The sequence below is a fragment of the Salvelinus alpinus genome, chromosome 14 (assembly GCF_045679555.1).
Source record: "Salvelinus alpinus chromosome 14, SLU_Salpinus.1, whole genome shotgun sequence".
Taxonomy (NCBI): Eukaryota; Metazoa; Chordata; class Actinopteri; order Salmoniformes; family Salmonidae; genus Salvelinus; species Salvelinus alpinus.
The window spans coordinates 19974006-20046094 of NC_092099.1; the positions used below are offsets into that span (position 1 = coordinate 19974006).

At 40.8% G+C, this 72089-nt stretch overlaps 3 protein-coding genes across 3 annotated transcripts; 2 read left to right on the forward strand and 1 right to left on the reverse strand.

Moving 5' to 3' along the window:
* Positions 1 to 6076: 6076 nt before the first annotated feature.
* On the reverse strand, positions 6077 to 10426 carry LOC139538567 (protocadherin-8-like). Its single transcript, XM_071340742.1, has 4 exons — positions 7905 to 10426; positions 7706 to 7776; positions 6957 to 7081; positions 6077 to 6689 (listed from the first exon to the last, which is right to left on the reverse strand). The coding sequence occupies exons 1-4, from the start codon at positions 10266 to 10268 to the stop codon at positions 6337 to 6339; spliced, it is 2913 nt and encodes a 970-aa protein (XP_071196843.1). The 5' UTR covers positions 10269 to 10426; the 3' UTR covers positions 6077 to 6336.
* A 45321-nt stretch (positions 10427 to 55747) lies between these two features.
* LOC139538568 (protocadherin-8-like) lies at positions 55748 to 59392 on the forward strand. Its single transcript, XM_071340743.1, has 3 exons — positions 55748 to 58362; positions 58468 to 58666; positions 58907 to 59392. Exons 1-3 carry the CDS (start codon positions 55954 to 55956, stop codon positions 59224 to 59226), a joined length of 2928 nt encoding a protein of 975 aa, XP_071196844.1. The 5' UTR covers positions 55748 to 55953; the 3' UTR covers positions 59227 to 59392.
* A 2497-nt stretch (positions 59393 to 61889) lies between these two features.
* On the forward strand, positions 61890 to 66231 carry cnmd (chondromodulin). The gene is made up of 7 exons (XM_071340744.1): positions 61890 to 62002; positions 62183 to 62326; positions 63186 to 63326; positions 63439 to 63552; positions 64097 to 64250; positions 64805 to 65001; positions 65500 to 66231. Exons 1-7 carry the CDS (start codon positions 61943 to 61945, stop codon positions 65722 to 65724), a joined length of 1035 nt encoding a protein of 344 aa, XP_071196845.1. The 5' UTR covers positions 61890 to 61942; the 3' UTR covers positions 65725 to 66231.
* Positions 66232 to 72089: the final 5858 nt, after the last annotated feature.

Consider the following 72089-nt stretch of genomic DNA (forward strand, 5'->3'; position numbering starts at 1 on the left):
TCTGAAAAAGGGCAGTTGTGAAAAGATCTGATGTGATTGGTCAAATACCATTTAGTGGAAAAAATATCAGAATTGGGTTGCCTGTCTAAAAGCAGCCAGGGTCAAGTAAATATAAGTCAGTTCTAGTGTTTGTATCAGTTTCTATGAATTTAAGTGCTTACATACAGTACATGTTAAATGGCTACGAAACAGGGATAAGGAGACTGTTTCTGTAATCACTTAAAAAATAAATAACTAGGCAAGTCAGTTAAGAACAAATACTTATTTACAATGACAGCCTAAGAACAGTGGGTTAACTGCCTTGTTCAGGGGCAGAACGACAGATTTTTACCTTGTCAGCTCAGGGATTTGATTTAGCAGCCTTTCGGTTACTGGCCCAACGCTCTAAGAACTAGGCTACCTGCTGCCCCACCAAAGGGAAGGTACCACTGAAGGCCCCAGTATTCAGGCAGGCAGCTTAAAGAAGATGTGTGTCACCATCCAGGCCCCTGTCACAGCATGCAATGGCCTGATGGGGAGATAAAAATAAATGCATTTTGTACGTTTCACCACCAAAGCCGTGTTAGCATGAACGTAGCTGAACAATCCAACCATTTAGTTAGTGTCAATGACATCAAATCAAATTTGATTTGTCACATACACATGGTTAGCAGATGTTAATGCGAGTGTAGCGAAATGCTTGTGCTTCTAGTTCCGACAATGCAGTAATAACCAACAAGTAATCTAACCTAACAATTCCACAACTACTACCTTATACACACACAAGTGTAAAGGGATAAAGAATATGTACATAAAGATATATGAATGAGTGATGGTACAGAACGGCATAGGCAAGATGCAGTAGATGGTATAGAGTACAGTATATAGATATGAGATGAGTAATGTAGGGTATATAAACATAAAGTGGCATAGTTTAAAGTGGCTAGTGATACATGTATTACATAAAGATGGCAAGATGCAGTAGATGATATAGAGTACAGTATATACATATACATATGAGATGAGTAATGTAGGGTATGTAAACATTATATTAAGTGGCATTGTTTAAAGTGGCTAGTGATACATTTTTACATAATTTCCATCAATTCCCATTATTAAAGTGGCTGGAGTTGAGTCAGTATGTTGGCAGCGGCCACTAAATGTTAGTGGTGGCTGTTTAACAGTCTGATGGCCTTGAGATAGAAGCTGTTTTTCAGTCTCTCGGTCCCTGCTTTGATGCACCTGTACTGACCTCGCCTTCTGGATGATAGCGGGGTGAACAGGCAGTGGCTCGGGTGGTTGTTGTCCTTGATGATCTTTATGGCCTTCCTGTGACATCGGGTGGTGTAGGTGTCCTGGAGGGCAGGTAGTTTGCCTCCGGTGATGCGTTGTGCAGACCTCACTACCCTCTGGAGAGCCTTACGGTTGTGGGCGGAGCAGTTGCCGTACCAGGCGGTGATACAGCCCGACAGCATGCCCTCGATTGTCACGACTGCCGCCGAAGTCGGCCCTTCTCCTTGTTCGGGTGGTGTTCGGCGGTCGACGTCACCGGCTTTCTAGTCACCATCGATCCATTTTTCAGTTTCGTTTTGTTTTGTCTGTATTAATCACACCTGGTTCCAATTCCTCTATCATGTTCCCTATTTAACCCTCTGGCTTTCATTTCTGTTTTGTCCGTGATTGTTTGTGCGTTAGTGGTTGTGGTTTATACGTTGTGTTTGTGATTATTTCCATTTGTGGAATTTTTGCCATTAATCGTGAGTAAAACACTGTGGTTTCGCTCAACACCTGTGTCCTGCGCTTGACTCCGATAATTCTCCGCACACAACCTTGACATCGATTGTGCATCTGTAAAAGTTTGTGAGTGCTTTTGGTGACAAGCCGAATTTCTTCAGCCTCCTGAGGTTGAAGAGGCGCTGCTGCGCCTTCTTCACAACGCTGTCTGTGTGGGTGGACCAATTCAGTTTGTCCGTGATGTGTACACCGAGTAACTTAAAACTTTCCACCTTCTCCACTACTGTCCCGTCGATGTGGATAGGGGGGTGCTCCCTCTGCTGTTTCCTGGAGTCCACAATCATCTCCTTTGTTTTGTTGACGTTGAGTGTGAGGTTATTTTCCTGACACCACACTCCGAGGGCCCTCACCTCCTCCCTGTAGGCCATCTCGTCGTTGTTGGTAATCAAGCCTACCACTGTAGTGTCGTCCGCAAACTTAATGATTGAGTTGGAGGCGTGCATGGCCACGCAGTCGTGGGTGAACAGGGAGTACAGGAGAGGGCTCAGAACGCACCCTTGTGGGGCCCCAGTGTTGAGGATCAGCGGGGTGGAGATGTTGTTACCTACCCTCACCACCTGGGGGCGGCCCGTCAGGAAGTCTAGGACCCAGTTGCACAGAGCGGGGTCGAGACCCAGGGTCTCGAGCTTGATGACGAGTTTGGAGGGTACTATGCTGTTAAATGCTGAGCTGTAGTCGATGAACAGCATTCTCACATAGGTATTCCTCTTGTCCAGATGGGTTAGGGCAGTGTGCAGTGTGGTTGCGATTGCGTCGTCTGTGGACCTATTGGGTCGGTAAGCAAATTGGAGTGGGTCTAGGGTGTCAGGTAGGGTGGAGGTGATATGGTCCTTGACTAATCTCTCAAAGCACTTCATGATGACGGAAGTGAGTGCTACGGGGCGGTAGTCGTTTAGCTCAGTTACCTTAGCTTTCTTGGGAACAGGAACAATGGTGGCCCTCTTGAAGCATGTGGGAACAGCAGACTGGGATAAGGATTGATTGAATATGTCCTTAAACACACCAGCCAGCTGGTCTGCGCATGCTCTGAGGACGCGGCTGGGAATGCCGTCTGGGCCTGCAGCCTTGCGAGGGTTAACACGTTTAAATGTTTTACTCACCTCGGCTGCAGTGAAGGAGAGCCCGCAGGTTTTGGTAGCGGGCCGTGTCAGTGGCACTGTATTGTCCTCAAAGCGAGCAAAAAAGTTACATAAAAGTTCAATTCAAATACAATATCCAGTTCATTAGCATTGACTGTAATACCTTGGCCAACTAGGCTAATTAAACAACTTTTTCAGTCCCCAATTAATCAAGAAACAGGCAGTGGAATTAAGTAGTTTGACAAGTGTTCAAAAGATAGTAACAACAGTAAATATTTTTTATTTTCTAGAAACATAGCTACCATTAGCTATCTAGCTAGCTTTCCCCAACAGTTTAAATGTAGCTATCTAGCTAGCTAATGGCATTTATAATCAACTTAATCAACTAACTAGCAAATATATTTTGTTTTCCCTTCGCATCTAAAGATGCCTGATAAAGCTAGCCCGTTGATAGTAAAGCTGGGATGAATGTCAGAGGCCAGCTAGTTGACGCAATAGCGGCTGTCAATGCAATGGCTGGTCTGGAGTTCGTCTGAAATGTACCATTATATTTCACATAATAAGTAAACTACTGTCATGCCTTTTCACAACAACAAAAAATCGATGAACATAGATAAATGAGACGATTACTTTCAAGTAAATTGTTTTTGTTTTATTTACCTTATCCTCTCTTGCTCATGTGGGGAGATAATTCCTGAGATTGATGGAGCAATCCAGCCAATGGTTAGGCGGTTGTGGTTTTGGCAGAGGGAACTGATTGGTCAGGAGTAAAATATCCTGCCCCTTGCAAATCTCTTTCTACAAATGTACAAACATTTGTACAGGTTTACACCATGCCCAGACCGCACACGCACGTGAGCCATCTTGCGCAAATATATTTTGTCCCCCCACACCAAACGCGAACACGACACGCAGGTTGAAAATCAAAACAAACTCTGAACAAATTATAATAATTTGGGGACAGGTCGAAAAGCATTAAACATTTAAGGCAATGTTAGCTAGCTTGCAGTTGCTAGCTAATTTGTCCTATTTAGCTAGCTTGCTTTTGCTAGCCAATTTGTTCTGAGATATAAATGTTGAGTTGTTATTTTACCTGAGATATAAATGTTGAGTTGTTATTTTACCTGAAATGCACAAGGTCCTCCGACAATTAATCCACACATAAAACGGTCAACCGAATCGTTTCTAGTCATCTCTCCTCCTTCCAGGCTTTTTCTTCTTTGGACTTTATAGGGCGATTGGCATCTAACTTTCATAGTATTACCACGACAACCGACTGACCTCAGTTCATATTTAAATCCCCCACATGGGTATAACCAATGAGGAGATGGCACATGGGTATCTGCTTCTATAAACCAATGAGGAGATGGGAGAGGCAGGACTTGCACCGCGTTCAGCCTCACAAATAGAACTTCTATTTTAGTGCTTGGCAACGCAGACGCTCGTTGGCGCGCGCGAGCAGTGTGGGTGCAATGATTGAATAACATGTATGTGTACATTTATTTTGCAATGCTCGCGCACGCGACCCAAGCGATGTGGTCAGCATGTAACGAATGTCTTGGTAACATGACAACAGTGACAGAACTCGCAGATTCAAAATCTGCAAGTGTGTTTTTGATTCACAGCAGAATATTCATACTCCTAAATGGACTTGTAATAATTCTGAAAATACATTATCCTTGCAAATCTTATTGAATGTATTCAAATGTCAATTCACAAGTTTGTGACCATCTTTCACACATGAATCTCAATGTGCGACCATGAAATTCAAAATACAAAATCATGTAGTTCTGTCATCATTATAATCCCATACGATTACAGCTGTGAGTCTTTTTGGGTAAATCTCTAAGAGTTTGCACATGATCCTTTTTAAAATTATTCAAACTCTGTCATGTTGGTTGTTGATCATTGCTAGACAGCCATTTTCTAGTCTTGCCATAGATTTTCAAGCTGATTTAAGTCAAAACTGTAAGTAGGCCACTCAGGAACATTCAATGTCGTCTTGGTATGAAACTTCAGTATATTTGGCCTTGTGTTTTAGGCATTTGTCTTGCTCAAAGATTAATTTGTCTCCCATTGTCTGTTGGAAAGCAGATTGAACCAGTTTTTGCTCTAGGAATTATTTGTCTGTGTTTAGCTCTATTCTGTTTCTTTTTATTAAGAAAAAACTCCCTAGACCTTGCTGATTACAAGCATACCCATAACATGATGCAGCCATCACCATGCTTGAAAATATGAAGAATGGTACTCAGTGATGTGTTGTGTTGGATTTGCCCCAAACATAACGCTTTATATTCAGGACATAAAGTTAATTTCTTTGCCACATGTTTTGCAGTTTTACTTTAGTGACTTGTTGCAAACAGGATGTATGTTTTGGAATATTTTTATTCTGTAGAGGCTTCCTTCTTTTCACTCTGTCATTTAGGCTAGTATTGTGGAGTAACTACAATGTTGTTGATCTATCCTCAGTTTTCGCCTATCACAGCCAGTAAACTGTTTAACTGTTTTAAAGTCACCATTGGCCTCATGGTGAAATCCCTGAGCGGTGTCCTTCTTCTCCGGCAACTGAGTTAGGAAGGACGCCTATCTTTGTAGTGACTAGGTGTATTGACATACCATCCAAAATGTAATTATTAATTTCGCCATGCTCAAATGGATATTCAGTGTCTACTTTTTTTTGTTTTTACCCATCTACCAATGGGTGCCCTTCTTTGCGAGGCATTGGAAAAGCTCTCGTCTTTGTGGTTAAAACCTTTTGAAATTCTCTACTCGACTGAGGGATCTTACAGATAATTGCATGTGTGGGGTACATAGATGAGGTAGTCATTAAAACATCATGTTACACAATTGCACACATAGTGAGTCCATGCAACTTATTAAGTGACTTGCTAAGCACATTTTTCCTCCTGAACTTATTTAGTCTTGCCATAACAAAATGGTTGAATACCAATTGACACAAGACATTTCAGCTTTTCATGTTTTATTAATTTGTAAAAGTTTGTACAAACATAATTCCACTTTGACATTATGGCGGTAACACAAGAAAATGTGGAAAAAGTCAAGGGGTGTAAATACTCTGAAGGAACTATATATATGGGTTCATGGGGAAGTCAAGCCCAGTGGGTAAAGTTCTTGGTGTGACCATAAGAGAAAAGTCATGCTAAACAAGATGACAGGGAAATGGTCTTATCTCATAAACAATTATGCACATACTGTATCTCTCATTGTTTTAATATTGTGTTTATTCATTAAACAAACACATTTATTTTTTTACAAATGTTCATACAATAAGAATATCAATATATACACAACCTACATCTTCACAATTGAATCAAAGAAAATATACATCAGCTGTTTTCATTATGCATCAAGTTGCTTTCCTTTTCATACATGAAATGTCCATATGTCTATCAGTTTAACCAATATCTGTAGAATCTAGTGAATATCTATAAATAACCATCTGTATATTTACTTGGCAGGGTGTTTAAAAAATGGTGGCAACTTCAGATATGGTTGCCACTGTAGTAATATCTTGGTTGTGCTCCTGAATTTCAGCAAGTCCGGCAGCAGATTGCCTTTTTTGATGGGCGAAGTAAGAGGGGAGTGTACCTGTGTGATGAGAGAACATCTGCATGGTGTTTCTTGCTTTGGGAATGCTGGTGCTATAGCCAAAGTCTTTCCAGGAGTGGGGATAGGCATGGGGATTGTTGTACACCGGTGCTTGGGAAAAGCCAATTGTGTATGCATTTTCTAGTGGGGCCTGGAAGCTTTGGGTTGGTATTACACAGTAAGTGCCTTGACAATCCACCGCGAGGGTGTTAGTGGCGTGGAAGGAACCTGAAATGGAACACACACACGCATACAGAATTACTTTCCAAGCCCAAGGAGTAAAGAATGATAGTGACAAAGTCATTCATTGTTGCCGTGCTACATAGCCAGGTGGGTTTTACACTGGTGGTGGAAGGGGTGAGTAATCCCCACACAATGTAATCCGCTGCAGTTTGAGTGCTATGAAGTGCTATAAAATGCCAACTGTTATCTTCATCATTCTGCTACGAGGAACTCTAAAATCTCAGTATGAAATTGTGATGGTAGTAAACTTACTTTTGGCCCAGGGCTGGAAGGTGCTGAGGTTCCTCTTGCCGCCATCCCCACTGATGTCAGAGTCACTGTCATTGAAGTCACTGTCTCCCTTGCCACTGTCCTTTACGCTCTGCTGGTCAATGCCACTGCGAATAGAATCAAACATTAGCCACTGCACCGCTGTATCTGATTATTGATGTGTGCTCCCCCCCCCCCCTCTTATGAAGCCTTCCACCACCCAGCCCCTCTCTCCGGACAACAACTGCAATCACGTGTACAGATACAGGATCTTAATTTGAGCCAGTTTAATACAGCAGGAAAATTATCCTGCAACAACAGGAAATGTGAATTATAATGTGGATTATAATTAATGACCAGACGATGATATAACTTGGATCGATATGTTCTTCTGTCCTGCACCTGATTAGTTGGATGTGCATATTTTTATATTTTTTATATTATAATTAATGGATATTTTTTTTGTAGGGGTTGATATATTTCTTGTTATGGCAAATAAAACCTGACATTTTAAAGTGGAAATTACACACTTCAGAAGCCTTTTTAAACCTTGAATGCACTATAAGTTTGCATGTCCTGCTGTGCAGGAAAATTCTAAGAGTGATTCAATTAAAATCCTACATCTGCTGTATGCATATGGAATGTTAAGCACCTTCCAGTGACTGGTTATATAAATGATTTCTCATGGAAAATAATAATTTTGATAAAATAGCACATCATGCCAAGTATGATCAATGTGGAGGTATTCTTACCTCATTTGCAGGCAGTATTTTTCCCCTTGCCACATAGATGTTGGTAGGAAAGGCTTAGGAGGCAGGAACATCTAAAGAGCAAACGCAAGAGAACAGGATGGGAAATGATTTCAGCTACTTGGATCAGGAGTAGTGCTACACTTGAATGTGTACAGTTGTATTTAAACACAATTGAAACGGAATTAAATATTTCACTCACCTGTGACTCCAAGTCTCCATTTTTCTCCTCATACAGGCTGGACTCATCAAGAGATGAAGAGGTCCTTTCATTGAGGAAACCTCTTGGTCCACCGTACATGTTGGGTTCTGCAGAGTTGAGCCTGGGATGATGCCTGGAGTCAAACAGGACGTGAGACACGTCTCTCTTGGAGTCTAGATCCTTGCCTCCCTGATTCAACTTGCATGTGATAACAACAATCACTATGGCAATCAGCAGCAGAGCACAACCCCCACCGAGCATTATGATAACTACTACTGAAACATCCAAGCCTGTGTCTTCCTCATCAGTTGAACGTAGTACAATGACAACTTGGTCGTCTGAGAGCTGCGAATCTGTGACAACAAAGTGAATGGTGGCACTGCTGGAGAGGGGGGATCTCCCATTGTCACTCACTGCAATTTTGATTTCCAAAACATTTCCAATAGCAGAGGCCAGCCCCTGTTTAAGAGCTATTTCTCCAGTGTCTTTATTGATTGAAAATAGGTTAGAGTCACCTTGTACGATTCTGAAGCTGAGCTCACCATTCATGCCCTCATCCTCATCCTGACCCTTGACCCATAGGGCCAGGTACCCCAGTGGTGCATTGACAGGAAGAGGAACTTCAGCAGAGTCATTCAGCATAACAGGAAAGGTGAAATAGGGATAGTTGTCGTTCTGATCAACCACTTTGATTCTGATCATGGATGTGCTTGACAGCTGAGGTGAGCCCTTGTCATCAGCCTGGATGGTTAATTCAATCTGTTGGACGGTTTCAAAATCAAAAGATCTCAGACTATACAATGACCCTGACACTGGGTCTATAGACACATAAGTCAAAATGGAGGCCTCACCCACAACATCTGAATCAATTAGTTTGTATGATACTTTGGCATTTTTACCCATATCAAGGTCACGTGCTACAACAGTAGTTATATATGACCCAGGGATATTATTTTCCAGGACAGAAACTTCATAAATGGATTTACTGAAGAGGGGGGCGTTGTCGTTCTCGTCGGTCACTCTGATGGTATACTGCTTCACTGTTTTGAAAGGTGGTGTTCCGAGGTCTTCAGCGACTACAGTGAGGTTATACTCTGGGATCTTCTCTCTATCTAAAGTGGTGGTTGTTACAATCATAAAAGTGTCCCCGTAGGCCTGTTGCAGCTTGAAATGATCGTGGCCGTGTAGGCTGCTGCGCACGTAACCGTTCGAGCCAGAGTCACTGTCCGAGGTGCTGATCAGCGCAACAAAACTTTCCTCCGCTGCGGCCTCGGTGATGTAAGCTACACCATCACTAGTCGAGGTCATTGGCTTGATAGTGATTTCTGGTGCGTTATCATTTACATCTACAACCTCAACAACAACTTTGCAGGTTGATGGAATAGAATTTGTGCCTAAATCGGATGCTTTAATGTTCAATTCATAAGACCCCTGCTTCTCATAATCAACCAATGTTTTTAAAGTTACAGCACCGGAAATTCGGTCTACATTAAAAATGCGCATTGCTTCAGATGATGTGTCTTCTACAAATCCATACACTACCTCGCCATTGATGCCAGCATCTGGGTCAAACGCATGCACTTTCAGCACTTGGTAACCTATGGGTGAATCCTCATAAAGTTCAACTTTTAGTGAGTTGTGCTCAAACGTTGGGCTGTTGTCATTAAAATCCAGCACTTTGATATGAACAGTCATTGATCCGGACCTGGGTGGCTCTCCCCCATCTGTTGCCGTCACTTCAATTGTGTAGGAATCTTCAGCCTCTCTGTCCATTGCTTTCACAAGCACAAGTTCAGCATACTTCACTCCATCCTCCCTGCTGCGCACATCAACTATGAAATGGCTGGAGGGAGAGATATGGTAACGTTGGATGTAGTTACTGCCGACATCATGGTCAACAGCGATGTCCAACGGGATTCGTGAGTCCACCTGAACATTCTCGGATATCTCAAGGGTCGTCTCTTTGTGGAGGAAGTGGGGTGAGTTATCATTGATGTCCTTTACCTCGATCTCCACGTGAATCAGCTGAAACTTTTCTTTGGAGAAAGCAACTATGTCGAAGGTGACAAAGCACCGCGGGGACCTTGGGCAGAGATGCTCTCGGTCAATCGTTTCCCCAACTGCTAAAAGTCCATCAATCTCCCTCATTTGAATCACAGACGAATTGGTCTCCTGCATGAAACGGAAAGATGTTCCAGGGTCCTCTGCTGGGTCTATCTTTAAATCCTGAGACAGATTTCCAATCTCTGTCCCGGGCGCATCCTCTTCAAACGTGTAGTACCTCGTAGTTGTAGACTGAACCGAGTAGAACAGAACAGCAAGCACCACGCACTCACCAACTCCTCGAATCCAGCAGAATCCCATTTTAAAGGTCAATGAAGATGACGAAATACAACGTAATAAAGAAAACGAGCTGGAAGTAAACTTGTTGTGATGTTGAGCTCGCTTGCCACGACCAACTAGATTGGACACAGTCCAAAGAGAGCATTGACCTATAAACCTTGATTTATGCAAATGAGTTGTCTAATAGACCAATGGCATTCAACTGGCCAGCCAAATGGGGCATGTTTGGTTTCCGGCTGGTGCCAATTACTGCAGCCCCTCTCATTGACTGTGTGCAAATGGTCTTTTTAAATACAATGGTAATGGAATTCTATAATGATAAGGAAAAACTGCCTCACATTGAAGTATACATATTGTCACTTCTTCAATAGAAAAAGTCCAACTGGATTAATAGCCTATCTGAACAAATGACTTTCATTCACAGGTTATTTGAGGCTGATGTGTTATTTGAGACTGATGTGTTGGTCTGTTTATGAATACAGAAAAACTATAATCACCAACACTGTTGAACAAAAATGTATATGTACCATGCATTCACTATAAATACTGTGAATAGTTTATTAACCATGTGTTAACCATCCAATAATATTATGGCATTTAAGTACTTTTATGTTGTGAATGTACAAACCATGAACAAATTGTCACCAATTGTAGTATTTAAAGGGAAATTCCATCACTTTTCAACTTCAAATTCTTTATCTCCAGCACTACACCAGTGTCTCCATATGTAAAAATGAAATTTTGTGTTAAAAAGTAATGATGTAACTAAAAGTAAAAGCATTTTAAAAACAGTGATTTTCAAACACTATGAGACTCATGGGGATTTGGGGAGAAGGAACATGCCCTTTCCCTGGCTAGAACAGTTTGCAGGTTTTGAAAATGTATTTTTTTAATGTAATCCTAATTGATATTGAGCATTTCTTCTTATCGTTTTAACCAGAAGAACGTATAAATACACAATGTTCACATATGTAGACACTTGTACGGTGCTGGAGATTAATTCATATGAGGTTAAAAATTGGTCAAATTGTCCTTTAAACAACTTTGAAATAACCTTTGCTCAACCTTTTGTGCAGGCTTAGACTACATTTTGGTCAACATGCAAAGGTCACACTAGCCAACAACAGTGGTTGGGGTGTAGCCTACTAGTACTACTCGAGTGTGTGTGTCCACCAGATTTAAGTTTGACACAAAATAACATGTGTACTATTCAACTAGCTTTTGGCAAACATATGGGTATTAGTGTGTGTTGATTACGAATACTGTTTTGGGCTTCAAAGGGCTCAGTTCTGACTGACACCTTTCACAAGTTGGAGCTAAATCTGTTTGAGCCCCTGATAGAGCAAGCACAGGAAGGCGTTAAAAATGACACACTTAAAAATAGTCACTGGGGCACTAAGCACTTGTTTGTCTACTGACTCTGGTAAAAAAGAGGTAAAGAGAATTTAACATAAGGTAATCCACAATAGAGAATGTGATAGCTTGAGTCTGGTTTTAGCTGTGCCAAGAACAGTGCACCATCAATTAATTATAACTGTCTGGAATTCAATCAAACATGAACCTGCCATTCCAATGATTACAGCAGTGTCTTTGTTCATAAACTGCTGAACTCTCGTACACAAACACTTCTTATTCTGAGTAAACATCAATCTAAGAGGTTTTTACATTAACTAAAACCCTCAGTAAGTCATTTTATTTTATTTGATGATGGGAAAAATAGATATACTGTGCAAGCACAGCAATGCTGGTTCAATTCAATATTGTTATGTACATATTCTTATTCATTCCTTTACACTTGTGTGTATAAAGTAGTTGTTGTGAAATTGTTAGATTACGTGTTAGATATTACTGCACGGTCCGAACTAGAAGCACAAGCATTTCGCTACGCTCGCATTAACATCTGCTAACCATGTGTATGTGACAAATAACATTTGATTTGATTTGATTTGAAGTGAGCTCATAGTTACAAGTGAATTGCCAGCTAATCTTAACACTTGTCCAGTGCTGGCCACTGATTGGCTGAATACCTGGGGCGCAGGTGGTTGGAGTTGTCAACAAAGCAGCATGACAGAAATATGATGCCAAGTTTTCGACCTACTGGTTTCTTTGAGATGATATATAAGGCGATCTGTGCATTTGAACAACAACTTAAATACACCTATTTCACTTTTTGCATGAAAATACCGAATGGCCACTACTGCAGATGCTGCCACTATTTTGAACAGATTATATTATACTATTTAGAACAAGTAGCCGGCTCATGAACGAATGGGTGCAACAAGCATGCAGATGCAATAAGTGAAAACACATGATCTAATCTGGGGACAGCTAGCTAACAAAATGTCACATATCATGATGCACTAGCCAATTAACTTTCATTTTGAAATAACTTAATATTTCAGATTTAGTCAGATATGAGATTAGAAATACTTAAAATTAGCATAAGAGCTAAATAGCTAGCAAGCTACCAGCTAGCTGTAGCTATGTATCTGCTTATCAAAGGTAAATCACTGTTTATTTTGACCTAAACATTTACCAAACAATTTCTCAATGTTTCTAAAAATGACTGTAGCTGGCTAATTCATTTGATCATGCTTTGTGATACACCTGGTTTTATGCTGTTTTAGTCCACACACTATGTAATCCTGTCACCTACAGTATAACCTGATTAACAGCATAGGGGATACAATCAAATTTGTCAGCCACCGTCATGCATTTTTGTCCCACCAGATTCACGATGAGAAGGTTCTAGCTAGTGTATCCCTGTCTTTCAACTCTTGTTGGTTGTAGATGTCCGGCTTATCAGGTCCCAGGCTCCCATGACAATTATGATGATTTATTTACAAGTTAATTACAATTTGATTTTTGCTTTAGCGCCATCTGTACCTGGTAGAGCAGATCTTGTCTCACATGCGGAAATAAGCCGTCTGGCGTGAAAGACTCATTGGGAGGGAGACTAGAGCAGATTCAGAAGTTCTGACTGGATGCACATTTGAGCGCACCAGTACGGTCCATTTCCTTTGTGCTGTTATAATTTATGCTATGAAATCCTGCGATTTCATTGAGGCAGTTCACTCTCATAGCAAATAGTTGGCAAAACAATCCAAGCAATGTCCATCTTGAGACGCTGTACACAAGTGTACACTTCCTCAAAATAGTCATAATTAATCTAAGATTAACTCAAGAAATCTGTCATTGATTTTGACGTTTTTGTCGAGAAGATCTTAGTAGCTTAATTTGACATCTAACTAAGATGTTTGGTGCAGTATTTCGCAAGAACAAAAATGTGGATGAAAACGAGTCATCTCTCGTTGAATGACAACACACATTTCATTGAAGAAACCCTACTGTTGACCAGTCACCGACGAAGTGGCGTAGACTTCGGCTACTGAACTTCGGCTTGCCTCGAGAAAAAAGGTTGTGTGCGCGAACAGCTGAAAAAAACCTTGCCAAAGACCAAAACAAACTAAAACATCACAAAATGTCGTCATAATATATGCACAAACTGTTTCGGATGGGAAGCATGCCGATGTCTTCACACTCTTATTTCAACAAGTTCATAAAAATGATCCATCAATATTATAACCTGCCTTGTGCAAAGCTTTCCATTATATATATTGATCTATTACTTACATTAAACACACAGTCTTAGTCCAACAACATCTTCTCGTAAGAGGTACAGGCTCTGTTGTGTTTATACTGGCATCAAACCATCACATGGGACTGATCTGGAGCTGCTAAGCCCAGTGCCTGATTCTCCATTATCAAATAATACCCTGAAAGATTGTCAGTAAGCTTCTGAGAAAAGTTAATGCACAGTCTTATCTGTGATTAGTGATGTTGTAGTATTGCGCTGTAGTCCAACTACTGAGGGTTCACACATAGTAACAGAGAGGAGAGGAACGCAAAAACAAAAAGGCTGTATTAACTTGCTAATTGAACATATCGAATTTAACAGATTCAAGGGAATTGTTCTCGCACTACCGCTGAAGCCATTTCATGAATAGAACAGGAGTTATTTTGATGAACGTGAAGAAATGTATAAATTATATGTAAAAATGGTCCCAACTTATGTTTACTTGTGCAATGTGCAATTGCAAGTTATATCATAGTTCTACAGTATTAATTGAGTGTACAGTGTAAATTAAAGCATGTCTTTTCATTAATAATTAAAGTCCTGAATTATTAATGATAGTCAAAGAAAACATGTTCAATAAACATATTTGAGATTCAGGAGCATTGGAACAGATTGCAGATGGTGGCTCTCCAGGCAGACTGGGGAGACTAGAAGCCCTCTACCCAGAACTCTCTTTAGCCCCCCCAGGCTGGCAGGGTGTGGAAATCCAGGATTTCATGGCTAATGTGAGTCAGTTTGATAGATAATACTAAACAATTAGGCCAAATTAGTTGTTTGTCAGTAATAAGCTTAGGAGTTAATCTTATCAACATGTCACGCACACGTGCCATTTCGGGTGGCAAACAGCAAATTCTACAATCAACCTAATGTTTCATCAAAACCACTCAGAGAACAATTCATTTCTTCTTATATAATCTAAACAGGGCAACTGTTGTCTGAATAATACTATCAGTCATTGTTGAAAGACCCTATTTTACCTCGCAATTCTTTCAAAATACACATAATTTGCTCTGAGAATAGTAATAAATAAAATACTGTTATTAATACAATATTGTTATTGTGACCCAATGTAGCACGACACCAGACCGTGGCGTGAGTGCAATAGTCTCATCACTAATGATGCATAGCTAGCCTAGGAGTGATACTTGTTTGCCACTTAAGACTGGTGATTAAGGCAGATCACAGCTTGATTAGGACCTGTGTGGTGACAGTAAGAGCATTAGAGCATATTAATGGGTTAGGCCATATGCTCTAGACTGGGGAAATTTTAATTAAAGGTAAGAATAATGTTAATCTTCTTCTTGGCAGGCCATAACACAATAATCATAGTAGCAATTTTTAGGAACGCTCTCTATAATAACATGCCTTTTATACTGATACTAATACGGACCATTTGAGGACAGTTTGGTCCCCAAAGAGCAAACCTCCTGTCGTCCTCCACCTTGTAACATGTTTTTTTGCTATGTCCAAACAGCCAAGATGGCGTGGCACAGGATCAGGCTTTTGGTGACACTGTAGACTTTAGTCCTGTAGCATATGTCACTGGGAGCAAATGTTCCCCAACAGAGCATAAATAACAACCTTTTGGATAACATTCATGTTAGCTACGTGTCATGCTATAATGGTGTCCTTGCCAGGGCAAGGTGATGTAGAGTTACTACTACATCATATAAAATGAGACATGCTTAACATTTTCAGGTTTTCCTGCTGTTTGGTTTAGTTAAAAATGAATGAAGCAATGTTTTTATATTATGCTTGTCTGTATTTGAGATTATGCACATTATACTGACAGGACAGTATGCAAAATTACATGTTTTCAATTCGCTGATTTGTATGAAATACGATTGATTCTGTGGGGACTGTTAATTTAAATTAAATAAAAAAATCACACAAAAAATATTAATTTGTACGATTTGAAGTAGGAACATACATTACTCTATATTATTGATTATTCTGATTATATTGATATATAATATATTATATACAGTCAGTTAATTCATTAATCTCAAATTATTCCAATGGTTTAAAACAGGCCAAGCCATCTCATCAGTTTCTTCATTTTACTTGTCACCTCAAGTGGTCTATTAAGTGGGGGGTAGGCATGTCACTCCTTGGGCAATGGGGGGTCAAATGTTATGTGCAAATGCCATGTTTAATGTAAGCCATTTGGGCTGTCTGAAAGCCAGATAAAGCTTATCCCTCAGCCAGCTCAGGGTGTTGTAGCCTCGCAGTCAGTGGGACAAATGGGCGGGTGTGAGGGAGCAACAGATGTGGAGGTGCCAGAAGATCAGACTGGCTAGTGGTCCCTGTGGCCTTAGCACGTCCTGTGGCGTGAGACAGGGCCCACATAGCCCCAAAACACAGATCATCCCTGCCACCCTCAAACACATTAGGACTGGCCGAATTATTTAGCTCATCATTTTTTCTCTGTAGCTTGGTTCCTCGCAGTAAATACGTAAGTTAGCTGGAATGGAAGAAACTACTTTGTTATTCCTAAAATTGGGATTTTTGTTATTTGCACACAATGTTTATGTTTGTAAAACAAAGATCAATTATAGTAATAAAATGCATAACATACAAGTAAAGTATGGAGTTATTGTATTATTTAGTGAAAAATGAATGAGTCTATTAGGGCTGAATATCTCAGTAATTGGATCTCTATGGATTGTAGTTTGAAACAAATGCCGCACATTCATTTGGATGCAAACATGTTTCTAGGATTTTGTTCATGTTGGCCACAGAAGGCTCCATCTTTTAAGACATTTAGAGAGACACAATTTGTTGTTTAAATCCTTTGAAAACAAAGACAGATCAAAAGAAAAATTAGAATTCTAGAACAAATCACACTTGGCAGAATTGATTGTACACATACCACTCCACCCCCTCCTCGACCTCATCCCATTGTAAAACTTGTACATTCTTCTTCAAAGAATGATTCTAGTCATAATTAGATTTAACCCAGTTCTTAGTATTTTGTTGCTTTGGGAAATTATGTTCATTCAGATGACTGAAATGTGAATCTTCTTTGTTGAAAGGGCATTGATTCATACCACAGATACAATAATCAACTCAGACACATCCACAATAATGGCTGTTTAATTGCGATGAGCAATTCAAATATTATAACATTGTACTATTCATCACTAGTTTATTTCCAGACACATGATTGTAGTACAAGTAATCCACAAAAACAAACTCTGAATTGTGGGCATTCACAAGAGGAGCAACGGTGTCAGAATCCTAAGGCCAGTATTTACAATCCGGGGAGAGAGCGCCATCTCCAGGCCACAGGTCTTCCTGCTGCTGCACAGCCATTTTGGCTTATGACATCCAATGACATGCTTAGAGGGAGAGAAAATACTCCCAGTAACCCCCCCCCCCCACAACCCGCCCCCAATCCCCCTTTCTAAAGTATAAATATCACGCAGCCTCTGATCAATATCCGGCCTGACTAATGAATCATAAACAAGTGCGTGAGGCACCTGTCTCAAAGTACATCTTCTCCTGGCAGATCATAGCAACACAAACCACAAGCTAATTAAAATGAGAGAGATAGGATTTTGTTTGGAGCCCCTGAACCTCAAAAGCATGTGATAAGCAGTCAAGTTTATTTGATAAACGTTGTGAGTGTGAAGCGTGGGGCCCTAGCTATGTTGCCTTTCACTCCGTGTTGGTAGAGCTCTGTGCTGAATGTTGCAATCCAATTAGGTTCACTACTTTACATTTCATGGTTTACATTGAATTTCACCACCTCAAGGTACATGGCTGAGAACCTTGGGAAATCAGAGGTACACAGTACATATTTGTTTCTTTTTACTTTCAATGATATTCCATGGAATATATTTTGATCATTGTTCAGTACATATTCTACATGACAGATGACTATTCTAATTCCATTTTAATTTTAATTTTCCACATTTCCAAACTCGCATGTTCAGCTTGTATAAATCCTAGTCTAATTACATATTTCTATATTGCAATGTGTTGTATCTGAAGCGGCAATGTTTATTTTTACCATTTATATTCCTTGTCAGTTACTATATCAGGCAGGGTAAATCACCATTTGTTTGGCAGTCCAGGCTGTGAATACATTTTATTCTTTGTGAGATGCTTGTATTATTCAACGTAAGAGTTTCAGTATAGCACGTGAGTGGGAGTGTGGGTCGGTATGTGTGTATGCGTGTGTGTGTGTATGCATGCTAATTTGGATCTTTCAAGGACCAGGAATTCTTCTCCTTCCCACTGAATATATTTCATAGCTAGATATTATTGTCCTAAAAATCTTGCCTCTCCTTGAAGCAATTTCCTGCTTAGTGTTATCTGATACTGGTGAATAGCCTGTCATTGGCAGGGCCACATGATACTCTGGCTGGGTAGGACTTGGCTCTGAGCCCCCTCCCTGGCTCTTCACCAATCCAGAGTCTGCCTGGGCCTGACAGTCCCTGTCGGACTGGCCACCGGGGGTGGACTCCTGGGCCAACTGGCCACTGAGGGCTGTAATCAGTCCCTTTGACATATTTGGCACATGGCTTGGGATTTGTAAAAACAACCTAGCGTCACGCCAGGAGATGGCAACATTGAGATGAGAGTTCCACACTGGAAACATTAAAACTACCTTGTTATTAAGGGCGTGAAGTCTTGTTGTGAGAAAGGAGAGGTTGGACTCAGGTTTTATGAAAATAGAGGTATGACACAAGAAATAGACCCATCGCAGAAAACATATTGCAGTATATGTTGCAGAATCACTCTTGATAATGACAATGTTAATTGCCTGGAATGTATTTATTTTACTGACAAAATAAGCCCCCTAAAGATGTTTCCATTGCAATTTGTTTGGGTACTGTGCAGGAGGTTAGCATTTTTCGTCATGAATCTTGTTCTGGAGGCAGCTCTGGAGAGTGGTCACTAGCTGGCACAGCAACAAAGTATTAAAATCTGATTTTAAACCTAACCCTAACTTTAACCCTAGCTTTAACCACACTGACTGCTAACCCTAATGCCTAACCCTTAACCTCAAATTAAGACCAAAATGCTAATTTTTGTTTTCATGACTTTTTACAATTATAGCCAATTTTGACTTTTGATCTAAGGGAAATTTTCATCTAAGGGGAAATCGCTCAGTTCTGCCTCCAGGATGAGACTTGTGACAATAAATATCAACCTGCTACTGTGCACACACTTAAATCCCCTCTACAAGACTCACTGCATACATATATGCACTTACTGTATATTAGGGAGGAAAATGGCAATGAAGGCAATGCAGAGAGAGAGAGAGCGAGAGAGAGAGAGAGCTGGTCGCAGTAAAGCAGAAAGTATAGATTAAAGGCCCAGTCCAGTCAAAAACTTGATTTTTCTGTGTTTTATATATATTACTACACTATGAGGTTGGAATAATACAGTGAAATTGTGAAAATGACTGTAATGCACTTCTGCTGTAAGAGCCATTTTAAAAGACTGAACACCAGCGTCAAGCAGTGGACTGTTAAATTCTGATCTTCACAAGACTGGATCATTAGGGACATGGACTACTATAGACCTCTCTCCCTTTTACTTTCTGTATCTAATTGATCTAATTGATCACCTGTTTTAATGGGGTGGAGTTTTGGCCTGCCTGGTGACATCACCAGGCAGTAAATTAGTTAATAGACCAATAAGAATGAGAGTTCCAAAGCTCTCTGCCAATAACAGTTAGTTTTCAGTTTTCCCTTCCCCTCTCAGACCACTCACAGACAGTCGTATAAATAGTATTGCTTGAGAAACTGCTCATTGCTAAGAAGCTATATATTTTTTGGGACCATTTTAATTGAAACAATCACAGTAACGTACTTAATTGCTACCCAGAAATTATTTCATATTGAGATAAAAATGGCTGCATTGGACCTTTAATTGTTACTCATAAATTATTTCATATTGAGATAAAAATGGCTGGATTGGACCATTAATGTTGAGGGGCAACAGCAACTCCAAGGATTGTTAGTCTCCCCAGTGTGCACACAGCGCAGAGAGGAGTTAACGGATTCCAATCTGGCCGAGTCCTGCGGTGCGAGGAATGTTTGTAGTGTGCTTGGTGATAGCGGACTCCATTACGGCGCTAAATCTCAAGGTAGCCTGTCATTGTGCCGGCAAGCAGAGAGGTTAATCAGATCCCAACTCCATTATGAACGGCAGTTATTTCAAAAGGCTTCTATGAATAGAAGAAGCTCGGGTAAAAATGAAGCTCATCTTAGTGCTTTCATGGAACGAGCGCAGATAAAAGAGGGAGTCAGTGTACATTTTAAGAGATGTTCTGCAGTCCTGCAGAGCACAGCCAATGGGTGCTTTATGAAACCTCACTTATGAATTGTTTCAGATTAAGAAATGATCTTCTTTCTTTTCAACTCGGCTGTGAAAAATGTCCACGTCTGCTTTGTTTGCTGTCAGGGGCAGCATAGCTTAATAGATTTTTGAAGTATATAATTAATTTCACATAGAGGTTTAATGAAATGGGATTTTTCAAATTGGTCACAGTACTAACACTATTTCCTCAGTCACACTCCTCCAAAACGGAGGTTGAATATTGTACAAGACGGCACATTTTCCCTCTCTGGCAGTTGAGATTGCCATAATGAGTCCCAATCCAAGTCAGTGCAGTAATAGGAAATGAAAGTGAGGGAGATAATTCATGTTGCTGTTGAGCGAAATACAAGTCTGACTTCCTTTCAGTCATAGGTAAATCTGATTCAGATGGTAATGTCACATTCCTTGCACAGCACATTGCAATTTGCACTGTATTCCGATAATCTGTTTTCCAAGGTAGCAGAAGCTGATATTTGCTTAAGCTTGGAGAACAACAGGATAGTTATAAGGGAGGATACTTGTTAACAGCCCAGACAATCCTCCTCACTGCTAAGAGGTATTTAAGCACTGAAGATGAAGTGAGATGGAAAATCTAATTTCCATAGCAGGATGGGGGAAACAGTGGGGCAGAAGGTGTTTTTTTTCTGTTCAAGTGTCAGAGTGATCATGGTCATGCCACACTGAGGGCAGCAATCCGGGTGGGGGTTGGGGGTGGGTGAATTATCAACCCCTACTCCAGAATACCGCACGCACGCACGCACGCACACACACACACACACACACACACACTTCTTAGTCTCATAGGAACAGACAGTGAACAAATGATGCAAACAGAGGATTTTAGTGTTTTTCTGTGTATGGCTGTGCAAACGTGCCTGTGTGTTGGAGAGAGAAATTAGACTGATTAAGAATCAGGGCAAATTTGCAAACTGCTCAATGGTTCTCCTCGGGGCTAATTAGCATGTTCACTGTGGAGGAAAAATACACTGTCTAACAAATCTTGAAGTATTTCATTATTCAGATTATGTTTTGTGCATTTATATATAAGAGTGTTTATAATAATTAGGTGGGTGCTTACATTAGTCCTATTTCACGCATGTCATTTGGAAATGTATATCCCACTCCCCCTGAGAGTGAGGCCATAGCCAGCGATCAGCCATTATTGACAGTGACCCTGGAACAATTAAGGTTGTCTTGTTCAGGGGTACTTTGACAGATTTTTCACCTAGTTGGCTCGGGGATTCGAAACAGCAACCTTCTGGTTACCTTCCGGTTACTGGCCCGACGCTCTTAACCGCTAGGCGACCTGCTGCCCCAGTTGGTTTTCATTTGTTTGTTTGAGAGCTCCAAACATACCCATTTCTCACAGAAAACAATTGGTACTATACATTCTGCAGAGGAGAGAAAGAGAGTGCAAGGGCACAATACAATTCAGTTAGAGGGCTTTTTTTTATCACATCCTACAGAATGGTATTGAGGCCCAGAACCATTCATTCCTCAATTATATACTGGCTGATGTGAAATGCAATGCTCTTGTGATGAACTGACTATTTGTTAAAGGTAACATCATACCCGGAAGCAGAGGGTAGGGGTCAGCCAGCACCAATGAAACCATGTTTAATGGTCAAACCCAACCAACGACAGAGTACGTTTTGGTGCTTCAGGAGCGGGAAAACAAATGAACTGTTGTTGGCCTTTCCATTGTGAGTCATGCAATACAATGACTGGGAAAGCCTGGAGGAACACAATTGAAATGACCCAACTTGCAAACACAATGAATATTTAATTACAGTTCAAGAATAGCCTGTCCCTGGATGCTTCATCCTTTACTGTCAATGCAGTCCTTACAATATCTGTACAACGATGAGAAGCGTAATCAGTGAAAGAGCTGTTTTCTATTCATCTCGTGTCGGGCGATTGGGAACCTGAACAATTCCCCCTACTTCAATCTATCATTTATAAACTCTGGATTTTGTATGCACCTGCTATCAGTGCATGCAGTCTCTATCAGACAGTCAGGCTGTATGAATATATTCAACAACATACTGAGACGGGGAACAGTGGGAAAACTGTTTTATGTTTGGAGCACTGAAGGACATTTAGTTTAATATTTAAACCCACTCTCTACAATGTAGAGTACAGCGCTCAGTGTGAGTGTGTGAGTTTACTATACTTTTCTTCTTATCTCAACCAACAGGGCAATGGTCCCCTGTAGGATGGATCTGTTGCCAGGCTAAATCAGACAATCAATTGGGTAGACATAGAAGAGGAGGGAAAATTTTATTGATTGGTTCACATATTACACTCAAGCATTCTCTTTCAATTATCAAAGGGTTTCCTTTTAGTAAAAAAAGGTTGCTATCTGATGTAGGCCTACAAAGACAAAAATATGTATCACGGTAAATAAAACTAAAATAACAGTTACTATTGAGAGTACTTTAGTCTACCCAAAGCAGTCGTGCTTTTTCTGACGTATTATGAATATGTGCTCTAGATATTTCCAAACCATTTTAAAGCAGTGAGCCAAACAGTTACTCATTTACTTAATTTATCCTCCATGAGCTTTAGAGGCTAGCTGAGAGTTGTTTCTGAGCGACTTTGGTTCCTCTCGTTCTGTTGTCGCTGGGAGCTGGTGTCACCATGGTTCAGGCTGTCAAAAGCAAACTCAGTAAGGGCTTTTCTGTCAGGCCACATCACTCCTTTTTCCTACACTCACACGCTCTTTCTCTTGTTTTGTTGGTTTAGCGTTCTCCTCTATCTTTCCTTTTTTTCCCTTCAATTTCTGCAAACATTCACCACAAACTACTAAGGACATTGTTGTAACTCGCTAGGGTGGACAATGGACACAGTTATATAAAAGAAACATCAGATACACTTGATTTAGTAGCATTACCCTTTTTAAAGTCATTATATACGCTTCAATAAATGTCAAATTTCAACCTGTAATAGACACCCCCACTAGACTATAATAGATCACTACAGTAACTCATGATTATGTATAAATGTAATTGCATAGTCACTTTGTTCTACACAGAGGATGGTTTTGTATGGAAGAGTTCTCTTCTTTGTGCACTGTACTCTAACATTGTCCTTGTCGCTTTTCAGGGAGCTCGCGAATCTTCTCAACACCCAGAGACATTTCAAATAAATTCTTCATTGGCCTGTCATAATGCCTTTCCACTCCCATCAACACCAGTAAGAGACTCCCGTGATCCACTATGAAATGGCCTCATTGTGCGGGGCATGAAGGATTTCTCCAGCTCCATCTCCGGAAGAGTGCTCTGAACTGTGAATTCCTCTTTCAGACAGCCAAAGGCCCGACGCAATGGGCCGCCAGCGCTGTTGATGCACTCAGTTGCTTCACGTGTCTAAAACTGTCTGACATGTTTAGGTTCGCCATACCTTTGCTCAATATCTGGGTGATGTTTCCCTGGCAACGATGAGGTTATGCCCATTGGTTTAAGCAAGACCAATGATTAAAGCATTAATGTTCTAACTTTGAAGTATGAATATTCTGATGAGTTGATCATGGGAGACAATTCTATAACAATCTCATGTAATGTCTGGGCTGATGCTTATCTTCTATTGGTTGGACTCCTCTCTATCTAATCTGCATCTACTGGAAAGTTGTAGATGTAAAGACAGACCACAACAGAACTAAAAGGATACTTTACTCAAACTTTACTTTTAGGTTATTACACCTGTAATCTCTGATTCTCTACTCTTCTCAGGATTACCGGGATAACTTCACAGAGTATTGCTTTACTCACCTCATTCTCAAGACAGGCACGGACCAAACATACACCTTACCTGACCTGGCAGCATGGTTGTACAGAAAGTCCCAGGCTAATGCCCCGTTTACATCATGACATATTTAATTACGTTGTACATCATCTTCACGGAGTCTTGCCCCACTACTGAATGGACAAGTGTAGTGTTTGTAACGCAAGATGGAGGAGAGCCTGTCTATCGCCAGAGAACGCATTCATTTTGGGAGATTGCAAAATATTACCTTTTCATTCAAATATGTTGTCTCAGGTGATAATAAAACTTGTTTTGTTTAGCTACTTTTTCCTCGACTTGTTTCTTTAACTATAGCAGGTCAAACTTCCTTGCACTGCAGAGCAGCTAGCTAGCTAGCTAAAAGCTAGGCTAGATTGAAGATACCATTATAGCTAGCAACCTCCACCTAATAATTATAATCAAAACAAACATTATTACCAAACTTAAATGGGAGGCAACAGCATATAATATAGTTGCCTTAAGAGCCAATGTGTATTACTTAACATTACTATTTAAATAGTACTCACATCTGGAATGGGTAATTTTTTAAATTTGTATTTATTTATTTCACCTTTATTTAACCAATTAGGCCAATTGAGAACACGTTCTCATTTACAACTGTGACCTGGCCAAGATAGAGCAAAGCAGTGCGACACATAGAGTACAGAGTTACACATGGGAAAAACAAACGTACAGTCAATAACACAATAGAAAAGTCTATATACAGTGTGTGCAAATGTAGTAAGATTAGGGAGGTAAGGCAATAAATAGGCCATAGTGGCGAAATAATTACAATTTAGCAATTAAACACTGGAGTGATAGATTGGCAGAAGATGAATGTGCAAGTAGAGATACTGGGGTGCAAAGGAGCAACAAAATAAATAACAATATGGGGATGAGGTAGTTGGGTGGGCTATTTACAGATGCGCTATGTACAGGTGCAATGATCGATAAGCTGCTCTGACAGCTGATGCTTAAAGTTAGTGAGGGAGATATAAGTCTCCAGCTTCAGTGATTTTTGCAATTCGTTCCAGTCATTGGCAGCAGAGAACTGGAAGGAAAGGCGGCCAAAGGAGGAGTTGGCTTTGGGGGTGACCAGTGAAATATACCTGCTGGAGTGCGTGCTACGGGTGGGTGCTGCTATGGTTACCATTGAGCTGAGATAAGGCGGGGCTTTACCTAGCAAAGACTTGTAGATGACCTGGAGCCAGTAGGCTTGGCGATGAATATGAAGCGAGGGCCAGCCAACGAGAGCATACAGGTCGCAGTGGTGGGTAGTATATTGGGCTTTGGTATCAAAACGGATGGCACTGTGATAGACTGCATCCAATTTGCTGAGTAGAGTGTTGGAGGCTATTTTGTAAATGACATCGCCGAAGTCAAGGATCGGTAGGATAGTCAGTTTTACGAGGGTATGTTTGGCAGCATGAGTGAAGGATGCTATGTTGCAAAATAGGAAGCCGATTCTAGATTTGATTCTGGATTGGAGATGCTTAATGTGAGTCTGGGAGGAGAGTTTACAGTCTAACCAGAAACCTAGGTATTTGTAGTTGTCTACATATTCTAAGTCAGAACTGTCCAGAGTAGTGATGCTAGATGGGCAGGCGGGTCTGGGCAGCAATCGGTTGAAGAGAACGCATTTAGTTTTGCTTGCATTTAAGAGCAGTTGGAGGCCACAGAAGGAGTGTTGTATGGCATTGAAGCTCGTCTGGAGGTTTGTTAACACAGTGTCCAAAGAAGGGCCAGAAGTATACAGAATGGTACCGTCTGCGTAGAAGTGGATCAGAGAATCACCAGCAGCAAGAGCAACATCATTGATGTATACAGAGAAAAGAATCGACCTGAGAATTTAACCCTGTGGCACCCCCATAGAGACTGCGAGAGGTCCGGACAACAGGCCCTCCGATTTGACACACTGAACTCTATCTGAGAAGTAGTTGGTGAACCAGGCGAGGCAGTCATTTGAGAAACCAAGGCTGTTGAGTCTGCCGATAAGATGCGGAGATTGACAGAGTCGAAAGCCTTGGCCAGGTCGGTTGCACAGTATTGTCTTTTATCGATGGCGGTTATGATATCGTTTAGGACCTTGAGGTGCAGCCATGACCAGCTCAGAAACCAGATTGCATAGCGGAGAAGGTACGATGGGATTCGAAATGCTCGATGATCTGTTTGTTAATTTGGCTTTCGAAGACTTTAGAAAGGCAGGGTAGGATAGATATAGGTCTGTCACCCCATTTGAAGAGGGTGATGACCGTGGCAGCTTTCCAATCTTTAGGGGTCTCAGATGATATGAAAGAGAGGTTGAACAAGCTAGTAATAGTGGTTGCAACAATTGCGGTGGATAATTTTAGAAAGAGAGGTTCCAGATTGTCTAGCCCAGCTGATTTGTAGGGGTCTAGATTTTGCAGCTCTTTCAGAACACCAGCTATCTGGATTTGGGTGAAGGAGAAATCGGAGAGGCTTGGGCAAGTTGCTGTGGTCGGTGCAGAGCTGTTGACCGGGGTAGGGGTAGCCAGGTGGAAAGCATGGCCAGCTGTGCTTATTGAAATTCTCGATTATCGTAAATATATCGGTGGTGATAGTGTTTCCTAGCCTCAGTGCAGTGGGCAGCTGGGAGGAGGTGCTCTTATTCTCCATGGACTTTACAGTGTCCCAGAACCTTTTGGAGTTTGTGCTACAGGATGCAAATTTCTGTTTGAAAAAGCTAGCCTTTGCTTTCCTAACTGCCTGTGTATATTGTTTTCAAGTTGCTAGCTATCCCATAAAGGCATCACCGAAAACACATATTCATCTTCTTCTGTGGTTTGGTATCTTCCTGTTCTTCAACGGACTCTGGCTGAACTGAAGAAGAAGCAAAGTTAGAAAAATGTATTGCAATGGAGCCTTTAACTTCAAGGGAGCATTGCATTTCCACTCCGTTGTAGACGTCCCCATTGAAATGCATGACAGTCGTCGCTATTTAACGGAGTGCGAATGGGTGATGTGAAGGCTTAAGTGTATTGTAAGCAGAGCTGCGGCCCTCTACAAATATGACACACCCGAGCCAGCTAAGACCAACATGCCTCTTCTAGACCAAATGAGAGATCTTCTTCAATCTACTTCAACTCCAGTGAAGACCCTAGCTCTCAGGAGTCTGCATAGTCCATTCTCCCTTCCAAGCCCAAGCCATACTGTCCAAGCCTAAGCCATACAAAGAACACTACAGTACCTTAGTACCTTCAAGAACCTGAACACAGGACAGATCATTCAGTGGATAAAGGACGGGCAATGGTGGTGGAAGTGCTTGCAGACCTCAAACGAAACTGCAAGAAATGCAACGAGCTGCATCTTACGGCGCGTCACGATTCCATCCAGCAAGCCCAGAAGAGTGTTCTCATGGTGAGCATTCCAACTACAAAAGTGTACCTGGATGGAACCAACCGATCACAGAAAGTGATGTTGAAGGTTGTGAAAGTTCTACTACACAATAGATATTGAGCTATGGAGACATATACGGTTCTCGACAATGGCTCAGAGCGGAGCATCGTCCTGCCACAAGCTGTGCAACACCTGAACCTCACTACACAGTAAAATCAAAGGGTTCTATATGGTGCCAATTAAGAGTTATTTGGCTTTTAACCATAGGGGAACCTTTTTTGAAGGTTCTATAAAGAACCACGCTCATAAGGGTCTAAATGTAACCTATGTGGTGCTATAAATAACCCTTTCCTAAGGTTCTATTACGAACCATTAAAAAAGGTTCTACACACACTGCATTCAGTAAGTATTCAGACCCCTTGACTTTTTCCACATTTTGTTACATTACAACCTTATTCTAAAATGAATTTAAAAAAATTTCCCTCATCAATTTAAAAAAATGTTTTTTGCTCTGACATGCACTGTCAACTGTGGGACCTTATATAGACAGGTGTGTGCCTTTCGAAATCATGTTCAATCAATTGAATTTACCACAGGTGGACTCCAATCAAGTTGTAGAAACATCTCAAGGATGATCAATGTAAACAGGATGCACCTGAGCTCAATTTCGAGTCTCATAGCAAAGGGTCTGAATATTTATGTAAATAAGGTACTTCTGTGTTTTATTTGTAATACATTTCCAAAAATGTCTAAAAACCTGTTTTTGCTTTGTCATTATGGGGTATTGTGTATAGATTGATGAGGAACATTTTTGATTTAATCAAATTTAGAATAAGGCTGTAACGTAACAAAATGTGGAAAAAGGGAAAGGGTCTGAAAACTTTCCGAATGCACTGTAGCAACAGAAAAGGGTTCCGCTATGGTTACAACCCCTTTCGGGCTATATATAACACTTTTTATGTTCTATAAAGAACCTTTCTCAATCTCAAAGGTTATTTGAAGAACCATCCACACATTTTTATTCTGGTTTAATAGCCATATTATATTGTTAAAATTCCATATGTTTTATTATTGTGTTTATAAAAAATGTATTCAGTTGTCACAATCAGGTGTGCCTGCTCTGCAATGGCTGGGGGTCCCCAATGAGAGAATCAAGAACTACTGACTAAGGCAACCATACTCAATTGTCACAGGGCCATACATGAGTATTTTCTAAGACATCATCACTAGCCATAGACATACATGACATGTAATAGAAAAACACAACCAATTCTATAAACTAGAATGACACTCTCACATGCCTCACCTCATGATACCCCTACAGCCAGTATGTAAAGGCCAGTCAGGTGGACCAATCTCAGTCCTTAGAAGACTTGGCTGGTCCCTTCCTATTAGTGTCTCGCCTTCTCCTGAGCTATTGAGAAATGTGGAGTTCCAGCAAAAATAAAAAGATCAGTGGCCTAAAATGATTTCTGCTGAACCGGATTCTGGCAACAGCGAACTGAAGAAACCAACCTTCTGAGGACATGTGTTTGTTTGTTCTGGTCTTTAGCTACCAGACATCCTCAGGTTTGTCACAAGGAAAGTACTTGTGAAGGCAACAACCCAGTCCCTACACTGGGCGGCCGATCCACTCTCCAGTTCACCCAGCAAAGCGGTTCTTATCGTGGATCCTGCTGGGAGGGCGACACATACAGTGGGGAGAACAAGTATTTGATACACTGCCGATTTTGCAGGTTTTCCTACTTACAAAGCATGTAGAGGTCTGTAATTTTTATCATAGGTACACTTCAACTATGAGAGACGGAATCTAAAACAAAAATCCAGAAAATCACATTGTATGATTTTTAAGTAATTAATTTGCATTTTATTGCATGACATAAGTATTTGATACATCAGAAAAGCAGTACTTAATATTTGGTACAGAAACCTTTGTTTGCAATTACAGAGATCATACGTTTCCTGTAGTTCTTGACTAGGTTTGCACACACTGCAGCAGGGATTTTGGCCCACTCCTCCCTACAGATCTTCTCCAGATCCTTCAGGTTTCGGGGCTGTCGCTGGGCAATACGGACTTTCAGCTCCCTCCAAAGATTTTCTATTGGGTTCAGGTCTGGAGACTGGCTAGGCCACTCCAGGACCTTGAGATGCTTCTTACGGAGCCACTCCTTAGTTGCCATGGCTGTGTGCTTCGTGTCGATGTCATGCTGGAAGACCCAGCCACGACCCATCTTCAATGCTCTTACTGAGGGAAGGAGGTTGTTGGCCAAGATCTCGCGATACATGGCCCCATCCATCCTCCCCTCAATACGGTGCAGTCGTCCTGTCCCCTTTGCAGAAAAGCATCCCCAAAGAATGATGTTTCCACCTCCATGCTTCACGGTTGGGATGGTGTTCTTGGGGTTGTACTCATACTTCTTCTTCCTCCAAACACGGCGAGTGGAGTTAGACCAAAAAGCTCTATTTTTGTCTCATCAGACCACATGACCTTCTCCCATTCCTCCTCTGGATCATCCAGATGGTCATTGGCAAACTTCAGACAGGCCTGGACATGCACTGGCTTAAGCAGGGGGACCTTGCGTGCGCTGCAGGATTTTAATCCATGACGGCGTAGTGTGTTACTAATGGTTTTCTTTGAGACTGTGGTCCCAGCTCTCTTCAGGTCATTGACCAGGTCCTGCCGTGTAGTTCTGGGCTGATCCCTCACCTTCCTCATGATCATTGATGCCCCACGAGGTGAAATCTTGCATGGAGCCCCAGACCGAGGGTGATTGACCGTCATCTTGAACTTCTTCCATTTTCTAATAATTGCGCCAACAGTTGTTTCCTTCTCACCAAGCTGCTTGCCTATTGTCCTGTAGCCCATCCCAGCCTTGTGCAGGTCTACAATTTTATCCCTGATGTCCTTACACAGCTCTCTGGTCTTGGCCATTGTGGAGAGGTTGGAATCTGTTTGATTGAGTGTGTGGACAGGTGTCTTTCATACAGGTAACGAGTTCAAACAGGTGCAGTTAATACAGGTAATGAGTGGAGAACAGGAGGGCTTCTTAAAGAAAAACTAACAGGTCTGTGAGAGCCGGAATTCTTACTGGTTGGTAGGTGATCAAATACTTATGTCATGCAATAAAATGCAAATTAATTATTTAAAAATCATACAATGTGATTTTCTGGATTTTTGTTTTAGATTCCGTCTCTCACAGTTGAAGTGTACCTATGATAAAAATTACAGACCTCTACATGCTTTGTAAGTAGGAAAACCTGCAAAATCGGCAGTGTATCAAATACTTGTTCTCCCCACTGTACCTATGCTGGAGCTGATGGATGTATCAAGACCGCTGCCATCCAGGTCAAAGGTCAGACTTACATTCGGTCATCGCACCTCCCAAGTTTCCGCGATGAAGACGCAGGTGATCCTGCCACCTAGAACAGACTTTCTCCTTGTCTTCGGGCGGCTGTGTAAGAAAGCCTGTCCATTTAAGAGTGCCTGACGACGTCACAGCTTGCACGAGCTCGCAGAGTGTTCATGCATTCCCAAGTTCAGCTTGCAACCTGCGGCTGTGGCTAAATCTCAGGTTTCAAACATCATTTATTTCCTACTGTTTAATCATTCACTGTTCGTGAATGCAGGAACTGTGAGTACAGTATTTGTTTCCTTAAGTTTTTGTGACGACTTTTGGTCATTCCGTTATTATAGTAGGATTTATGCACTTGTTTTTATGCTAGCTAAGTAACTACTGTTAGCCACATTTTGCCTGTCATATTGGCTGGCTAGCTGGCTAAGTGTTGTTAGCCATTTGTACCTCGTTTTGAGTCATTGTATTGTCATTGCAGATGGGAAATGCTCAGCGCTGTTGTTTGTTATTGCTAATTAATATTAGCCTTATATCACGTCAAGCCATAATATTGATATTTTTCTATTTCATTGTTGATCGTTCAGACCAGACATTCCTATGGATAATCACAGAAAACTGAACTTCATGTTAACCCGCAATCAAGATTAAAGAACCGTGAACTGAGAAACAGTCTCTCTCCCATGTCTCTCTAACGGGAGCACAATCTCCATATCTTTACCTACTCACACAGGTAATAATTCCCAGAGGTTCTCAACCTGTTCAACACCTCTCTTCTCTTCTCTTTCCTCTTGTTTTCTTCCTCTTCTCTACCCTTCTACTCTCCTTCCTCTGACTCCATCAATTTATGTAAGCCCAACGTTTTTGTTGTGACCCACTGAGTCCACAGAAACTTTTTAACCCTCTTTTATGGGTCACAGAAGAGACAATGTTTAGTCAAAGTCTTCTTTTCTCCTCCAGAAAGAAGAGTCAAAGTAAAGGACAGCATCTCAGGGTGGGTCGATTAAGTCCAGGTCAGAAACAAACAAAAGTCAATCATTTCTGGAACAACCAAATAAGAACTTGGTTGCTCCAAGAGTCTCTCCAGACTTGGTTATATACATTAAGTGATCAGTTTTAATACTTGGGGTTTCAAACCAAAGCAATGTACTGCATGCAAATCACACCAGCACAGAAAGGGGAAAAGAATTTAACTTCCAAGGCTCCTCAAAATCAGCTTGTAAATTTTTCATGGCCCTACCTTTTAAGATAGATGTCAGTTTGATTTAATGTTCGCCTGACAGTTATTGGACTTTGGTGTTTACCTCTTACACATAAAACTGCATCAAAAATTAAGAAGATCCTGGCTCCTTGAAAAATATTTTAAAAGCTTTCCATGTGTCTCTCTTTCAAGTGTTTAACCGATTACTTTCTTTTCAACTTTGTTTAGCAGACCACAGACAATCTGAAAATAAAAAAAATCTATTTAAATGTGACTAGGCAAGTCAGTTAAGAACAAATTCTTATTTACAATGATGGCCTACTGGGAAGCAGTGGGTTAACTGCTTGTTCAGGGGCAGAACCACATATTTTTACTATATCAGCTCGGGGATTCAATCCAGCAACCTTTCAGTTACTGGCACAATGCTCTAACCACTATGCTACCTGCCGCCCAAATGAATCACTATTTTCTGTGTGGAGTGATTTACTCTCTCCTGAGGACTGTTGTTTATATTTTATTTCCCTCTCAGCTCATCTTCACTTACTCTCTGACAGCTCTGTTGACAGCTCATGTTTGAGCAATGGATCTGCTGCCTACCTGGATGTTGTCATATTTATCAAATAAAATGTTATTGGTCACATACACATATGTAGCAGATGTTATTGCGGGTGTAGTGAAATGTAATTGGCATTGGTGATGCTAAACGTTTGTTTTTCATCTGATCAAATCTGCCATGAGAAAAAAACAGCAAGTTGCATTAAATAACATAATTTTAATGATAACGTTTTTGCTCAGGATCTCACTGGGTGAAGTCCATAGGACTGAAACTGGATGAATGCAACAACCATATCTCAGTCACTAGCAAATACATTCATGGGTGTTAACTTTACTATTCACTTGATAAGCAAGGCACTCTTGGAAATAAGGCTCTACACCAAGCAGTGTGTTAACTTAACACTGTTCCAGTGTCTATATGTAACGGATGTGAAATGGCTAGCTAGTTAGCGGTGGTGCGCGCTAATAGCGTTTCAATCGGTTACGTCACTCGCTTTGAGACCTTGAAGTAGTGGTTCCCCTTGCTCTGCAAGGGCCGCGGCTTTTGTGGAGCGATGGGTAACGATGCTTCGTGGGTGACTGTTGTTGATGTGTGCAGAGGGTCTCTGGTTCGCTCCCGAGTTGGGGCGAGGGGACGGACTAAAGTTATACTGTTACATTGATGCTGTTGACCCGGATCACTGGTTGCTGCGGAAAAGGAGGAGGTTGAAAGGGGGGTGAGTGTAACGGATGTGAAATGGCTAGCTGGTTAGCGGTGGTGCGCGCTAATAGCGTTTCAATCGGTTATGTCACTCGCTTTGAGACCTTGAAGTAGTGGTTCCCCTTGCTCTGCAAGGGCCGCGGCTTTTTTATAGCGATGGGTAACAATGCTTCGTGGGTGACTGTTGTTGATGTGTGCAGAGGGTCTCTGGTTCGCGCCCGAGTCGGGGGGAGGGGACGGACTAAAGTTATACTGTTACATATACAGGCCCACATTTTCAGTGTTAATTTAACACTGGAGAATTTGCTACGCATGAATTTTACAGGTCACAACTAGCAGTTCTCAAGAACACTTGACATAGAGTATACATGAATGCTTTGGGGATTTGAACTTGCAACCTCTTGGTCGAGTGCATCGATATTAACACACACTCAAAAAATAGTGCTGTTCCCTGGGTTTCAAAAAGTCAAAGGTACCCTTCACAGGTACACATATGAATTCACATTGTACTGTTTGGTACCTTGTGGGTATAATGGGACGTTTTTCTAACCATTATTTTGAATATAAGGTACGATCATCAGTGTACTTTGATAGGTGGGGGCAATGTACTGGTGGGGGTCATTAGCATATTTGGGGCTGTGGTCAATTAGCTGTGTAGTTGTGCTAACCGTCAGTGGAAGTGTGTAGTAGTACAAGTGCTTGACTGTTATGATGATGAAAACCTACTTTGATACCAGCTGTTTTGGGAATTGTGCCAGGTGCTGGTGTGAACCTATTTTCAACACAACCGGCTGGAAATGCTCAATGCTTCAGGAACCTTAATTTCCCCATCACCACAGTCATTTACTGTTACATTTACAGTGTCTGACTTGCAGCTAGTTGACAGTAAGTTATTGATAATTAAATATGAACTTTCTGTGAACCAGCTGCCATTAAGCTACTGTGCCATGGAATTGGTACATTGAAAATCTCTTTCCATTTATTTTGCAACCTGTATGGCGCAGCTGTTAACATTGTTGTACTCAAATTGAACAGGTATATTTCTCTATTTAAAGTGCATTCAGAAAGTATTCAGACCCCTTGACTTTTTCCACATTTTGTTTCTGTACAGCCTTATTCTAAAATGGATTAAATTGTTTATTTTCCTCATTAATCTTCCCACAATACATGTTTAATTTTTAATCACTTACTGTCAACTAGCTGCAAGTCAGACACTATAAATGTAACAGTAAATTAACCACCTAACTGAGGAACTTAATTTAATCTTGCGTAATACCCTAGATGTAGTCGCACCCCTAAAAACAAAAAAACATTTGTCATAAGAAACTAACTCCCTGGTATACAGAAAATACCCGAGCCCTACAGCAAGCTTCCAGAAAATTGGAACGTAAATGGCGCTACACCAAACTGGAAGTCTTCCGATTAGCTTGGAAAGACAGTTCCGTGCAGTATCGAAGAGCCCTCACTGCTGCTCAATCATCCTATTTTTCCAACTTAATTGAAGAGAATAAGAACAATCCAACATGTATTTTTGATACTGGTTCAAAGCTAACTAAAAAGGAGCATTCCCCAAGAGAGGATGGCTTTAACTTCAGCAGTGATAAAATCATGAACCTCTTTGACGAAAAGATTATGATCATTAGAAAGCAAATTACGGAATCCTCTTTAAATATGCGTATATCTCCAAAGCACAGTTGTCCTGAGTCTGCACAACACTACCAGGACCTAGGATCAAGGGAGAACACTCAAGTTTTTTAATACTATATGTCTTGACACATTGATGAAAATAGTCATGGCCTCTAAACCTTCAAGCTGCATACTGGACCCTATTCCAACTAAACTACTGAAAGATCTGCTTCCTGTGCTTGGCCCTCCTATGTTGAACATAATAAACGGCTCCCTATCCACCGGATGAGTACCAAACTCACTAATAGTGGCAGTAATAAAGCCAAACCTTGACCCAGAAAATATAAAAAACTATCAGCCTATAACAAATCTCCCATTCCTCTCAAAAATTGTAGAAATATTTGTTGAGCAGCAACTCACTGCCTTCCTGAAGACTAACAATGTATACAAAATGCTTCAGTCTGGTTTTAGACCCCATCATAGCACTGAGACTGCACTCGTGAAGGTGGTAAATTACCTTTTAATGGCATCAGACCAAGGCTCTGCATCTGTCCTCGTCCTCCTAGACCTTAGTGCTGCTTTTGATACCATCAATCACCACATTCTTTTGGAGAGATTGGAAACCCAAATTGGTCGACACGGACAAGTTCTGGCTTGGTTTAGATCTTATCTGTCGGAAAGATATCAGTTTGTCTCTGTGGATGGTTTGTCCTCTGACAAATCAACTGTACATTTGTGTTCCTCAAGGTTACATTTTAGAACCTCTATTGTTTTCACTATATATTTTGCCCCTTGGTGAGGTCATTCAGAAACATAATGTTAACTTTCACTGCTATACGGACGATACACAGCTGTACATTTTGATGAAACATGATGAAACCCCAAAATTGCCCTCCCTGGAAGCCTGTGTTTCAGACATAAGGAAGCGTATGGTGGCAAATGTTTTACTTTTAAACTCGGCCAAAACAGAGATCCTAGTTCTATGTCCCTAGAAAAAAAGTAATCTTCTGTTGGATCTGACAATTAATCTTGATGGTTGTACAGTCGTCTCAAATAAAACTGAAGGACTTCTGCGTTACTCTGGACCCCATTCTCTCTTTTGACGAAAATATCAAGACTGTTTCAAGGACAGCTTTTTTCCATCTACGTAACATTGCAAAAATCAGAAACCCTATGTCCAAAAATGATGCAGAAAAATGTATCCATGCCTTTGTCACTTCTAGATTAGACTACTGCAATGCTCTACTTTCCAGCTACCTGGATAAATCACCAAATCAAATTTATTTATATAGCCCTTCGTACATCAGCTGATATCTCAAAGTGCTGTACAGAAACCCAGCCTAAAACACCAAACAGCAAGCAATGCAGGTGTAGAAGCACTTCAGTTAGTGCTAAACACGGCTGCTAGAATCTTGACTAGAACCCAAAAATTGTATCATATTTCTCCAGTGCTAGCCTCTCTACACTGGCTTCCTGTTAAGGCTAGGGCTGATTTCAAGGTTTTACTGCTAACCTACAAAATATTACATGAGCTTGCTCCTAAACTCAGCAAAAAAAGAAACGTCCTCTCACTGTCAACTGCGTTAATTTTCAACAAACTTAACATGTGAAAATATTTCTATGAACATAACAAGATTCAACAACTGAGACATAAACTGAACAAGTTCCACAAACATGTGACTAACAGGAATGGAATAACGTGTTCCTGAACAAAGGGGGTGTCAAAATCAAAAGTAACAGTCAGTATCTGGTGTGGCCACCAGCTGCATTAAGTACTGCAGTGCATCTTCTCCTCATGGACTGCACCAGATTTTCCAGTTCTTGCTGTGAGATGTCACCCTGCTCTTCCACCAAGGCACCTGCAAGTTCCCGGACATTTCTGGGGGGAATGGCCCGAGCCCTCCGATCCAACAGGTCCCAGACGTGCTCAACGGAATTGAGATCCGGGCTCTTCGCTGGCCATGGCAGAACACTGACATTCCTGTCTTGCAGGAAATCACACACAGAATGAGCAGTATGGCTGGTGGCATTGTCATGCTGGAGGGTCATGTCAGGATGAGCCTGCGGGAAGGGTACCAAATGAGGGAGGATGTCTTCCCTGTAACGCACAGCATTGAGATTGCCTGCAATGACAACAAGCTCAGTCCGATGATGCAGTGACACACCGCCCCAGACCATAACGGACCCTCCACCTTCAAATCGATCCCGCTCCAGAGTACAGGCCTTGGTGTAACGCTCATTCCTCCCTGACCAAGGCCCTTCTCCCCTGATTGCTCAGTTTGGCCGTGCGGCCAGCACTAGGAAGGGTCTTGGTGGTTCCAAACTTCTTCCATTTAACAATGATGGAGGCCACTGTTCTTGAGGACCTTCAACGCTTCAGACAGTTTTTAGTACCCTTCCCAGATCTGTGTCTCAACACAATTCTGTCTCAGAGCTCTACGGACAATTCCTTCAACCTCACGGCTTGGTTTTTGCTCTGACATGCACTGTCAACAGTGGGACCTTATATAGACAGGTGTGTGCCTTTCCAAATCATGTCCAATCAATTTAATTTACCACAGGTGGACTCCAATTAAGTTGTAGAAACATCTCAAGGATGATCAATGTCAACAGGATGCACTTGAGCTCAATTTCGAGTCCCATAGCAAAGAGTCTGAATACTTACGTAAATAAGGTATTTCTGTTTTCTGTTTTTTTATAAATTTACAAACATTTTGGATTATTTTTTTCTCTGTCATTATGGGGTATTGTGTGTAGATTGAGGATTTTTATTTATTTAATACATTTTAGAATAAGGCTGTAATGTAACAACATGTGGGAAATGTCAAGGGGTCTGAATACTTTCCGAATGCACTGTATGCCAATTCTTTTCAGGCATTTTTTTCCATTAATATACAGTATGGTAGACGAACAAGTTCTTTACCTTCTCCCTCTCTCCCTATTTGTTCTATCTTTTCTGAAAATTGAAATAGTAAGCAGCTTTGTATGGCTTGTTTAAGAAAGAGTGATACTTTCAACAAAGTTTCATTTTCAATTAGTCGGAAATGAGAAGTTGGAATCTACAGTACCAGTCAAAAGTTTGGACAAACATTCAAAGGTTTTTCTTTATTTTTACTATTTTCTACATTGAAGAATAATAGTGAAGACCTCAAAACTATGAAATAACACATATGGAATCTCAATTGGGTTGAGGTCGGGTGATTGTGGAGGCCAGGTCATCTGATGCAGCACTCCATCCTTCCTTGGTCAAATAGCCATTACACAGCATGGAGGTGTGTTTTGGGTCATTGTCCTGTTGAAAAACTAATTATAGTCCCACTAAGCGCAAACCAGATGGGATGGCGTATCACTGCAGAATGCTGCGCTAACCATGCTGGTTAAGTATGCCTTGAATTCTAAATAAATCACAGACAGTATCATCAGCAAAGCTTCCCCACGCCATCACACCTCCTCCATGCTTCAAGGTGGGAACCATACACGCAGAGATCATCCGTTCGCCTACTCTGCGTCTCACAAAGAAATGACGGTTGGAATCAAAATCTCAAATTTGCACTGATCAGTCTGACCAAATGACAGATTTCCAACAGTCTAATGTCCATTGATCATGTTTCTTGGTCCTAGCAAATCTCTTATTATTGGTGTCCTTTGGTAGTGGTTTCTTTGTAGCAATTTAACCATGAAGGCCTGATTCACGCAGTCTCCTCTGAACAGTTTATGTTGAGATGTGTCTGTTACTTGAACTCTGTGAAGCATTTGTTTGGGCTCCAATCTGAGGTACAGTTCACGGGAATGAACTTATCCTCTGCAGCAGAGGTAACTCTGGGTCTTCCTTTCCTGTGGCGGTCCTCGTGAGAGCCAGTTTCATCATAGCACTTGATGGTTTTTGCCACTGCACTTGAAGAAACTTTCAAAGTTCTTAAAATTTTCCGTATATAAAATATATTTTGGTTACTATATGATTCCATTTGTGTTATTTCATAGTTTTGATGTCGTCAGCATTATTCTACAATGTAGAAAATGTAGAAAATAAAGAAATACCCTAGAATGAGTAGGTGTCCAAACTTTTGACTGGTACTGTAAATAAAGGCAAAAGGGAAATGGGTCCCACAAGCCACTGATGCTGGCCTTTGAAACATCTACATTTTAAAAAGTCTAATAAATCCATGTAATATAGCCTACACCTTCACAATAAATCCATTATTTATTTCAGGCAGGTCTAAAGAAGCATGACATGAAGAAAATGTAGTCTATTTCAGAAGAACAGAATAGCATACTCTGAGTTGTCCTTATGTTAGGTCCTGATCTGGCTACGTCAAATGACTGTGGGCTACACTAGTTCATTTAGCAGACAACATTTGCTTAGAATTCCGTGGCATTATTATTATTCTATAGTATGAAGAATACAATTGAACAGCTGAATAGAATAGGAAAGATATTTTCTCCAAATGATTTGAGGAAGTAGGAACATGTGGCTTTTCTGTGTTGAGCGGTTAACAAAGAAATAGGTATTCTTATATGCTTAATTTAAGAGTTATTAATATAACTTTAGTTGTTCTAAAAATGGTGGGCTATGTGTTTTGATTTTTATTACATTGTGAGGCTGCATGATGAGACTAATGATGATTTGAAAGACGTCACTTGAAAGGCATGAGCTCTCTTTTTTGCAGGCTGTACACACTACATCAGTCACTCATTCACAATTTGACAAGCACTTGATAATGCCTAGAATTTCACGGTGGCATCCCCTTGTGTGGACGTAACGCACCCTAAAACAATCCATGCCGTTTGCAGCCAGTGGCCGTTGTGCCCTTCTCCCTGAGTGCTTCGCACTCCATCACTCGATCGGGTCTTTCTCACAGGCTTCAAGTGAAGATTTCGAGGTGCCAATTCCGAGGTGCATATTGAAGATATTGGAAGAACTCTCCACATTTACTTTTCATCAGAAAACAAGATGAGTAGGCCTAACGAACAGCAAAAGCACTAGCCTATGTCAATCTACTATCCCCTGTAGTACAAGGTTGACCTATTCTATTCTGTGCAATAAATAAATATTCCAAACATGGCCTGGGACAGTTGTGTGATGCGATAGATCCCAAATTAATACAACCACTAGCAGCAACAACAAAAAACTATTAGGCTATTTCTTCACATTTTAAGCGCAGCAATGGACACATGGTAGTGGGCTATACGCATGAATGTTCCATTAGTGGAAAACACCATTATCAAAAGTGACTGCAAATGCAATTACAGTGTGCATGTAATGCTTTTATTGTAAAGGTGCGTTTTTATGGTAAAAATGATCTCCCCCAAACTTGAAACTCGCAGCTTATGTATGCCAGTTAGGCAATAAACCCCTTGTAAAGCGGATTAATGTGCTTAATTTTAAGAAGTTATTTAGCCACTTTAGTTGTGATACAAACCTTATTAAAACATATAGGCCTATGGGCCAGGCTACATGAGGTGTGCGACTATGATTCGAAAAAGTCGCAAAAAAAGGCGATGTTTCTTATGCTGGGCATCATTCACAAGTGATAATATATAAATTCACAAGTGATAATATATAAATTCACAAGTGATATGCTGATATTGATACCCATCAGACTACTCTTGGTTTAATCTTTACATATACTAAATAATATATGTGTGTGAAATTGACCATTATGCACCTGTAAACAGGGGCAGCAGGAAAAAATACATGTCATCTTTGCACTTAAATAGCAAATGGAGGACGCTTTTCCCCGTGGTTTATTTTCATGCCAGCCAGGTAGGACATACTCCTGTTGTAAATATAAGCAATGCTTTTAATATTAGGAAAGTTGAGAAATAAATATAGTAGGGATAAACTATAGAAAGCTGATCCTCTTCTTTTTAGTAGATGTCATCACTCTGTTTTCTCGCACAATTGCCTAATGCCTAAAATGTTGCGCAACATGAGCTCATGAACTCTCATGAAGTGTTTGATTAGATTTTAAAATACATTTGCATTAATGTCAGAGTGATTGGAGGGACAATAGAGTGCTGAGTACCAGGCAGTTAGCAAGTTTGGTAGGCTACTAATGACCATCAGCTGCATCAGAGCTTGAAGAAGCCTAATTACCGTGACTAAAGGGTCACATGGAATTTGACTGTCTTCATGACTCGTGACCGCGGTAATACGGTCACCGCAACAGCCCTACTCCAAACCAAAAAGTTCAAATTCTGAGAGCATTTACACACACTAAATGTCAGTGTCCCTGGGCACTGTTACTTTATCGTTGGTGTTGTCAGATAAAAATCACACAATTATTGAATTGATTCTGGCCAACTTTTAGCAGTGCAGAAATGTATTCTTGCCAATAAATCTGTGGCCAATCTCATGGCCTGGTGGCGTAGCAGGAAATTCAGATTGCTGGCATCCTGTGGTTTTGGAACACTTCACATGTGACATTTCACATCATGTGTGAAAATCATGTGATTTTCCAAATGTGAAATCATGTTTTTTTCCAGTAAGGGTACACTAAAGGATCTTTATACCATAAAGATAATTTTAAGTTGCTCTAGATATTACTGTTTACATAAGCATAATGTGTGATCTTGATGCCTGTTTTTAATCTCATATGTATATACTGTACTCTATATCATCTACTGCATCTTGCCATCTTTATGTAATACATGTACCACTAGCCACTTTAAACTATGCCACTTTATGTTTACATACCCTACAGTACTCATCTCATATGTATATACCGTACTCTATACCATCTACTGCATCTGCCATGCCGTTCTGTACCACCACTCATTCATATATCTTTATGTACATATTCTTTATCCCTTTACACTTTGTGTGTGTGTGTAAGGTAGTAGTTGTGGAATTGTTAGGTTAGATTACTTGTTGGTTATTACTGCATTGTCGGAACTAGAAGCACAAGCATTTCGCTACACTCGCATTAACATCTGCTAACCATGTGTATGTGACTAATAAAATTTGATTTGATTTGATTTAATTAATAGTTAATTTAATAGTCAAAATAGCCTGGTACATTGTTTGTTGCCTCCACTCATTCGGGATGTACTGTTTCAGTTTAAATGACTCAATATTTTGAACAAAAACGGACTAGTGTAACTAAGGCTGGGAATGTCAATACAATAAATCTAGCAAGGGCAATGATCACAAGTCAGTCATAATGTGGCTAATAGGCTAGCGCACGTGTCAAACACAAGGCCCGCGGGCCAAATAGGACACACGAGTGTATAAAGAGTAAACAGTTGAGTCATCTACTTTATAAAATTACAGCCTGATGCACTCGGTGAATTCTTCCTGGGGGTGTATATGAACAGATTTTAATAAGATTTCATGTTGCTAAAACACTGTCAGTTCCACTTTAAAGGGTTGAATAAACTGTTTTGCCTAGAGAGCATAGCATACTGTAGATAAGATGAATTCAATATACTAGACAACAAAAATTGCCTTTTTCCAGTGTATCTCACACTGCTAAAATTGCAGAAGTGGTTTGTATCCAGTTATAGAAAAGAGATTGTCTCTTAGACATGGTGCACAGACTTATTGCCATGGAGAACAAGGCAGAGGAGAGTCGTCGCCAGTAGTTGTCAACTGTAGTCAGGGCATGTGAGAGAGGCTGAATGCTGAGACAATTAATAGGCGCGAGAGCTTGTGAGCGACATTGAGCTCTGGCAAAAGAGAGGGAAAGACTGCGTTTTTTTCCTCTTCTTGCGTTTTCCCAAGATGAATGGGCTTTTCAGATTTAAGAAAGTGCATGGTTGAAATACAAAGAGAGGCTCATCTATCAATGCTGAATAGTGAGAGGAAATCATATTGCTGTGTCTAAGTGAGGGGGGGATGTTGGTCTCTTATTAGACCCAGGGACAGTTACGCTCAGGGTTTGAAGTGCAAACATCAATCCTCTCTTCTCCCCCTCCAAAGCCCTTGAACCACAGGAGATAATGTCTTCACTGTAAGCTCTGTTTTAAAGATTCTCTCAGAAACCAGCTAACGCGTGTGTTATTGAACATGCAATTACAACACTTTCCTGCAGTCAAATGATCAATTCACCCTCTAGTGTTCTCATGGGTGGAATGTTCATATTTTTCATAATTTCATAATTAATATGCAAAAATAATAATTACACCGGAAATCCGGTGTTTCTATGTCAAAAGGTTTTGATATATTTCCGTCTTCTGGCGTGTATATAAAATGTAATATTGGGATGTGTATAAAGTGTAATATTGGGATGTGTAGAAAGTGTAATATTGGGATGTATATAAAGTGTAATATTAGGATGCAAACTAAAAATGGAATACATTTAATCTGACATGGTACAGGTGTCTTTAAAAAAATAAAATCATAACGACGTGTGTGAGGTGTATACGTTTGTTTGAAGTAGATGGGTTTAAGACTATCAAGAAACACTGTGTGACCCTGATTTAGCCCACTGCAGTAAAAGGTTAACCAACAATTGGGTTTTCAATCACCTTCATGCTGGCTTGACCAAGCAGCTGGGTCTTTTTTTAAATGCAATTCATAGGTTATTTTCAGAAGGGGTGGTTTATTAGGGGCGTGGGTATTACAACCAACCATGAGAGTAAATGTGACTTACCACCATTTCGCTCTCGGAGCGCACACTTGACGCTCTGGCCGATGACTTGTTTACCTATGGATAACATGAAAACACTGTGTTCAACACCCGTGGAAAATGGCCGGTGTCAGTAAATGTCTGCAAAAAATCGTAAGGAAATTGTAGTCAGTAAATGTAAATTTGCAGACGTTTACTGACACCGGCCATATTCAACAGGTGTTGAACACACAAATATTAACGTCAGCTAGGGAGCCAGCGGGCTAATGTTAGCTAGCTAACAGTACACTTTAGCTTAAGCCATTGGGGATATCACATTGGGATTTGCATAGGCTTTTAAGGAACTCCTACAATTCTGTAAGCTTCATTAAAGCAACAAAAGGGTTGGTGTTCAACCGTTAGGAGATAACAATTCAACAGAACAGCAAAAATAACTTCCTGAAAGCCACACCCCTACTATGCTAAACCTCCAGTCTTCTGATCTGACCGGCTGGTTAATATCTCAATAACCCAGAATAAAAAAAAAACAACAACAACTAAGTGACCAAATGCCTGCAACCTAGCAGTTGGGTTATCCAAACAACCCATATTTTTTTTATAGAATAACACTTCAAAATAAGGCCTTATGAAATACATTGTAACGTGTTAAATAATAACATTTTAATGATGACATATTCACTTAGGATCTAACTCGGTGAAGTCCATAGGACTGAAAATGGATGAATGCAACAAGCATCTATCTGTCACTAACAAATGCAGTCATGGATAGTAACTCTACAATTCACTCGTAAGGCAAGGCACTCTGGAAAATATCCAAATAAAGCTTTATTTAAATCCACACCGTTCAGTGTCTATACGGGTCCACACTTTCAGTGTTAATTTAACACTGGGGAATTTGCTGTGTGTTGCTTTTCGGTAAGGGAACTGAAGACCAGTTTCTCTTCCTTAAAGGGATAGTTCACACAAATTACAAAATGACACATTGGTTTACTTACCCTGTAAGACGTCTATGGACAAGGTATAACAGGAATCCATGCTTTAGATTTTATTTCCCTGACACTGTTTCCAAATCCTAACATTTGTGGCGCAAATCCCAGGTCACTGGACCGATTTTTGGGGGGTTTTGTGCATCATGTCCATATCATCCAAAATAATCTAAAATAGATTCTGAAGCGCATCAAAGTCACATATAGGTTATTTGAACATGATGCACGGAAAATGCTAATATCGCTCCCATGACTTGAATGGGATTTGTGCCACAAATGCATTTGGAAACAGTGCCAGAGAAACTATACCAAAGCATGAATTGCTGTCATACCTTGTCCATAGACTGCTTACAGGGTAAGGAAACCAATATGTAATTATGTAATTTGGGTAAACTATCCCTTTACTACAGTAACTGCAATACAGTAGCACAACCAAAGCCTATTTTTCAGAGCAGATTATCTTCCAGTTCTGGAGTCTGGCAATACAATATCCTCTTCAGTAGTTTTATCCCAGAGTGTGAGACTGTATACTGCCATGTGCTAGGGAAGAAATGGTGTCATGTATAATTAACAAAATCTGCCAGTGATTGTGAACACCTCGTTGACACATTCATTCCACATGAGCTATTACTGATTCTTTTGACTCCAATTTGCATAATTGTACCTCTTCCTGCCTGCTGATGCTCATGCCTCTAATACTGCATTGTTTTTAGCAAAGAAAAAGGGAGAAATTCCAACATTCATCTGTATTGACTATATATATTGACCCCTTTTGCACGAACTATTTTGACTCATTACGTACGCTGCTGCTACTCTTTATTATCTATCATGTTGCCTAGTCACTTTAACCCTACCTATATGTAAATATCTATCTCAATTACCTCATACCCCTGCACATTGACTCGATACCCTGTGTATTTAGGCAAGTTATTGTTACTCATTGTTTATTTATTCCTTGTGTTATTATTTTTCTCTCTGCATTGTTGGGAAGTGCTCATAAGTAAACATTTCACTGTTACTCTACATCTGTTTGTTTATTTTGTATTACTTTTTACCACTTTTTCTCCCCAGTTGGTAATTACAGTAATGTCCCGTACTCCCGTACAGACTTGGGAGAGGCAAAGGTCGAGAGCCATGCATCCTCCAAAACAATAGCCTGGCAAGCTGCACTGCTTCTTGACACATTGCTCGCTCAACCCTGAAGCCAGTTGCACCAATGTTTCAGAGGAATCAACGTACAACTGGTCCCCTTGTCAGCGTGCATGCACCTTACCCGCCACAGAAGTTGCTAGAGCGCAATGGGACAAGGACATGCCGGCCAACCAAATCCTCCCCTAACCCGGACAGCACTGGACCAATTGTGTGCCACCTCATGGGTCTCCCGGTCACGGCCGGCAGCAACACAGCCTGGGATCAAACCCGGATCTGTAGTGACGCCGCAAGCACTGAGATGCAGTGCCTTAGACCGCTGCACCATTCGGGAGGCCCCTAACACCTGTTATTTACAAAGCATGTGACAAATAAAATTGGATTTGATCTTTAACCCCTGTGGCAGAAAACAACTTAATGATGAGAATGTTTCTCCCATCTGTACCATTTTTAAGGCAAGATGGTTTACTAAGATGGCAGTATGCTTACAAGATAAATGTGGATCAAATATTATTCAAATGATGGGTATGTTGCTTTATCTCTTATTCATATTTCAGCTAATTTGGTTACCAGTATGTAAATATGTTATCAGAAAGCTGTATGGCTTGGAACATGACCCAGATGTACAGTATATTCTTTGTTTATGCTGTAAATACAGACTGTAGTGTCAGAGAGTTCCTGCGCATCTGTAACACTATGGTTTTCCCTCTGAATCGTCATCTCACTCATATATAATAATCACTTTGTTTAACGCTGCTGAGGGACACCTCTAACAGACACCTTGAACATTGGGAGATGGCTCTCAGTGCAAACATAAAGAGAGAGAGAAATGAAATATTCAAGCACTTTATTGTCTCCTGGGTCTTGGAGAAGAATCAATAAAACATCATATTGGCTCCTTTCTGAATTTATGGTTTTCCGTAGGGTTTGAACCCCTCGTGATGGCACAACCTTCTATTCTTGCACAAAACACAAAAACACCACCAGAGTTTCATTTTGATGTTTGAATTAATCAGTTGAGAGTTATTTCTGAACAAAAAGTACTGATGTTGCCTTTGGGATCTGTAGCCATTAGGGAATTGATGGCAAGTGTTTAAAAGTTTTTGGTTAATGCATTTCAACACTTATAATAAGCTCATAGAGAGTCACACAATCTAGGGACCCTCTTATATATGTGGAGTACAAAACCCAGCTAATCGCATTGTATTGCTCTACTACATATTCTCATTAGTTAAATCTCACCCTGTAGAGAATAGCCTAACACTCTTCAAAAAGTAACACGGAGACAAATTAAAACAGTAAACCTATCATCTGTTCAAGTACATACATTTAAAACCATAACATAACCTAATTGTTGTAACCCTCTTAGAAATGTGTCTAAATGCTGCCAGACTGATGACAATAGGCAATTATGCAGACGGATCAACAGATGTTGATGTTTACTAGGGGAAAACTAAGGACACAGCTGAGAGGAAGGGTAGCATGATCCCATTGTTATGATGTTTCAATAAGACCATAAAGATCCCTATTGGGCCCTATACTTCATCTGAGATGAAATGGCTTAATATTATTATGTAGAATCTTCATTTGAGCCAGTTTGCTACAACAGGAAAATAATCCCGCAGCAACAGGAAATGTGATATATTATGTGATGTAATAATTCACATTTGATGTACAGTACCAGTCAAATGTTTGGACACCTACTCATTTAAGGGTTTTTCTTTATTTTTACTATGTTCTACATTGTAGAATAATAGTGAAGACATCAAAACTATGAAATAACACATATGGAATTATGTAGTGACCAAAAAAGTATTAAACAAATCAAAATATATTTTATATTTGAGATTCTTCAAAGTATACACCCTTTGCCTTGATGACAGCTTTTTCTCCTAACAGGAAATCTGTATGGCGGCCATTTTATTACAATGCTTGACTGACAGGCTTCCCAGACTGCCGCAAATCTTTCAAATGTTTCTTATGGTATCTAGTATTAGTTTACTAAATTTGAATCATAAAATGGAACAGTTATTTCACTTCATCCGCTGGGCTGTTGAAGCTTTAATCAGTCCAGTTGAGCTCCAACGCCATGTGATTTGCATTAGCTTCTCAATCTTTTACAAAGATTAGAAATCAAAGTGCCTTCCACAAATGCAGAAAATCATGGTATTTCTTCAAGCATGTTATGGACCAAAGTGATTAGTGAACTTAAAATACAAAGGCATCCGCTGAAACTGAATGACTGACCCATGGTTGACTGACATGCTTCCCCGTCTGTCTCCAATGTTTAAAATGTTCCTCAATGTATTTAGTATTAGTGTACCACGTTTTATACTTATATGATCTTGGGTATATTTGGTTCTTATCTGCTGTTCTACAATGGGAGATATTTTTTTGCTTTAAAGAATTCAGAAGTCAATTATTTACACTTTTTAAAGCAAGAATGTCAATATCCGAGTTGTCTTTTCTTCACTGGCGCTGCCCCCACCATGTCAGAGCCTCATCCCATGCCCTGCCATGGGACTGCCCTGCCTCTGCCAGTGTAGCCATCTGGGTGCTCTCTTAGCCGTTCACTTAGACTAAAGTTAATCTTTCTTTTACCAGATGTTATGTATTTGCATTAATGTAAATATATGTGAAAGATGCCCCAAGTAGTCACACATGTTCTTCAGAATAATGCAGCATATACTCTTTGGTTGCTCTTTAAGTTTATTTTATGGCAACCCACCTTACATTGATATTAGCACTGCACTTTATGGTAACAAGGTAATTGGTTAACAGATTTGATCCCCCTGTTGCAGTAGAACCTTCCTGCAATGGAACATTTTAAACTTCTAGTGTATTTGAGGGATAAAAAGGCTTCTGAAGTTTGTAATTTCCACTTAGATATTTAAGACTTCATTTTTCCTTAAACATATATACAGTACCAGTCAAAAGTTTGGACACACCTACTCATTCAAGGGTTTTTCTTTATTTTCACTATTTTCAAAATGACTTTGTAATGTTACCTGCCCACTAAATAAATCCCATAGACAACAATTATAATCATAAAATACTCTTAAGACCTTCATGGGGGTTTTATTGAGGTCCTTTTGACCATAGTCCAGTGGCTACGGGAAATAAATGGTGGACTTTGTGATAGAGCCACCAAATTTCACACACAGCTGGGGCATCTCAAAAGAAGTATTTTTGGCTATAGTGCCGTTGCAGATTTGGTGCATTATCCCCCTGGCTGCCATTTCCAATATGGCTGCCAACCAGCTGCATGGGGGCCAAATTGGACTAGATTCACTTGGCCTTATCTCCATAAATAATTGGTACGTACAGCCCAATGATGGCTTAAAATTATTGAGGGGGTCTAGAAAACACAATAAAATGGCAAAAAATGCATATATACATATCCTTTATCATAATAATGATCCCAGGAAACATGCCCTGTACAAAGGAATGTATTATGTCCAGCAGAGAGACATGCAACTCATTTTAACAAAATACTTTTATGATGAGACGTTTCAGCCTCTAAACAAAGTAAGCGAAAGTCTAAACGATGATGTCTAGCTATAGTGCCATTTCAGATGTAACCTATTATACCCAGTCGTGTAGTGCTACTTTTTTTAGATGCCGGATCGCAAAAGTAAATAAATGACATAAAATTAAATAAATTACAATTTCTCAATCAACATTTGCACTGTAGCCTGTTGAATAAATATCACATGCATAAAACACATCAACCAAATGCAATGTCTGCCTATGCCCACACATTGACTTGAATGAATGTATTTTTTTAATACCCCCAGACACAAAATTAGGCCTACATAATTTCAAAATAGGCCATCATCACTGTCAATTGTGAATGATAATTCTTCTCGTTTTTTACGGGTGAAATGTCCGAGCTGCATCTGAATGCCGACCATAACCGTTCTCACTCATTCTCATGAGATTATGCATTTATATCTTCTGGAGTGATGTGAGTAAATAGTCTCTGAGCGGATTTCAGAGCAGATGGTAGTAACAAGCTACACACTAGCCTACCTGTATTGTTTCCATCAGAGCACATTTATCCTATGGCGCTCGCTGTTTCGTTTTGGCCGCATCATGAGACATTTTTTTTTACCATTCAGCACAATCGTCCTTAAAGCTCATAAGAAATTACATGGTGTTTTTGCTATTGTATGCAAGCTGAATGCAGAATAGTAATTAATAATTAATAAAGTGATCTTGCGAGACATTGATTGGTCGCTCTGGTGCGCTCCGGCAGCACTACACTCGTAATTAAACTCAGTTTTTCAAAATGACCACCAAACAGCTCCATAGTGCCATGTTGGACAGGCTTGACATGGTCATATCTCCATAAATAATTGGTACATACAGCCCAATGATGGCTTAAAATGTTTGGCCCAAGTATGCCATATATGAATCCTTTAGATATTTTGTCAAAAAGTGGTGAAAAAGTGCGAAAGAAATTACCAAAATGACTGATTCTTGAACATACTTTCATCCTCATTTTCCATATTTTCCATTGAGACACTTAAAAGTGTCAAATAGATGTTCCTTAGTGTTAAATACTGCCAATCTAAGTAACATAATAAAAAAATCCCCATCACAATATGTCAGTTGGCCTTCTGCATCTGCGGTGGAAGGTGGCCGAGCTACAGCGGTGTTTGTCAGACTAAGAGACGTCCCAAAAATCCGTCTTCTCATGAAAACGTCTGTAGCATTCAAAGAGTTTGGCCTACAAACTAATATGACCACTCTCGTTTTTCTCTATGACCCCCACAAGCCCCACGTGACTCGTCTGAAGTCTGTAACGCTGATGTGCCAATTTCTGTCAGTAGCGTCCGAACCATTTGGACTACAAACTAATATGACCCCACTATGAAAAGGGGAGACTCTAATGAACACGGCGGTGTTCTTCTATGATGGCCTTGCTCTACGACCTCCACAAGTGTCACTGGACTTGTCTGAAGGTAAAGGTTCAAAAGGTTAAAAATAAAATATCTAAATGATCCATGGTATGACCATCTTAAAACAATTCCATATGCTAGCTTAGTACTCCCCCACCCCCCTGCCCAATGGCTTAGACTTTTAAAAGTTAAAGTCTACATATGTTAGCTTAGTACCCCTAAAAAAGCAAAATATTGTCTAATTGCTGAAACTCCCCAACGGGCTCAGGAGAGGCGAAGGTCGAGTCATGCATCCTCAAAAACATGACCCGACAAACCCTGCTTCTTAACACTTGCTCGCTTAACCCGGAAGCCAGCTGCACCAATGTGTCGGAGGAAACACCATTCAACTGATGACCGAAGTCAGCCTACAGTCGCTAGAGCGCAATAACCCAAGTAAAGCCCCCTCCAGCCAAGCTCTCCCCTAACCCGGAATGACACTGGGACAATTGTGCACCGCCCTATGGGACTCCCGGTCGCGGCCGGTAATGACACAGCCTGGGATTGAACCCCAGGCTGTAGTGATGCCGTAACACTGTGATGCAGTGCCTTAGACAGCTGAGCCACTCGAGCCCCCCCCACAAACATTGTAAGCCATCATTGGGCTGCACGTACCAATATGATTCCTGTCCAATTAGACCCAATGTAGCTGGTTGGCGGTCATTTTGGAAAACTGGTCTTTCATAGTATAATATCTTATTAATTCTGCAATGACACTATAGCTAGACATCTTTATGTAGTAGTTTACTCAATGTGTATTTATAAGGTCTCATCATCAAGGGTTACCTATCTATGTGCTGGACATAATACATTCCTATTGGATTTTACCTAAAGTGACGTGTCCAGGGCAGGTTTGCTGTCACATTTCTTAAAATTGACACAAAACAGAAAATCACATTATACAGTTGAAGTCGAAAGTTTACATACACTTAGGTTGGAGTCATTAAAACTCGTTTTTCAACCACTCCACAAATTTCTTGTTAACAAACTATAGTTTTGGCAAGTCGGTTAGGACATATACTTTGCGCATGACACAAGTAATTATTTCAACAATTGTTTACAGATGGATTATTTCACTTATAATTCACTGTATCACAATTCTAGTGAGTCAGAATTTTACATACACTAAGTTGACTGCGCCTTTAAACAGCTTGGAAAATTCCAGAAAATGATTTCATGGCTTTAGAAGCTTCTGATAGGCTTATTGACATCATTTGAGTCAATCGGAGGTGTACCTGTGGATGTATTTCAAGGCCTACCTTCAAACTCAGTGCCTCTTTGCTTGACATCATGGGCAAATCAAAAGAAATCAGGCAAGACCTCAGAAAACAAATTGTAGACCTCCACAAGTCTGGCTCATCCTTGGGAGCAATTTCCAAATGCCTGAAGGTACCACGTTCATCTATACAAACAATAGTACGCAAGTATAAACACCATTGGACCACGCAACCATCATACCGCTCAGGAAGGAGATGCGTTCTGTCTCGTCGAGATGAACGTACTTTGGTGCGAAAAGTGCAAATCAATCCCAGAACAACAGCAAAGGACCTTGTGAAGATGCTGGAGGAAACAGGTACAAAATGATCTATATCCACAGTAAAACGAGTCCTATATCAACATAACCTGAAAGGCCACTCAGCAAGGAAGAAGCCACTGCTCCAAAACCGCCATAAACAAGCCAGACTACGGTTTGCAACTGCACATGGGGACAAAGATAGTACTTTTTGGAGAAATGTCCTCTGGTCTGATGAAACACAAATAGAACCGTTTGGCCATAATGACCATCGTTATGTTTGGAGGAAAAAGGGGGAGGCTTGCAAGCCGAAGAACACCATCCCAACCGTGAAGCACGGGGGTGGCAGAACCATGTTGTGGGGGTGCTTTGCTGCAGGAGGGACTGGTGCACTTCACAAAATAGATGGCATCATGAGGGAGGAAAATGAGGTGGATATATTGAAGCAACATCTCAAGACATCAGTCAGGATGTTAAAGCTTGGTCGCAAATGGTCTTCCAAATTGTCACGCCCTGAACATAGTAAGCTGTTTTTCTCTGTGTTGGTTGGGGCGTGATGGTGACTTGGGTGGGTTATCTAGGTGAATTTGTATGTCTATGGTGGCCTGATATGGTTCCCAATCAGAGGTAGCTGTTTATCGTTGTCTCTGATTGGGGATCATATTTAGGCAGCCATTTCCCTTTTGTGTTTGTGGGATCTTGTCTATGTTCAGTTGCCTGTCTGCACTATTTGTATAGCTTCACGTTTCGTCCATTGATTTTGTTGTTTTTGTTAAGTGTTCATTCATTAAAAGAGAATGTACGCATACCACGCTGCACCTTGGTCTCACTCTTTCGACGAACGTGACACAAATGAACAATGACCCCAAGCATACTTCCAAAGTTGTGGCAAAATGGCTTAAGGACAACAAAGTCAAGGTATTGGATTCGCCATCACAAAGCCCTGACCTCAATTCTATAGAAATTTGTGGGCAGAACTGAAAAAGCTTGTGCGAGCAAAGAGGCCTACAAACCTGACTCAGTTACACCAGCACTGTTGGGAGCAATGGGCCAACATTCACCAACTTATTGTGGGAAGCTTGTGGAAGGCTACCCGAAACGTTTGACCCAAATTAAACAATTTAAAGGCAATGCTACCAAATACTCATTGAGTGTATGTAGACTTCTGACCCACTGGGAATGTGATGAAATAAATAAAAGATGAAATAAATAATTATCTCTACTATTATTCTGACATTTCACATTCTTAAAATAAAGTGGTGATCCTAACTGACCTAAGACAGGGAAGTTTTACTCTGATTAAATGTCAGGAATTGTGAAGAACTGAGTTTAAATGTATTTGGCTAAGGTGTATGTAAACTCCGACTTCAACTGTAGGTAACATTACAAAGTCATTTTGATATTGTTTGGAATGATTTTACTCTATTATTTTCAAACAGGAAATCTGAATGGCAGACATTTTATTAAAACATGCTTGAGAAAAAAAACGAAATCCGCACAAAAGCTCTGACGAAGGCCTTGAGGCCGATACGTAAAGTTTATTAAAGAGCAGTGATACTAGCAAGAGCAGTGTGCGGGTTTCTTATTTTTTCTCCTCTTATTCAATTGTTACCATGCACCTGCAAAAAAGATAACTCAGATGTTAATTTGGAATATTAAAACATGCTTCCCAGCCTGCCTCCAATTTGTTAAATGTTTCTTACGTTATCTAGTATTAGTGTACCATGTTTAATACTTGTATCATAAAATGGAACAATCTTGGGTATATTTGGTTACTTTACACTGGACTAAAATGGGAGATCTCTACTTCTATAATAGAATGGAACAATTATTTAACCTATCCGCTGGACTACTGGAGCATTAATCAGTCCAGTTGAGCTCCAACGCTGTGCAATTTACCTCAGCTTCTCAGTCTTTTACAAAGGTTAGAAACCAAAGTGCCTTCCACAAACGCAGACTATCATGGTATGTCTTCAGGCATGTTATGGACCAAAGTAATTAGCAAACTTAACGCAAAGGCATCCCCTGAAACTGAAAGAGTTTACAATCCCATTAAAAATGGAATTGTGTCTGTGGGCCAACTGTAAATTTTAAACCCATATCTTCCCTGAAACAGTCCTCCTCTGCTATACCTCTTTTCTCTGTCTTGTGGAATCCATTTAAGGCCATGAAAGATTTGCCCCCTAACTTCCACAGAAATAACACTTTCATACAAATAAATCACAGCATTAAGCATAAAATGTTATCATGGGCCAATGGAGCCCATGCCACGCCGTTATCTCACAACTCAGAAAGTATTCTCTGTACTTTTATGGAAAAATGTCATGCAGTGAATGGCAGACAGTTCCAACGTTTGAATTCTATGCTAACTGAGAACTGAAGTTGAATAAGGTGCTGCTACTTAGAGGTTTCAAGATGGTATTTTGTTTTAATGATAATCCCCCCCCCCCCCCCCCCCCCTGAAAAAAATGAATGTTTGAGTGAACTGATCAATTAGGACAAAAGTTGAAGTTCTCTGTTGAATAAGTCATTGTGCATTGTAAGCATATGAGAATGTTGGGTGTTTTTTGTTTTCACCCTTTGTTCTTGCTGTGTATCATTTGCTATCTACAAGAGATACAAGTTGCAAGTCAGCAGTACAGTACTGGTGCCATAAGACGGATGTAATTCATCAGGTTACCATACAGCACGAAAACAAGCATGCAGTATGTTACTTTATTGCTTTGTATTGTTTAGATAGTCACACACACATGTAACGGATGTGAAATGGCTAGCTAGTTAGCGGGTACGCGCTAATAGCGTTTCAATCAGTTACGTCACTTGCTCTGAAACCTAGAACTAGTGTTGTCCCTTGCTCTGCAAGGCCCGCGGCTTTTGTGGAGCGATGCGTAACGACGCTTCGTGGGCGACCGTTGTTGATGTGTGCAGAGGGTCCCTGGTTCGCGCCCGTGTCGGGGCGAGGGGACGGTTTAAAGTTATACTGTTACATTGATGCTGTTGACCCGGATCACTGGTTGCTGCGGAAAAGGAGGAGGTTGAAAGGGGGTGAGTGTAACGGATGTGAAATGGCTAGCTAGTTAGCGGGTACGCGCTAATAGCGTTTCAATCAGTTACGTCACTTGCTCTGAAACCTAGAACTAGTGTTGCCCCTTGCTCTGCAAGGGCCGCGGCTTTTGTGGAGCGATGGGTAACGACGCTTCGTGGGTGTCAGTTGTTGATGTGTGCAGAGGGTCCCTGGTTCGCGCCCGAGGTCGGGGCGAGGGGACGTACTAAAGTTATACTGTTACACACACACTCATAACCTGGCCCATGTAAACTGATCCATCCTGACCTATAACTTCCACATATCTTCCTTCTCACACACCCATAGTTGACCCACAGTTTAGCTGAATACCCCAAAGCCAATCTTCATCTCTCGTCTACTTTTATTTAACCTTTATTTTTTTATTTTATTTTATTTTTTAAACCTACAAAACCTATTAGAGGAACGTGTACAATAGATGACAACAACAACAGAAATCATTAGCTATGCAATTGTATCGTAATAAACATATAACAACAAACACAATATCAACCAAAGACAGTTGCAATCAGATGATACAAACCAATGCATGAAACTTGACTCCAAGCAGAGCATATCCTTTTTATTTTGCTGCTTTAGCTCTATGTACATTGAAAACAGGCTTAGAGGTCTTTCATGAGGGCTATTTTTAATTCTAAAGCGGAGGATTGGTCACACTTCGTCTCATTAGCATGCGGAGCTGTATAAACCTCCTCGCCACTGCAGGATTTGGAGCTGTGTGGAAGGCGGCAGGCAACAAGCGCGCCTGCTTGACTGGCTGCAGCGCGCAATGAACAACGGACTTTCAGCACAGTTCAGAGAAGATGCTGTTGTTGCTGTAGACGGCAGGCATTTTCACCAGGTGAAGTGATCAAATCTGTTGAGTGAAAGTGAAACGGCTTGGCTCTGTTAACAAACAAACCCATCGCGGCCTTGAACATGATGTGTGGCATTTTAACAGGTTGGCATGGGTGGTTTTTTGGATTACAAATGTTATTTTTTTCACTGGCTGAGTCTGAGGGAAATCCTCTGAAATACCAGACCAATGAGGAGGAAAGTCCAGGAACAGTGATCGGTAACCTGGCCAAGGACATGTCCTTGAGTCCCTCTTTTGGCTCCAATACTAATTTCAGGATGATGAAACAATTCAACGATTCTTTTATCCGGGTGAGAGAAAGCGACGGGGAGCTTTCTGTTGGGGAGAGGATTGACAGAGAGAGAATCTGTAGGCACACTTTACAGTGTCTCATCACTTTTGATGTTGTCAGTTTTTCAAAAGAGAGGTACAAATTGATCCATGTCGAGGTGGAGGTAAAAGACATCAATGATAACTCTCCGGAGTTTCCAAACAAGGAATCTACAGTTGAGATCTCTGAAAATGCCGATGTGGGGTTCCGTATTCATTTGGACCCAGCCGAGGACGCAGATGTCGGTTCAAACTACATCCAAAGCTATCAAATTTCTGTCAACAGTCATTTTTCAATTGATGTGCTTTTGAGAGCAGATGGGGTTAAATATGCGGAGTTGGTGCTAATGAAAGAGCTAGACAGAGAGACTCAGTCATCTTATGCGGTGGAGCTTATTGCCACAGACGGAGGAAACCCTTATAGGTCGGGTTCAACGAAAATAACAATTAAAGTGACAGACTTTAATGACAACCGTCCTGTTTTTGACCAGAATAATTTCTCAGTAACTTTGCCCGAGAACGCACAGGTTGGATTCGTTTTATTGGACTTAAATGCAGTTGATCCAGATGAGGGTTTAAATGGAGAGGTGGGCTATGGGTTCGGAAAACAGGTTTCTGCAGAAATCAGAGAACTTTTCGAAGTGGACAGTAAATCCGGGCGCGTGAGGCTTAAGAACCCAGTGGATTTTGAGACCAAGAAAACATATGAATTAGACGTGCAGGCGACTGATCTAGGATCTAACCCGACCCCCGCCGTCTGTAAAATAATAATTCATATCAAAGACGTTAATGACAATGCCCCAGAAATCAGTATTACGCCAATGACCTCCATCTCAACAGGCATCGCATATATCAGCGAGACAGCAGACAAGGACAGCCTAGTGGCGCTGATCAGCACCTCGGACAGGGACTCGGGCGTCAATAGCCAGGTCCACTGCACTTTATATGGGCACGATCATTTCAAACTTCAACAGGCTTATGAGGACAGCTACATGATTGTCACCGCAGCATTCCTAGACAGGGAGAAGATTAGTGAGTACAATTTAACAGTGATGGCTGAAGATTTTGGGTCACCTCCATTGAGAAAAATCACACAATACACCATCAGGCTAAGCGACGAGAATGACAACGCCCCACACTTTACTAAGCCTATCTATGAAGTTTCTGTGGTGGAAAATAATGCACCAGGGGCATATATAACCACGGTTGAAGCCAGAGATGCAGACTTGGGAACTAATGGCAAAATTACATACAGACTTTTAGACAGTGTTATAATGGGATCACCTGTCAACACGTTTGTATCTATAAATGCAATCTCTGGTTCAATATATGCACTGAGAAGCTTCAACTATGAAGTCATGAAACATCTGGAGGTACACATCCAGGCAAGCGATGAGGGGTCACCTCAGCTTCAGAGCAGTGCCATCATCAATCTAAAAATATTGGATCAGAATGACAACGCTCCGTCTATCATAGAGCCCATCCTTAATAAGGGATCAGCTGAGATTTTCCTGCCCAAAGACGCACCTGCAGGTTATGTTGTCACCCAGATAAAGGCCACGGATGCTGAAGAAGGCATTAACGCGCAGATGTCCTACAAAATCACTGAGGGGGGACACTTGGGTTTCTCTATCAATAAGGTTACTGGGAAGTTACATGTGACTCATGAGCTGAACTATGATCTGTCTGAAACATTGAGAGTCCTAGTGGCTGTCAATGACAATGGGACACCTTCTCTGACCTCCACAGCCACTATACACCTCACTCTCATCGAAGGCACTCCTCCCAGTGTTCCTGCTATGGTCCAAAACGACAGTGTGGAGGTCTTTGAATGGGACATAGCCATTATCATAGTCCTATCAGGGAGCTGCTCCCTCCTCTTGCTAGCCATCATCTTAATCACTACCACCTGCAGTCGACGCAAACAGGAGAAGAGAGAGGCGGGATACAGTGAAAATGAAGACATGCCACATGTGGAGAAGGGGGAGAGCAGACAAATTGATTCATTGATCACCAACCACAAAAGCAATGTGTTTGATGTGCACCCTTTTCCTGAGAAAGCACCGTTGGCCTCAAGCAACACAATAAAAACAGCCCCTGACGATGGAAGACAAGAAAAAGAGTGTGTCTTTGACAACAGAATAATGGAGGGTAAATTGGAGGTATGTAATTGTGGCTCGCTGTATGGAATTGCTGTCAATTGTTTTGTTGTTGGTTTTTCCATCTCAACTAATATGTGTGTGTGTATTGTGTTTGCTTCTTCACAGGGTTATTCGACACTGCCTGGCTATAGGAAAGAAACCCTCAGACCCATAACCATATGGAAGGGTAATTCATTCACAACCATCTCCGCGAGAGATCCTCAGTTCAGTGGAAAGGACAGTGGGAAAGGAGACAGTGACTTTAACGACAGCGACTCTGACATCAGTGGAGATGGCCACAAAAAAGACTCCCCACCGATAAACAGTAAGGACTACTAATCAATCACAGGATGTTAATGTGATTTCAGACACAATGATATGTCACAATGATGACACATTATTAAAAAATCCATGAAAGGCATTATTCTCTGTGATGTTCTCAAGGTCTTTATGGCAAGATATTAAATGATAATGGTGTATCATAAAATGAAGGCTATAATACCCCAACATTTGCAGCATGGTTCATCAAGGTCTAACTGTTTTGGCTGGTGTGTTGTTTCCACAGGTCTCTGGGCCTGCACCAGTGAGTGTAAAATCCTAGGCCACTCAGACCGATGCTGGAGCCCCTCTGCCACTAGAGCCAATACCAGCCTCTCCCATGGACCACACCTCTCAACCTTCTCCAAGACAGCCTCTCTGCCGCGAAACACTCTGCAAAGAGACGCCTACTACCAACAGACTCACCTACCCAAAATCAATGGTCTGCAAAGTGTCTATGAAAAAGTCCAGCACCAAGAATTGGATTATATTCTGGTTTGTCCACCAACACCAGCCAGGATACTAGAGACTGATGAGATATCCCTCCCAGAGTATGGACAGTCCTAAAAGATCTGGACAATGAACAATAATCAAAGCTCATCTGGGTCGTTCCACCAATTAGGTGCCTTTTGAGTTGTGGAACTTGATGCAAAAAAACGTTTGATTTCACTTTATTCTTACATTCTGTCATAAAGAGCACATGTTGAACTTAATAAAAAAACACATTTACCCATCTCAAGAGGTTGAATGATAAAAAAGACTACAGTAAGTGCCTATTAAGTGCCAAATAAATTAACAGGGTTGACTGTAAAATGGCTGCCGATTTCATCTTAAATTAGCTATAAATCCCCTTGTGATGGGGAATGGATGCTTGTTGTGTGCAACAGGAGGGGCAATTGAATGCAAGCTTCACAAAAAAAATGTAATTATAAAAAAATGGCTAGCCTGTCTATCTATGGGTAACAGGTTTGACGTGTTATGCTCGACCCACTCACTTTTCCACCACAAAACACCAGAAAAGGGCCAAAAAGATTAAAACCAGCTCACATGCTTTTACACTTTCATTTGACTATTAAATGTTCAATATACTTAAAAAAATAAACAATTTGGGAAAGGAATAGTTTCACCATATTAAAACGAGAGTTCAGTTCACGTAACAGGGTTGACCTTTTTTAATCTTAAAATAAATCCCTATTCACATGAAATAAATAATAATCTTCAGAAATGACTTTGTATAAGCAACAAAATAACTAGGGCTTTACAATGATGGTGAAAACTTGGAGCAATGTTGGGGTTAAGTGGGTTAAAGTTTTACTAGAAGACACAGAGGATGCTTAGAGGGACATGTCAAAATGCTTTATTTGATTTTCCATGTGGTCTAAATTAAAGTGCACTTCATTTAATATAACAGGCTTTTAAAATTGACATATCTGCACAATTTCTACTTAAAATATCAAAGGGACGCAAAAGACACAAATTTTGTGGAACGACCCATCTAATGAGTATTATGCATCTTTATATACTGTATAGCCTATTGTTTCAATGTTAGTGTTAAAGTAAGTGTTTATGTCTTCAGTCTCCTTATATGCTGTATGACTGTTTATTGTATTATGTGTAATATGCAAGATTTTGTACATTAAGAATATATTTTTCATAATGATTCAATGTAAACTACAATTTTATTATGAACTTTGAAGAGCATGTTTGACATTTTAATATTTAAGGGGCATGACCATTGGACCTTTTGGCTAAACAGGCCCTTGGTCAAGTGGAAAACAATCAGTATCAAATATGACCATGTTTGTAGTAGATTTTGTCACTACGTTGCAGAAATAAATATTCAAAATCAAATGATTGTTCTGTATGTGAAAAAACACAACTTAAAAATACAGTGTGGTTCCGTACATACTTTTTTTATTGAGCGGGAACTTTGCTCATATAGCCTAGCACAAAAGGCAATAGCATACCTGATAGCAACATTTTAGAAACATTTACTGATTATTTATAACTATACTATGTTGCTTAACTTCTTCCAAAATAGATAAGGCAGGATTTCAACAGAGGTGGCTACATGAAAAGCTAAATTACCAACATGACATGCCTGCTGCATGGTATTGCACCTTGCCTTATATGTCTCAGAGGCATTGTGTAGCCTATCCTCATCAGAAAATATTTATAAAGCACACAGAATAACCTCAATTAGCCAGCTCAGTGCTTCCCTAAAGTTACCCTTGAGGGCTAATGCATACGCTCAGCACAGGATCATACTTGAAACAGTGACATAGGCCAAATAGTGTTTCAAGCAAGTAAATCATGTACAAGACTACATCACATTTGCATACCCATTATGCATTGCTAATGGGACAGTCAAAATCACTTCACCTCTCTGATTGGCTATTGGCTTACCAATCGTTCTGTAAGAGATTGTGTGAGCCAGCCTCTACCTGTTTCTAAGCAACTGTGGCCGTTCACATCCAAATCCCTCGAGGTCTCAGGTCCACTTTCTCACTTAGTCATGATTAGGAGCACACAGACAAGGAGATGATGGCTCTAGTTATCACCTCTGAGGGAGCAGGATGGCCATAGGGACTGGCCAGTCATCTAATCACATGAACTTCCAATCTACGATTTTGGAGACTGACACATTCTTCTGAATCACAATAAGCCATGTCTGATTAGAAGGCCAAAAGAAGACCAATCTCTGACAGCATCGGGGTAGCCCCAATCATTTAACTACAATGTAATGATGAGAGGCCAGCTAGGGCTGCTTGAACCAGCTATCTGGTTGTAACAAATCAAAGTTATTACCTCCTGTGCCACAAAGGTTACCTCTTGGCAGAAGCTGTGGTAAAGTTCACCAGTGATCCTGAACTTCTTGTGAATCTATTCCATGAACACCTGTAACAGTAAAAAAATCCACGTTTCTCATTGAGAAATGAATTAGTGCAGAAAACAAATTAAAATGTACATTCCAACCTTAACAAATAAAATATGAAACTAGTGTAATAGCCTACAGCCTAGCTATTTTATACATGCACCATTTTCACCAACCTCCAACATGGAACTATGGAGTGTAAATAAATGGCATAATGGTATAAATGGACTAAAATCAGTCTTTAAAAAAACATGCTAAATTCCATTTTGGCGACCACCTGAATTCCTCGTGCCCTCCGTCAGTGGCACGTCATTCACACTGAAGTACTGAAACTGGACATTTCGACCAAAAGAATCCACACCGGTGGCCATACAGACGCGCGCCATCACCATACAGACGCGAGCCATCATGGGAGAGACTTCGGAGAAAGTCCCAATTGCAGAGGACTTTGAACAATGCCTACCACCTGTAAGTAGCCTAAATTCAATAATTCAAATGCATTTTCCTGGGAGCAGTAGGCCTAGCCTATTATATTGTCTTTAGTGTACAAAGTTTGAATTGCAAATTAAATACGGCTTCCTCGTGGCGCTATGCTTTGACATTGACTGTGTGCATTGTTGCTCACTTAGCATTCTGACCTTTCTAAAGGCATACAGTACGTCGGCCACGAAGACCCCCGTTGCTGTTGGTCGTCTCTTGAGATTTGGGGCTGCGGCTCTCATTGCCGGGGCAGTGCTGATGCTTTGCGGATCCATTGGAGCTTTCTACCTCTGGAAAGCCAGTGACAGAAATGTAAGCCTTAATTTATCGTTCATTTGATTCCATATGGGTCATTATATGATGTAACTTAATGGAGATGAGACAGGTAAATCTACCTTGAACTTGTGGGAGATGGTCTACCTGTAAGCCTGGGAACGAGAAATGTAGGCTGTGTAGTCTGCTACCATGTCACATTCTTTTAATTCAAAATATGTTATTTTGGTAACCAAATCTCTGCACATAGTCAATAATTCATCATAAAAAACCATCTACTATATTACCAGTGGATGACGGGCATTGAAAATGGCATTTGGATTTGCTGGTCGAAATCTTATTAAATGTCTGTTAAATAATGTCATTATTTCTATATCAACCTTTCCAATTTCACATTAGAATCACATAGCTTTCATGTGAATATTTTGGGCATGTAACTAAGGCTTGGTGGTGGTGACTGTCTCATTAAAGATACTTCAATATTTATTTGTGTTATAATGGGCTCACCTGTAGGGCAAACATCTCAGGATAGATCCAAGTCAAGGCCCTGCTGCCCTCCTCTGAGACATTATATTCAAATCAGCTGTGTGATTGGACTACACATCATACAGTCTTTTAAGTGTTGCACATGAGAATACAAGGAGGGGAGGTATTTTGAAGCATTGTGTCATGGTAGGATTTTGCAGTAAAGAATATTGTTAGAAAGCCTGCTGGTCTATCTCTGGCTGTTATAATTGTAGGTCTGGGTACTACACATAGAGCTTTATAACATTATATTGAGCACTTGTAGCTCATAGCTGGCAAGTTAAATATTTCAATAATTATTATGAGTGTTTACTGTATGTATTATGCATGACCTTGAATATCATTGTAACTTTCAATTTTATAATATCATTAGGTGTACAATGTACACTACAGTATGAGCATCAATGGAAAGGTGGAGGAGGGTTCCATGGAAATCGATTCCGATAATAATCTGGAAAGGTTTCGAACTGGGAGTGGAAATGACGAGGCGTTGGAGATTCATGACTTTCACATTGTGAGTTGTACATATTTTCTCTCCAAAGTAGTTCAACGGAGAGTTGGCATGTGCTTAGGAAAGTAGCAAAGATGTGAGTGTAAATATCCCATCTCCCTGACTCCTGCTTCAGGGAATTACAGGAATCCGGTTCTCTGGAGGGGAGAAGTGTTATATTAAATCGCAAATCAAGGCCAACCTTCCAGAGGTGGAGACGCTCAACAAGGAGTCATTGATGTTTGACCTGGTACAGTAAGCTACACTCTTAGAAAAAAAGGAGCTATCTAGAACCTAAAAGGGTTCTCCGGCTGTCCCCATAGGAGAACCCTTTGAAGAACCCTTTTGGTTGCAGGTAGAACCCTTTTGGGTTCCATGTAGGACCCTTTCCACAGACGGTTCTACATGGAACCCAAAAGGGTTCTATGTGGAACTGGAAAGGGTTCTCTCTGGAACCAAAAAGGGTTCTCCTATGGGGACAGCGTAAGAATAATAATTTTGGAAACCTTTTTTTCTAAGAGTGTATATACTAAACATAACTAGCCATAATGCTATAACTGACCATATTACACTAACTTTATGTGAAAATATAGACACCCCCTTCTGTTCTAGATTTTCATTTATATTACTCAAGCATATGTCAATGATTCATTACAGCTTTACATAAACAAATTCATTTGTTTACATACATTTTTTATGGAATGACATAGATGTAAAATGTATTATAAATGGTGATAAGCCTGTGGACATATCGTTTTAATAATGGCCTCATGAGGTGTCTTTCACCCTGTCAGGAAGATGAGATCATGCCAGTGAAGTTTGATGAAGAGTCTCTGATGTGGGTGGCTGCTGACCAGCCCCTGAAGGACAGCAGCTTCCTCAGCACCAAGATCCTGGACCTCTGTGGAGACCTGCCCATCTTCTGGCTCCACCCCACCTATCCTAAAGGTTCCTCTGTCATGGCTCTTGCTTATCACATGGCTTGGTGATAGAATGAGAAACACAAAGTTAAGCGTAGAATAGGTGTTGGCTGTTCTAGAACGAGATTATAGATTGCAAAAGAGATATAGTTGTTATAGAATGAGAAGTGATAGACTGTAAACCACAAGACAGGAGATGTAGAACTGGTTTTCCCAATTTACAGTAGAACTGTCCTGGTCGTCTACCCAATAATAAACACAGCCCAGTCAGTGGCCCTTCATCTGTAAACGTTATTTACATGCTTTTACCATTCCGATTTGTCTTTCAAAAGTTAGCAAGACAACCTGAACATTCTCAGGATGTACATTATTTGGAGAATTAAACAAGAGTCCCCTATTGTCTTACATTAAAAAAGAATGATCTTGAAATATGCAAGGAATCCTTGATATCACTAACTAATTAAATTATTCAGCACAACTGAGAGAGACCGAGTATATGTAGAATTTTGCTCGGAGGACATTTGTGGTGTGTCTAGTGGTTATTGACCCAATACCTATGCCTCCTGTGGCTTCATGGAACAGATGGAGTGAGGAGAAAGAGAGACACCCAGAGAGCCAAGCGTCAGTTTGACATGGAGGAGTTTGAGGCAGCTGCTGAGGAGAGGAACACAGTGAGCCGTGCAGAGAATAGCACCTCCAAGAGAGCCACAGAGGAGGAGGCGGAGGCCACGGGCTCAGCAGCCACCGGCTCTGCCTACAACCCAGAAAACCCCTACCATGTGAGTACTGAGAATTCTGTACTCTTTTAAGAGGAGTTGTTTTCTTCAAGCTTTGATTTTATTTTAGCACCCCAGGTTTCCTTTGTAAGATACTTCACTGAATGGTGAGCTTCCAAGTCTGTGTTAGGGCAAAAAATGTCATAACATCCTTGACAATGAGTTCTACAGTGGGGGGGATCTGTGCAAACCCACACTCAATGCTCACTAGATTAGTTGGAATGAAGTGCCATGGGTGGGTAGGTGTTAGATGAACAGCTACAATCTAAGGTCACTAGTAGTAGGTGATAACTTACACCCCATGTTTATGGCCCTGCACTTCACAAACTGAAGTGAAAATCATTACCCCCTTAGCCACTGCACGTTGATTCAGCTTGTTAGAACCGTAGGCTTTGCCTAAAAGAGGACAGTTGGAAAACTGAAAAGAAATGATGTACTGCATATTAATTTTATTTGACAACATTGAACAGAAACATGAATAATTTACCTCCCACTCCACAGCGCAATCAGGAGGGAGAGGAGGGCACCATGACCTTTGACCCAATGCTAGACCACCAGGGGATCTGCTGCTCAGAGTGCCGACGCAGCTACACCCACTGTCAGAGGATTTGCGAACCGTTGGGCGGCCACTGGCCTTGGCCCTACAACTACAGAGGCTGTCAGGTAGCTTGTCGAGTGATTCTGCCTTGCCGCTGGTGGGTGGCCCGCATATTAGGTATTGTGTAAGTAGGACACCCATTTTCTCAAGCCAAATATACCAATTATACCAAATACACCAAACGTCTGAAAGGTCATGTTCTGTAAGCAATATTATAATTTCTATGCAGATATTTATTTTGTAACTTTTCAATTTGGTTGTAAATACCTGATAGCAGCAGGCGAGCTATGCTTGTTAGGATGAAACAGGGACCTCAGCCGCATGATTTAGTCGGAAAATGCCAGCTAAGACAAATTTCCACCTGGACCCTCGTGGCAACATTTAGCATATACAGCACGTACGCCTTCTCTGCAGGCAACACTTGAAAAAAACAAAAAGGCCAAAACAAATGAAGCACAGCAGTAGCTTTTGATTTAGGAAATAAACATACCTAGTTTCTGTCTTTTCTTTTCAACATATCTTTTCAGTAAACATATTAGCCTACCAATGCTTTTTGCACTATACTGTCTTTGATGGAATGTTTGGAAATGTATACAGTGATCATTATAAATGCTTAATAAAGATAATGTACAGTTTCTATGACTGTATGGTGTAAGTTTTCCCTGAAACTAATTACAGTACTAATCACATCTTCGTTGATGTGAACTAATGTGAAATGAGTGTCAGGGAAACTGTTAGGACATTTCAGTAAAAGACAGGTGTGGAGGGAGGTTAAGTAGCCACATAACATGATCACAATGTCCTGCCAACCCATTTCCCACCAAAACCTAGATTGGAGTATATGTGTAAACCCCCCCCCCCCATCTACAAATCAAAGGAAATCAGACCAGCATATCTAAAGCCATATTGCAATTTCCTAAATAATTGAAAAGGGTCACGCTGAGATCGAGTTGATTTCACATGGAATTATCCCTGCTCGTCAACTTACAACAAATGTGAAATTGCACCCGTTTTGTCTGTGAAGCACCATTGAAAGCATGTAGCAGTGTGAAGGCGAAACACAAAGAGATGCTTGTGTTGATGCAGAGATCTTTCCTGGTTTTTCATGGGGTCGAGGTGCTTATCACATCTGCAGTACTGATAAGACAGTACGTTTGCCTCCGTAGGCTATATAATATTAATCCCCCTCCCACGTCTGCAGATGCACTTAAAGGAAGGTGACAAGCATGACATATCCAGGACCTCCTGATGGCTCGTGCTCTGAAGTGCAACCGCCAAAAGAGCCCCAAGTACCCTGAAGTGATGTAAATTTGCAGGGGGGAGTCCAATTTCCATCACTGCGCTGTCACTGTCATGGTCATTAAACTAAATCAACCCGCTGTGTGTCACATAGCTCCCAATTTAAAGTCCTCTCAATAATGGAGTTATACTTGGACTGTAGATTGCAGCGCTGTATTGTATCTATGACCTGACAGCAGTAAGAGCAAGAGTAGACTAGGCTGCCATTTATTTTGTCTCTTAGAAATGACAGCCTGACAGTGCGTGTGAATATAAGAGGTAGCATAAAATAATTAATTTATCATATTGACCCTATTGGATCTCAGTGAAGTATGAACTTCAGTTCAACTAAGTCAGACACTCTATATATGTCATTTATGTAATTGAAGGTCAATTAAGAAGATAGCGTATAATGAAGGCCACTAGGTCACCATTTTTGCACAGTGTGGATATATCATGGTTAAAGAAACAACACTAAGGAAAACATTCTGAATCTACAGACAACCAGAAAAGAGGGAAAAACTCACAAAGCCAAGAAAAGATCTCAATCACCACAAAGCAAAGCCAAAAAAACAATTTACGCTGAGAGAATTCCATTGCCCAGAACAATAGAAGTTATGGTATCCCCGGGCCACATTCTAAAAAACGTGTTTCCTTTCGCCATCCCTAGAAGAGAAATGTACCCCTGTAGAGGGTGGAAGAGACAAATGTGTTGGGGGAGCAGCAGCCCCAGTGTGTTTGTCTCCCCTCTGGAGCCATGCTTACCCAGGGAGCCCTTCAGGCCAGGGAACAAACAGGCCTTTGTGAGCACTGACCCGCTGTGCCCAGCAGCCAGACTGCAAACCTCCACTCCCTTGCTAATGGGAAACCATAGACACAGAGTCCAACTCAGCCCACTACAGCCCAGGGCGGGGGAGTGCCAGGCTTTCTCGCATCCACCTGCGCTTTCATCATCGTCCATCAAAACAAGGACAGGCTGGCAGGGTTCTGACTGCAGCTGTGTGAAACCGCAAGAACGCAAGCTCAAAAGGTTCTTTTTTTCTTTCACAGGCACCTGCATACCTCAATGTAATACAATGTAGACACTTGTAACTAGTAACGATGTTATTTGATACATGGGGGCTTACTAATCAAGCTTTTGCACTTTCTGGAATATGCCTTGAATACATGAGGTGGTCTGTTGGAAAAGGCTTGTTGTTGCCTCTAACACATTAGTAGTGCGAGCCACACTGGCAGGCATTCCCTGCATTTGATTGCATGTTTGCCATTACATCCAGACATTAATAGAATAAGCGGTAGTGACAGTCCGTTTTGCATCTAACCCAGTACACAGAAAACCTTTTAGACCTGCTCATTATGTTTTTCCGCAAGAGAACACTGAAATGCTTTCATTGTTAGTGGCATTTTCAGAAAAGAGCGCGTAACATGACTTGATTTTATTCCATGGAAATATCAACATAGCCACCTACATGTTTCTTTTACTTTCCCTTGTATGGTGAGAATGATTTTGGAACATGGATTAAAAGCTTTTTAATCCCATGGTTGAGTGACCACTAGCCCAGTGGTCTGACTCCCCCTTCTGTTAGCAGGTCCCTCTGAAGTTATCCAGCCTTAGGCTGTAGTGGCAGCCTTCCCTCTCACTTATTTAGTATGCAAGCCCCAAATGCCCATTAATTAAATGTCTGCTGGTTCTGTACAAAAAGGCTTGCCCTGTTTATTCCAGTACGTTCAAACTGTAAATTGCTTATTCAGATCTGTTTGCATCTAACGAAACAACACTAGTACTTAATGAAATGTTGAAATTCTCCTAGGCACCAGCATCTCTCTACATGCACTGTTCACTGTCTACTTTGCCTCTCCATGTATTGCACTAGATCGGATCTACAGTTTCCTTCTTCTACTTGAATTTCAAACCTGTGTGTAGGTGGAGTGTAGGTGTAAACTGGCCATTATAGAGGACTGTAAGATTGGTTCTTGGTTCGAAAGAGATGGTTAGTATGGTGGGCGTTTCCATATTGCATCTGACTACAGAGAAAGCCACAGTGATGGAGGTGGGTTATCTTTATAATACAGAGAGGGATTGTATAGACTTGCTTTGAGAAAGGTTTACTACCCCTAAGGACGAAGGCATTCTGCTTCCAGACCACCTACTGTACTTTTACCTTGTTAGTAAATGCTTTGAGATTAAGGCAGTACTAAAGTCTATGTAATACAACGGGATTGTTTCTCAGGCTTTCCCGATGTGTTTGCAGAAACCTTTCCACTGGTTTTGTACTCCTATTCTAGACGGGCTTTGGGAGAGCTATAGATATCTCAAGGCACAAATCAAAACTTCACATTTGCAAATTGTAAAGTTAGTAGCTCCTCCGCACAAATGTCAAGAGGCTTACAACATGAAAGAGTAAGTTGTCCAAAAGTGTTGCTGGGAGTACTGACAAAGTTTATGAAGAAGAAAGTAAATGTGTTTTTAATCCTCTGCAGCACGTGCAACAATGAGAGCCTGAGCGCTTAGATATGCCATCCCTGGGGCAGGCTCCATACTTAAGGCTTACAACAGCCTCATTATCTCCCTCCACTCACATCAGATCCTAGCAGCAGTTTGTCACAGGCAGACTCCTCTCTGCCAGTAGGCATCAGACCAATACTCCTGCAACACTACTGTACATAATTACCATATGGACAGCATTTTGAGCCAGACGGAAGACTAAAAAGCCCTCCAGGCAGATTCCCCAGATAACTAAATTAATTTTTTAAAATCTAATTTCCATCTAATTTGCAGCAAATTATTATACAGAAGTATTTTTTTACATTAATTTATAGAACAGATCAAACAAAGGTTCATACTTTGATTTTTGGGGAGTTGTTATTTTGATATACTTTTTTTCATGTATTTTTAATCCTCCCTGTTTTTCATCGGATCTCTATATATATTCACACACTATAATAAAACATACAACAAATTAATAACTGTCAGCACACATGAAATGCTTGTCTGGGTTGTGTGAGCAGTTCCAGTGAGAAGTCCCTTTACCTGCCGCCCCACTGATTAATTAATTTCACACTGTTTAATTAAATCCACAGTCTGGGGAGTCTCGGTGCCAACATGGGAAACCGTATCTGGGTCTTGTGTGCACAGAGATTACTTAGGGAAGGTCTCAGACAACTTCTCTCTCTCCCTCTCTCGCAGAAGTTGACACCGACGTCACAGTCTCTGGGGACGTAAGACCATGATTGTCTCAATGTCATCTGCCAGTCATGGCACAACTGCAGGGAACAGGATAGCACACACAATTTGTTTCTGTGTGATTTGGCATTAATTTGCTGTGACAGGAAAAGGTCCAACAATAATTGACAATAAGAGATTATGGGAGAAAAGTGGGGATCAGAAAGAAAACACAAAGTTAACAAGACAAGGAAGATTTCTTAGCAAAAAAAGTGATGATTCTAAAAAATGTATAGAAAGACAAACCATTTCACACTGTGCATTGTCTAAGTATAGCCGGTTATTTGAGATGTTTCCTGTGATATTCCGCTCGGATGAGTTGCTATACCAGATCGTCTCCTAGATCAAAACAACACAAATTGGTTGTGTTGCAAAGGAGTTTTCCATGACCCCAGTGTCTGTGCCACAGCATCACTGTGTGTGCCAGGCTGTCAAAGCACTAGAGCAGCTCCAGAAGATGAAGTGCATGAGTGTCTGTAACACAGCAGGTATCAAAGCAGTGTGGGTTGGAAAGCACGCTTTTCCCCCTCCGCCCTCTATTCACTAATAGGAACATATTTTAGGAGAAATATCATGCACAGATTGAATAGGATGTTGTTCAAATGAGCCTGTAATTGCATGATTATGATAGTGATTTTCTGTACATGCGTAGTGATTATATCATTTCGGGGATTATGATTATGAGTTCGTACGGATGTTTGATGAGAATATATCTGGTCCATTTCATTTTGGCACTTGAAAGTCACTCCTTTGAGATTGATTCCGTTAAATCTTTAGCGCAGCCTACTGGGGAAATGTGAAATGGGCAGAGAAGCAGACAAAGGAGGTAAACAATGTTGTATTCTGACACTGGAAAAAGAAAAAGGGATTACATACATAAATGTGTAAATAGGAATGTGTTTGACATTCACATGAATTGAAGATCAAAAGAAAAACCAAGAACCTACATGGGGCCTTAAGAGTGACTTTAAGCAATATCTTACACAAATCACATTGTTATCCATGATTTGATTCATGGATGCTGTTTAATATGTCTGGGTATAAATCATTGTATCTCCCAAAACATAAAAGAAAATGCAACCATTGACATCTTTATAAATAACACACCCGTACTTTACATTCTGCCAGGTACAGGATGTAACGTTAGAGTACAGAAACTCTCGTTCAGAACATTATTATATTGCATTAAAATGATCTGGCCCTGACAGCTAATTACGATCTTTTCATAACAGGTTGAAAGTCAGCTTCTCGCTCCAGAAGGGAAACTTTCCATACACTATGGGGAGCAATAGAATTTCTCCTGAAATAGTTCTGTAGATTGATAAGGTATTGAATAGAAGAAATCCTTCCTATCTGCGCTTGCCTTGTCCTGTGACAGGACCCATCAGGTGCTCACCCCCCCTCTTTCTGACCCCATTCTGCCATCTCCGTTTTCCTTCTTTTCCACTCGCAGGTCTTTTATAAAGTGTCTCCATGCATTACACATTTAACAATGCATTAAAAATAGGCCACCATCAGTCATTCAGCAGGGAAGGCAGAATCCACCGGTGTCTCTGATTTGATAGGTTTCTCTAGGATTGGGATGTAAAGGACCAACACAAACGTTGAAGTCAATGTCAGAGGAATGCTTTCTCTCAGACTCTCTGAGACGGAAATATACATTTGTGTCCTAATAATTTGTCATGCCCTCTCTGACACAGTTTTGATATTAAATAGGAGAACTAATTCGGTTATAAGCTCTTTCAAAATTCTCATTAAATTCTCAGTACATTGCTGAGGTACAGTAGTATTTGTAGAATGCTACTGGGTAATCTCTTTATAGGTGGTAAGAGCATGTAATGCTGGATATGTGACAACACTAACTGCCTTAAGGCCAAGTTTTCCAGGTAAACATCTGAAACAATACAATCATATTACGGGCTGAGGCATATCAACTTATAGTGTGTATGATGTAGGTTGTAGGTGAAACAAGATGTAATGGTCGGGAGTGAG

Excerpts from the sequence above, each read along its gene's own strand:
- LOC139538568 (XM_071340743.1), top strand. The coding sequence starts at position 55,954 with ATGATGTGTGGCATTTTAACAGGTTGGCATGGGTGGTTTTTTGGATTA. Across the intron at positions 58,363-58,467 it reads TAATGGAGGGTAAATTGGAG|GGTTATTCGACACTGCCTGG; the intron begins GTATGTAATTGT and ends GCTTCTTCACAG. Across the intron at positions 58,667-58,906 it reads AGACTCCCCACCGATAAACA|GTCTCTGGGCCTGCACCAGT; the intron begins GTAAGGACTACT and ends TTGTTTCCACAG.
- cnmd (XM_071340744.1), top strand. The coding sequence starts at position 61,943 with ATGGGAGAGACTTCGGAGAAAGTCCCAATTGCAGAGGACTTTGAACAA. Across the intron at positions 62,003-62,182 it reads TTGAACAATGCCTACCACCT|GCATACAGTACGTCGGCCAC; the intron begins GTAAGTAGCCTA and ends ACCTTTCTAAAG. Across the intron at positions 63,327-63,438 it reads AGATTCATGACTTTCACATT|GGAATTACAGGAATCCGGTT; the intron begins GTGAGTTGTACA and ends CTCCTGCTTCAG.
- LOC139538567 (XM_071340742.1), bottom strand. The coding sequence starts at position 10,268 with ATGGGATTCTGCTGGATTCGAGGAGTTGGTGAGTGCGTGGTGCTTGCT. Across the intron at positions 7,082-7,705 it reads AAATACTGCCTGCAAATGAG|TGGCATTGACCAGCAGAGCG; the intron begins GTAAGAATACCT and ends TTCTATTCGCAG. Across the intron at positions 6,690-6,956 it reads CTTCCAGCCCTGGGCCAAAA|GTTCCTTCCACGCCACTAAC; the intron begins GTAAGTTTACTA and ends GTTCCATTTCAG.